This window comes from Chenopodium quinoa, unplaced genomic scaffold (genome assembly GCF_001683475.1).
Source record: "Chenopodium quinoa cultivar QQ74 unplaced genomic scaffold, ASM168347v1, whole genome shotgun sequence".
NCBI lineage: Eukaryota > Viridiplantae > Streptophyta > Magnoliopsida > Caryophyllales > Amaranthaceae > Chenopodium > Chenopodium quinoa.
In genome coordinates, this window is record NW_018743850.1 from 3,435,825 (window position 1) to 3,507,913 (window position 72,089).

Here is a 72,089-nt window from a genome sequence, read left to right on the forward strand (position 1 = left end):
AGGAGAGAGAAAGAGAAATGAGAAATGAAAGGGGGAGGGATTAGTTCCAGTTTAATTAGGATTTTTTTTTATATAGAAAAAAAAAACCATAATTTCGTCGTAAAGGATTTAAATTTCGTCAGAAATCTCCTACGGATTTGAAATCTGTCGGAAATTAATTATTTTTCGACGGAAAATCCATCGGAAACTAAGTATTTTCTGATGGATTTAAATTTCCAATGGAAAATCTAAATTCGTCTGAAATTTCCGACGGAATTTAAATCCATCGGAAATTTCGTTTTTTCCGACGGATTTTCGTGTCTGTCGGAACACATCCGTCGAAAATTGACCTTTTTTCTAGTAGTGGAACCTAATTAAAATAAATAGTATGTGCTCACTAATTAATTCAAGAATGAATTGGGAATATGTGTTGCATGTTGATATGATTGTTCTTGATTGATTGGTTTGAGTCATCACAAGTGAAATTGGTAAATCACGTAAAGTGTAAGAGGATACGAACCAAAACTCTTGGAACGTATATACCTTGAGTATGAACATATGAGGGGAGTTATGGAGTTTTATATTTAACCATAGCTTCTACAGGGGTATAGGACGCTGTACTTTCTTTTATTATTAATGCGCTGGAATTCCGTCACTAAGTGCGACATAGTAGGTGCCAATTAGGGTAGCTCCCTGATTGGAAGCTCAATATTTAAATGGGCTATTTTCAAGGAAGAAAACCCCGTTCGATGCGTAATCCAAAATTATTATTAATAATTAATATTGCTAGTTATGAGTCAAAGGTAAATTGACTTGTGATTGTGTGGCGAGCATGTTTCAATTATTATTTTTATTTTGATACTAGGATATTCATGTTAGTGTGGTGCATATGTACTCAGCTTTGCTGATTTGTACTTTTGTTGTTTGTGTTTGGCTTTCTTTTGGATTGACCCTATTATGACCCATTTTTATGGTGAGTAGAGAGTTGAAATAAAGAGGAAGTAACAGGTACTTGAAGCATGAAGAACATGATGGGATAGAGTGCAGAGAGTTACTTGTTATGTTTTTTAGTTTTGATATTTTTGAATTGTTGGTTATTGTTTATGGACTAACATTATTATGTTTGTTTTTAATTGGTTTTAAGAAGGGTCATATGTTTGAATTGGTTCCAACTTGTGTTTGTTTTATTTTACCTTTATTTTGAGGTTGTGAACTCACGTTTTAAGTTTTATTTTTAAAAGTTGGTTTTTGTTTTAGACATCTGTTGTGAGACTTTGAAAACTAGCCTTAGCCGTTATCACGGTGGCGGTAATATTTTGGTTATTTCCTAAAATGAGTTTTAGTTAGAGTAAAAAAGAGTATTTTAAAGGAAGGAAATTCCAGGGTATTACACTGGTGGGGTGATGGGGTTTATCGGAAGATAGAGTTTTCGACGGCTTGGTTAGGCTTGCGGTAGTGGGGTGGCCGGCGGTGGTGTTGGTGGCTGGGTTAGGGTTTAGGATTTTTTATTTTTTTTCTTTTCCAATTTTTCTTTTTTTTAAACCAATAAACAACCGACACGTGTACATGGCGGGCCCCACTAATGAATTTCATCTAAGGATCCGTTAAATGGTGGTGAAATCCAATTTTTAGGGTTTTTTTTTTTTTTTTTTTGTGGTATTATAATAACATTTTTTTTTTGTTGTTGTTGTAGTACGTGTTATAATCCATTTTGTGACTTTTTTGTAGTCTTATTTTGCAAAATATCCTAAAAAAGATAGCTTATTTTAATCCATATATTTTGGATTGGATCCAAACTACCAAAATCCAATTTGTTATTAAATTTTAATAAAATTGAATCGAATTAAACTTTAACTTTTCAAAACTGAATAGAAATTTGAATCAAATTTCATAATTTCATTTAACCATATTTTAAATCGAACACCAAATAGATACCCCTTATTCTATGGCGTTAATAGCCTTATTGTACGTACTTTGGTTCTAATCTTCCAAAATTCTTGAGATGTTTGGCAAAAAAAGAGCCCCTACTAGACGACAAGGGTGTGGAACTTGATTGATTGTAGATTTGTGGGTATATCGGCTACGGACAACAATCAAGAGACTTGTGGGGTTGAGGTAGGGACTGAGAGAAACATCTAATGGCCATGGTGGCTACTAAAAAGGGGAAGGAAGAGGAGTTCTTAAACCTTTTCTCTCATTTTTATAAATTTAATGCTATGTATGAAAGTTGTCTATTATGAATTTATGATTTAAGTAATATAGATCCATAAATTTCGAATAATTTTAGTTTTGCAACGTAATAAAATCTTGAGAATTATAAGGATGCCATATAAAATCCTCAAAAAGTTTTGTCATCAAAATAGCTAATCAACCTTCATATATGTAAACATCAACAATAACATGATTCAAACATGTCATTGTATTTTGGGTTTGGTTTGTTCTAGTGTTAACAAAGGACAAATTATATATGTTGATACGTATTACGTAAATATCATATGATTCCTAATTTAATACCGTTCCTCAATCACATCTCAACAATAACACTCTATATCATGTCACAAATTGACTCAATCTAATGTCATCTTTACCATAACCCACAACAGATTCCGTGGGATTAGAAAAGCATATTCATGAATATACCAAAAAACTTTCAATTTCCAAGCAAATCCAAAAGTTGAGTTACACCAATGGCAAAAACACACATGACACATGCACCCCCTTCCTTCCTCCTCCTCCTTTAACACAAACACAGAAATAATAAGTGATCCTCCTTTTATTTCTTCATTCTCCCTACCTTTTGACTCTTTCTCTCTCCTCCTCTTTTCACTCTCTGCTCTTCACTCTCTCCTTCTTCAACCCGTGAATTCTTCCTCCTCATTTCATTTTCTCTCTCCTCCATTTTCATCTTCTCTCTTTTTTCCTTTTGGTTTGGTTGATGATCGAAAATGGATACTACTGATGACATAGCTGAAGATATTTCGTTTCAGAGCTTTGAAGATGATTGCAGAATTCTTCGTAGTCTTTTCAGTGATGTTCTTCTTCGAGAAGTTGGTCCTGATTTTGTTCATAAACTTGAACGTGTTCGTGTTCTTGCTGAGGTTCGATTTTACTGAGTTTTTGTGTTTTTTGGCGTTAATTTTAGTTTGTTCTCTTGAATTAATGTCTGAATTATTTTGAAAATTCAGACATAAGCTGATTTTTATAATTATTACCAGAATTTATGCAACTTTAATAAATGATTGAATTTGGAAAAATTATGGTAATATGAAGTATAATTGTATAAAACATTATTATACTGGTAGATTTTGATGTTGCCATGCATTTTATTAATAATATGAACAACCATAAATGTATTAAATGCTGATATGTAGAAGTATATTGTCATTAATTATCATATTTATTATTTAAGTATTGAATAATTTTATTTTCTATTTATTTGATATGTGAACAACTTGATTTTTAATGGAAGTTCATTGTTGAACATGATCGGTTTTTTACTCTATGATCGGAGTTTCGAAATCTAAAGTTTATGATACTTCGTCAAATTATTGATGATTGCCGATTATAAAATTGGTGGAGAAAAAAAGAAGCAGGATTTGGCGGTAAAAATCACGGAGATCGGACATTAATTGATCCCTCCAATATTTTTTTTTTTTGTTCATCTCATTTGGAATCTTAATACTATTTAAGAGAATCTTCTTAATTACTCTCAATATATAAGTCATAACATAGTTATGTTGGATTTGACGTGCACGGTTAATAGTTATATTTTTTTACTAATAAGCAACTATAGATATTTTTTAATCAAAACTAGCAATTGACGCGCACAATCAAAATGGGAGATCAAACAATTAGGATTAGAGGGAGTAAAAAATTCGATTATCTGAGATTATACGAAGATTAAAGGCTAATCTTTCTACGTAATTTGAATTCATTATGCCGTAGTTTAGGCATTTGGACCTATACATATACTGTGGGTTGTTAGTTAATTACTCTTACTTGCATGCATGTCTGTATAGACAATTTATTAGATCCTTTACCAATGGGACCACCAAGGGCATGTACATGTTGAAGATTTTGGACTATAATAGAGAAAGAAGGGATATGGACCATATGGTGTTTATTATTAGATACTGTCTCCTTTTAAGGAATCTGTAGTATTGTGGCCTTGTGGGGAACTCGAATAAAACCAAAACCCATAAGAAACAAGAAAAGAGAATAATATAGAAAGGACTATACAATTTGGGGTCTGTATAAGGTTTTGTATAACATGAGGATACCTAATTAAGATGGCTACCCTTGTAGAATTGTTGTCGCGCAAACTATGTTAATGACATGCTGTTGATCTTCTAAACTGTCAATGTGATTGTTTTGTGTGATTTTTGTGTGTCCTTATGTTGTGTGTTGATTAATTGTAGAGTGCATGTAATATGAGAAGTACTGGGATTGAAGACACAGCTGAGTTGCTTGAGAAGCATCTTATATCAGAGTTGTCCGAAATGGATTTAGAGGAAGCTTTGATGCTTGGTCGAGCATTCAGTCATTATCTGAATTTGATGGGCATTGCTGAAACTCATCACAGGTATGAAATGCTTCTGCAGATTATCTTGCAATCCTAGTGGTCAACATAGACTAAATGCCGTGAAATTCATTATAGTTAGAGTAGATGTTCTTGTTGTCTTGATTATGTTGATAGTTTTGGTCCCTTTTGGCTATTTAAAGACATGCATCTTTTGAAAGGTTACAGGTATTTACCCTGTTTTATGATGTTATCTGAAATTTAGTCTAAGCAGTTTCTGATAAATGATTGTTTTATAATTTATGTTATTAATTCGGTGGGCAATCTAACCTTAATGTTCTATGAACTTTTTCCTTAAATTTATTTACATAATTTTATCCAATGTAGGTTGCGTAAACAGCGAAATGTTCCACAACTGTCAAAATCATGTGATGATATCTTTGGTAAGCTGATTCAGGAAGGAGTATCCCCAGAAGACCTTTACAACCATGTTTCTCAGCAGGTCTGTTTCCAACTGATATAATATGCAGTATTTGGAAGTTTGATGACCTTTGCAAAATTATCTCTTCTAAGATGTGAGTGCTTGACAAACTTCATTGGTGCCTTGTGTTTGTAGGAGGTAGAAATTGTTTTAACCGCGCATCCCACGCAGATAAATAGGCGCACCTTACAATACAAGCATATAAGAATCGCTGTAAGCTCTAAAAATAATCTGATATCTTGGCTGAAATTTTGAATGTTTGCTGTCTTTGAGTAGCTGATAAATGTGCAACTCTGAATTTTCCTTGTAGCATCTTCTAGAGTATAATGATAGACCTGACCTTGGTCATGAAGATAGAGAGATGCTAATTGAAGATCTGGTAATGTACTGCATAATGACCCTTTATTTCACAGTTTCATTTTCGATACTGATTAATTGATCTATATAGTGATCCTTTTTTCAGGTAAGAGAGATAACATCAGTTTGGCAAACAGATGAGCTTAGAAGGCATAAACCTACTCCGGTAGATGAAGCTAGGGCAGGTAATCTTTTTGACCTTTTGATACTTGTAACTAATGTAAGCATGCATTTCAGAATTTCCTTTTCTCAATTGTGGATTATTCTGCAGGTTTACATATTGTTGAGCAATCGCTTTGGAGAGCCATTCCTCACTATCTGCGCCGTGTTAGTAATGCCTTAAAGAAGGTCTGTTTCCATGTGAATTGTCTCTACCTTTTCCGTATAGAAGATGTCTAACTGTTTCATATGTTTGTGGTTTTATATGTAATGCTTCTGTAGCACACTGGTAAGGCACTTCCCTTGACATGTACGCCCATAAAGTTTGGTTCATGGATGGGAGGTGATCGAGATGGCAATCCTAATGTGACTGCCAAGGTAAGGTTACATTATCTTGACAGTAATACTAATGTGTTCAGTTGTATGAATAAAAGTCACCAGCTCTAGAATATTATACATTTTTCCAGTTGGTTATGTGCTTTTGATATGATTTCATATGTGTATCAATTACCATATAAAGGCAAAGAGGATTAGAGCTGTTTATTGATATTTTCTACTACAAAACATGTAAGGTCCCCAGTCAATTAACCTCCAATTCCTGCAAGCCCACTTTTACCCTGTAATTTGCTCCTTGGTCTATGTTTATATAGTATTTCCTACATATTCAAATGAAAAAGTATCAAATTGTGCTCTTGAGCTGGTCTGATCTATACTTTATGGAAACATTATTGCAGAGTTTGTGTAGGTTCTTTGGTTGAAAACTTGTAATAGTGTATGCACCAATTGAAATGATTTCTGTTATTTCAGGTCACAAGAGATGTGTCTCTGTTGTCCAGATGGATGGCTGTGGACCTTTACATCCGTGAAGTTGATAATCTTAGATTTGAGCTTTCCATGAACCGTTGCAGTGACGCATTACTAAAACTTACACATGACATTCTAGAAAAAGGTCTGGTTTTCCGTACTTCATGATTTTGTTTATACAGGCATTCGGACTGATGTGAACTTATTATTCATCTAACTATGCACGACAATGTTATGCATATAATCATTGATTGCTCTACTGCATTGGAATATTGAATTTGGAAGATCTAGATTTACAAGCCATAGGCTGGTGGCTCTGTTTAACACAAAATTTATGAAACTTACTTAAGTTACTTATTTCAGAGATTACATATAACACATAAGGTTGATTTTGGTTGCTATATTTTCTTGGTATTGTCATAATTGGAAACTGTGTTTGCTGCTTTATTTTACCGCAGAAAATGCAGTGAAGGATAGGTATGACAGCTGGAATCAACCTTTGCAGAGGAGTCAGTCAAAATTTCAGTCAAAACTTCCCACTAGAGTACTTCCTTCCACAGGTAGAACTGTAGAATCAGTTTAACAATTTGATTTTCCAATTTTATTTGACTTTTATTATGAGTATTCTTCTGTCACACTGCATAGTTTATGTATTCTCCTTCTATATATTGTGGCTTTTTAGGTTTGTTGGGGAACAATACATTAGTTCTTTCTTTTGGCAATGGGGATGTTTTCAGTATGAACAACTATTATGTGAGTACTACCATAAGTGCAAGAATGTAGATTAGTTGGTTAAATTGAAAACTGTATGCGTACCGGAAAAATGCAGTAAGAAAGGCATAAGGATAGACAGGATGTTTTGATCACAGTAGACTGGTTGCCATTTAGATTTTAGAAAGGGCAAGCATGAAAGAACTCTAGTTGTTGGATACAGTTTTGTTTATACATTGTATATGCATCACTATCAAAGTCCTTTATTTGGTAGTCAAATTGGAACTTGAGAGATATAGATTTTGGTTTCCAAGGAATTTTTTTTTTCTTCACATTTTTCTTGTCTGTTTGCTTCAAATTTATCAGCCGGGGATGGTTTTGCATTCACAAAACTGTATATTTCATCTAGCAACCTTTTCTATTCTATTTTGTATTGGCTTATCTATCTCTATTAGCAGTGAAATATAGGAAGTTGCATTTGTTTTCTTTATTATTTTTAATGGATGATTTTCTCCTCCTGCTTTATTCAGCACATGTGTTTGTTATCCCCCGTTTGTTCCATCCATGCATTACTAAGTGCAAAAATAAGGAAGCTGATGTTCATTTGGATACTTTATTTTAATACAAATATTTCACTTAACATGTAGATGGCAGTAATGGTGATTCTCAGCATCCCAAACTGGAACTTTCTGGTACTGATTACATGCCACTGAATCGACAGGTATTTGATTTGATATGTTCAATGCAGTTTTCAAAATTGTTTCAAAAGGCAAAGCTCTAGATACCTTCTAATGTCAAGATATTGCATATATCTTCTCCCAATGTTTCCCATTATAGAGTTTTAATCTTATAGTTGAAAATTTTCAGGACAGTGCAAGAAAGGCCCAGAAGCCTTCTGTGGAGGAAAATGGATCTGCAAATGCTCAGTCATCACCAAAATCTCGTAACACTTCAAGTCAGCTGCTAGCTCAGAGAAAGCTATTTGCAGAGTCGACTGTAGGAAGAGCAAGTTTCCAGAAACTTCTGGAGCCTAGTCCGCCACAACAACCTGGAAATTCTCCCTATAGGATTGTTCTGGGAAATGTGAAGGACAAGGTAATAGCAATGCTTTCTGGTAAACAACTGATAGAAATTGTAGATATTATAAGTTTCGATGCGAAAAATATATGCAACTCCCATATCAACTATTGGGGCAGTAATAGTTCCTGCTGGATCATTCTGTCTGTCACTCAGAAAGTTTATCAAGCATCTTTGATGATTTGAACCTTGCTTTGAGTGTGGTATACTCAGAAAATGAAATTTAAAGCTCTATATCCTCAATAAAAAGTCTCAATATTGCTGGATGGCCATGACGCCGTTGTTTATAGAGTCATCATCGTGGAATGTATAAGGTAATAGTAAGTAGATTAGATGGAGATCATGGGCTGAAGATAGGATTAGGATGTGTGGACTGATTCTGCTTTAAGCTAGAATGAAATACTATAAAATTGACCATAGTGATGTGTTTTTCTGAGTGAAGTTTCAACTTGTCCATTATATGTACTAGGCTTATTTAAGTTGCATGTGTATTGTTGTAATCCAGCTTATGAAGACCCAGAAGCATTTGGAGCATCTTTTGGAAGAGCTTCCTTGTGATGCAGATCCTTCTGATTACTATGACACATGTCAACAACTTTTGGAACCCTTGCTTTTATGCTATGATTCTCTGGTAATTAGTATAACTTTGTCCACCCTTCCTCTGTGGTTTGTTATGATAATTTTCCCACTTACAGATTATTTTATACGATTCTCTAGTTTTTATAATGTCACTTTTGCAGCAATCATGTGGATCTGGAGTGCTTGCTGATGGCCGGTTAGCTGACTTGATACGAAGAGTCAGTGCATTCGGCTTGGTGCTAATGAAACTAGATCTACGACAGGTAAATTTCAGCAGCTTCAACTTTAGAGTTTAGCCTACTTACATTAACTAGTGTATTTTTCTCATGAATACTTTCTAGGAATCTAGCCGACATTCTGATGCACTGGATGCAGTCACAAATTTCTTGGACATGGGTACATACAGTGAGTGGGATGAAGAGAAAAAACTGGAATTCCTAACAAAAGAGCTGAAAGGAAAGAGGCCTCTGGTTCCATCAAGTATTGAGGTGCTGTAATTGTATCTTGTTGCAGTGCTAAGTGGATTTAAGCTAATTGGTTGAAAACATTTTGGTAGATTTCTTTCAACAAGAAAAAAGACTAGCTCTAGTTAATTACTTGATACAGTACCTAATGCAAGTTGATCCCGATCCTGATAACAGAGTATGTTCATTAGATAGTTACAGAAAGAAAATAATAATTGAGAAAACTATGTAAATTTTATTGATGGTCAAATGTTGTGTTTTTTTGGTTCTAAGTGTGTATGATACTATGATGTGCTAGCTGTTAATACTTTGATTCTTCATTTGGATTATCATGTCTTTGCTTTTGTCACTTTGTCAGGTTGCTCCTGATGTAAAAGAGGTTTTAGACACATTCCGCGTAGCAGCTGAACTAGGGAGTGATTCACTTGGAGCTTATGTGATTTCAATGGCTTCCAATGTATGTCTACTGCTGAAAATTATGATTATTTTGCTACAATTATCTTAGTTGTGTTGATGTTAACCTCCTTCTGTGTAATATTTAAATAAACTGCTAACAAGTGTTTGCCTTTGTTATGTTTTAGGCAAGTGATGTACTAGCTGTTGAGCTTCTACAGAAAGATGCCCGACTAACTCATAGTGGGGAGCAAGGCAGGCCATGCATTGGTGGAACGTAAGTTTTGCATGGATATCTCGTTCTCTTGCTTAACCTGATACAACTTGGGATTATCTATAGTTTGAAAATATTAGATAATAATTTAGGTAAAGCTGGATGGGCTTTGTCATATTATGTATCTTTAAAGCTTAATATGCCTTTCTTATTGGAATAGGTTGCGGGTGGTGCCCTTATTTGAGACTGTACAGGATTTGAGAGGAGCTGGATCAGTTATCCGGAAGTTATTATCTATTGATTGGTATCGGGAGCATGTCATAAAGAATCACAATGGACACCAGGAGGTAATAATTGTCAAATATTATGCGATTTCTATAGGAGTCTGACTATGTATCCAGAGCTTAACATATTTCATGAACAGGTCATGGTTGGATATTCTGACTCTGGCAAGGATGCTGGGCGTTTTACAGCTGCATGGGAGCTTTACAAAGCCCAAGAGGATGTTGTGGCAGCATGCAAGGAATATAATATTAAAGTTACTCTCTTCCATGGCCGTGGAGGGAGTATTGGTAGGGGTGGTGGTCCGACGTATCTTGCCATACAATCACAGCCTCCTGGTTCTGTCATGGTATATATTTTTTTTAAATGGATTTTCATTCAGCTACTTGTTCTCCTTCCATATAAAAACCTTTCTGCATCACTTATAGTTAAGATATATATTTTACTTTTTTTGGGTGGCAGGTGGTGGGAGTGGGGAAACATTATCAGCTGTAGCTATAGATATTAAGTAGAATTTCCTATCCCCCCCCCCAAAAAAAAAAAAAAAAAAATTAATTGGTAGAATACCTATGGATAACTTTTCAAATCCATGTTTGTTAATTTATCTGAGTCTTCCTAATTAGGCTTTCTAATAGTATAAGGGTTAGCGGTGTCTGGACGGCTGGACCTTCCTAGTTCCCAACAGTAATTGTCTTTAAACCTATACTGAGTCGTAGTTTATCCATTGAGTTGCTGGATATGCAATGTCATGTTTCATTTGTGTAAACTTCTGCAACATATTTTCATCCTAGCTCTCAGCTTTTCGTATTCTATAAATTTCAATGTTTGTATCTGCAGGCTCTGCATATGTTCTATCTTGTTTTTTGGAATGCTAGAAAGCCCCAAAATCTAATGTATACGGTTGCCTAGCAGAAGGAATGCATCGTTTGAATGAACCTCATTCTATTAAGCTGCTATATGTGGTTCACATTGTGTTTGGAACTTGCAGGGTACTCTCAGGTCCACTGAGCAAGGAGAAATGGTGCAAGCAAAATTTGGACGTCCACAAATTGCAGTTCGGCAACTGGAAATCTATACCACAGCTGTACTACTTGCAACTATGCGTCCTCCTCTCCCACCCAGAGAAGAAAAATGGCGTAACCTTATGGAGGAGATATCAAAGGTTAGTTGCGAGAATTATCGTAACACAGTATATGAAAATCCTGAATTCTTAGCTTACTTTCATGAAGCTACTCCCCAAGCTGAGCTCGGACACCTTAACATCGGAAGCCGACCCACTAGAAGAAAGAGCTCGACTGCGATTGGGCACCTTCGTGCAATTCCTTGGGTTTTTGCATGGACACAAACTAGATTTGTCCTTCCTGCCTGGCTTGGTGTAGGAGCGGGCTTGAAAAGTGCTTGCGAAAATGGGAGTGCAGATGATTTACGGGCAATGTATCAAGAATGGCCATTTTTCCAGAGCACCATAGATCTTATAGAAATGGTTCTTGGGAAGGCTGATATTCCCATTGCCAAGCTTTATAACGATGTACTAGTATCTGAGTGTAGAAGAGAGCTTGGTGGGCAGTTAAGAAATGAGTTGATGACTACCGAGACTTATGTGCTGGTTGTCAGTGGGCATGAGAAGCCGTTGGAGGGAAATCGAACACTGAGGAGGCTGATCGATAGCAGACTTCCTTATCTTAATCCGATAAATATGCTACAGGTGGAGGTACTAAAGAGGCTGAGGCGTGATCAGGATAATCATAAACTCAGAGATGCGTTGCTCATTACCATAAATGGAATTGCTGCTGGGATGAGGAACACTGGTTAATGCTATCTACATCTCTGAAGAACTAGATGAAACTCGGTAATTTGCTATGTTTGATACACTATGACCAGCTTTGTTAAGTACTCGTGAGCTCATAAGGTATCTCTGTGACTCTGTCGTAACTCTCGAGGACAGGATACTGCATAGATCAATAGATCATGTAGGTTTTGTAAAAATCAAATCTCTATCTTTGCACAAGGCTGCATGAGATCTCAGTTCAGTTTTACTGTGATGAGACATCATGCGCAAGAAATAATTTTAGTAATTTCATGCCCTTTCCATCGTTTTCAAGTTGGCTTTGGATGACCATCAACTCATCAAGTTTACTTGGCCAACATTTACATTAACATTTACAAGCTCTGAGAAACTACTATATTTTGCTACGTATAATACTCTAATCGCAGTTTTATAATAAATGTCAACACCAGTATGGATTGATGTAAATTTTTCTGGGTAAAAGTCAATGTATACTTTTAATTATGTCTTGTTTGGATTAGTGTTGCTCAAGTAACTTGGATTTGGGTCATATTCAATTGATTATCCATACTATTTTAGTTCAGTTCGAATCAATTTGTGTCAATTCTTATTTAGTTTTATTTATAATTATTTTTTTGAATTAAAACTTTTAATTATTGATAGTATATAAAATTTTGAGCCGGGATTGTCACAATTTTAGTCTACATCATAACCGGATTCGCTAATTGGATGTGTCAATTTTGCGTTGTTTACTAGATGAGAGATTGTTTTAAATTGTGAATGACAAATGCATCAACAAATAACATGCATCATGTAGTTATTAATGTTACAAGCATTTCAAAATATCAGAGAATTGACCCTATTAGCATATTAGGCTTATTTTAGCTCAGGCAATCCATTGCATTCTTCAAGCTTATTCCTTTTCAAGTACGTATACATGTTTACGTATTCCATAGTTTGTTAATTGCACCATGCTTATGATGTCTAGTAAAATTGTGAGACAATTATGATTACAATTCCTGCTTTTCTACAAAAATAATGATAATATTGCATGCCATGATCTCTAGGGTACAAACTGATGTTTTTCAACGAATTCAACCAATTTCACGCAAGGCTAATCCTTACTTTGGTTTTATGAACACACATGCTCCAAAGAACCTATAAGTCATCCCTCCCGCATCACTAGGAATCCTTTATCTCATCTTATATCGCATTATCTCTAGCAATGGCACACCATCAACATATACCAATATAACAGTGTAAGCGGGTGATATTTCCCATTCACGAAGAGGTGGGACAGAAGATGTGACATGAATCGAAACATATAAAATTCCAACATTGCATTTCAGATGAGAATTCAAAACCTCACAGTTTAGCTTCTAACAGGTATGCCATGCACCATCAACTGCAAGTTAAATTTTGACAATTATGCTAATGTGGCATGCATTATCATTGAACTTACCAACCAACAACTTTGAAGTTCATAGAACATGAGAAACAAAGATGGAATTGTCATTTGCAATCATAAACTACAACGAAATCATAAAATCAATATATAGCATGATATAAAGAAAGACCTGCATTGTTTTAACTAAGACCAAAAGGATTTATTGAAACCACAACTAAGCTAGTACAATAACCTGAATATAGCAGGCATATTCTAAACAATTTTCAACTTAGCAAAAAATGGCATGGTGATAGCAAAAACATGAGTTTGAAACAAAGCTAACCGCGAAAATCAACTAACAAAAGATATTTGCCATCTGCTGAACTCTCCCATTCATTGCTTGATCGAGAATAAGCTTTGAACATAGTTGAACATCCAAAGTTCTGTTCCATCAAGACCAAGTTTCTTGCACGAATCAGTAGCAGGATCAATCAACACAAGCTCCTTAACTCCGTCTACCTTACTCGGTTTTTCATACATGATCTCACCATCCTTCAATACTCCAATAAGTCTTTCAACCATACAAGGCAGATCAACACTCAATGTCCTGCTCCTGATCCACCATCTCCCATAAACCCACACCTCACAGCACGAACCCTCCTCTTTCCTATCATCATCGTAAGTCACGATTATCTCCAAAACCCCGCGATTATCCACAACAATCATGTCCTCTCCATGAGCTAATTCCACAGGCAAAGTGATCACTTCGAAAACCTCTTTACAAAAATTGAAAGCAATAACAGCAGGACTAAAACTACCATCCTTCATCTTCTCACCACATTTCTTAACAAATCAATAGAACTTCCCATCATCCATAAACCCATCACCAGTAACAACCCCATTAATGAACGGGAAGTCGAAAACGGCCCCTCTCCAAGCATTATTTCTCACAGAATATGTTGGGGATAATACTAAAAATACAAGGGACACAAAGAAGAAATTGGAATTAAACAATAATAACCTTCGAGGCGTGAACGGAATCACTTTCCCAAAAGTAATATTTCGACCCTTAAACTACAATCCGGGTATCACGAAATCACTTAGGAGTTACAACGAAGAACAATCACAATTATGTGTAGTATAATTATGATTCAATGTAAACTAGTATATTTATTTGTGATGATGAACAATGACAAACACATGCAAATTGACTTTGTTAATGAAGAGATAAAAATCTGATATCACCTCCACAACCTTACGTTGAAAATATATATGCAGTAGCAAAAAAGTGAATAGCCATCATTCCAAAAGGTGTATTTCAAACGGTGTCATATAACCATTATTCCAAAAGGTGTATTCCAAACGGTGTCGTATAACCATTATTCCAAAAGGTGTATTCCAAACGGTGTCATATAACCATTATTCCAAAAGGTGTAAATACAGCAGTTTATTTCATCAAGCAATGCAATACTCTAAATAACTCAACAATACTCCCCCATTTAGAGTATTAAACTAGACTCAATGCAATACATCATCATCACAAAAACAATCTTATGTATACATGAAAGTGTACAAAGGCTTGAACTTCCACTTAGTATAATACACATTCCAAGAATCAGTATCCAATTGGTATCGTTAAACGTTTGAACCAATATCAATACATATTAGAAACTTGAAGATATTATACACATAAGATCTTATAACCTGAATACATTATTTACTTGACACGTTACGGCCATGTGTCCATATCTATTCATAAGTACATCAAAGTTATGCCCTAATAACTTCTTGAAGCGGCCAAACCTTGTACTTATATAGGTAGATCTTTCATAAACATGCTCCTGTGACAAAACACAATGTCAAAAAGTCTATTAAGAAAAACAACCTCTTTTCATCACAGTAAAACTGGAACTTACCTAGGATGAATACAAGTTCTCAATCACTCAATAAAGAAATTAATCTTATTGAACTTAAGACCCAACGTCTTATTGGGCGTTAAGTTAAGATTTCCTTATTTGTAATTATTTAGGGCTCCAATCCTAAACCGATTGCCATCCTTTTATTAACATCTCTTGCCAATGCTTTTGTGAAGCAATCAGCGAGATTAAACTTCGTACGAACATAGTCAATAGTAATTATACTATCCTTGATAAGTCCTTGAATGTAACTATGTCTTACACCAATGTGCCTTGACTTACCATTATATACTTGACTATATGCATGCCTTAGCCAAGGTTGCATTATTATCACAATATATCACTATAGGTGATATTGGTTTTGCCAACAAAGGTATCTCAAACATGAGATCCTTCAACTATTCAGCTTCTTTACCAGCTGAATGCAAAGCAATGAACTCCGATGTCATTGTGGAGTCCGCAATACAAGTTTGCTTCTTTGAACCCCATGAGATAGCACCTCCCCTATATAGGAAAACCCAACCACTTGTGGAGGAATAATCTTTATTAGAGATCCAACTTGCATCCGAATATCCTTCTATAATCGAGGGATATCCACTATAAGACAAACCATAATCCATGGTTTTCTTCAAGTATTTCAACAAACGTCAAACTGCTTGCCAATGTAGCATACAAGGATTACTAGTATATCTACTTAGTTGACCAACTGCATAAGCGATATCCGGTCTAGTACTTGTCATGGCATACATCAAACAACCTATTACTCTTGCGTACTTCAGTTGTGAAACTGCATTACCTTCATTAGGTAATAACTTTACGCTAGGATCCATAGGCGTTGAATAAAGAGAAAGAGAATTTTCACTTACATTGAACTTCTTGATCACTTTCTCAATATAATGAGATTGTGACAAGATCAACTTCCCTTTTTCCTTCTTTATTCTTATGCCTAAGATGACATCCGCCTCTCCCATATCTTTCATGGAAAACTTTGAACTAAGGAATTCCTTTGTCATTTCAACTTGTGACATACTTGTTCCAAAGATCAACATGTCATCTACATATAGACAAATTATGACACCTTCACCGTTGTCATTAAATTTACTATATACTAAAAATACAAGGGACACAAAGAAGAAATTGGAATTAAACAATAATAACCTTCGAATCGTGAACGAAATCACTTTCCCAAAAGTAATATTTCGACCCTTAAACTACAACCCGGGTATCACGAAATCACTTAGGAGATACAACGAAGAACGATCACAATTATGTGTAGTATAATTATGATTCAATGTAAACTAGTATATTTATTTGTGATGATGAACAATGACAAACACATGCAAATTGACTTTGTTAATGAAGAGAAAAAATCTGATATCACCTCCACAACCTTACGTTGAAAATATATATGCAGTAGCAAAAAAGTGAATAGCCCTCATTCCAAAAGGTGTATTCCAAAAGGTATATTCCAAACGGTGCCATATAACCATTATTTTAAAAGGTATATTCCAAACAGTGCCATATAACCATTATTTCAAAAGGTGTAAATACAATTTATTTCATCAAGCAATGCAATACTCTAAATAACTCAACAAAATACAACTAAAACAACACCTTATTCTTACAGTTCCCATCATTTATCAAAGCAGAAGTAAAATGAGCAACCAAAAACTTGTAATCTTGCTCAATTGGATCAAACCCAAATGCAAAAACATCATAATTAATCCCAGAATCATCTAGTAAATCAAAAACCCAATCCTTTTTAGGAGCATTAAACCTCTTAAATTCCCTAGTATAAAGATTCCAAACAACAACAAATGAATTCCAACCCAAACAATCAATCCCATTAACAACCCCAAATTTCTTAAATTCAAGATTATCAACAACACCCCCAGATGATACAATCATAATATCAGAATCATCAAAAACAGAATCATCAAGAAATTGACTAAGATTAAGTTCAATTGGAGGTGAAACACTGTTAAAAGGAGGACAGAGGATTTGGAGAGTGGGTTCAAGAGAAGAAAAGCTTTAACGCCATATAATGAGTTCTGAAGAGCGTTTTGCTGCTTCAAAGAGCTTTTTCTTGAATTCATGGTTGTCGATCAGCGTTTTCCAGGGTTTGCACACACATCGAGAACGAAGAATGTCTTCTACTGGGAGTTTTGAGAAGATTTCTTCTTTTAATTCGGAAGGTAATAAACGTTCGCCATTTTTGAGCGTTTTTGAGCTTCCTGCAGAATTTTCCGCCGTTAGCTCTCTCTCTAGTTTCGAGGGTTAGGTTTTTTTTTTTTTTTTTTTTTTTTTTTTTTTTGTGTTTTGTGGAGAGGGGGTTAAATGAGATTAATTAGATCGTGTGCGCCGTTTAATCTCCCAATGTTTATCTTTTTTCACTTAATTAAATTTAAAATAGGGTTTCTTCAATAAAAATAAAAAAAAAGGTTTATAATAGGGTCAAAATATATTCAACACACATAAGTTATGTGAAGTCTTCCCAATCAACATATACGACATACGTAATATTTGAAATCAATCACAAAAGTTTTTGCTTGTGTTTGTAGTTTTGTACACAAGGATTTCCTACCACGTTTGACAAACTAATTTTTGTTACTCGACTACTCGTACTTTGTAATTAAAGTTGCTACTAAGTTTATAGCTATATTATCAATAGATAGGATTGAATTCTTCACAATATTTCTTATCAAACTCATGCTTGAAAGAATAGAATCGGTAAAAAATAGAAGTTTTGATGAGAGCTTTTATGTTATATAAACAAATGACAGTGAGCCGACTGAGCCCTATATTTGATGACTCATAATCAAGTAGACTCATACTATTTTTAATGGACACTTGATCCTACCTTCACACATTTGTAACACACTAAATTATCTAAAATTTTGATAAAAAAAGAATACGCATGGAATTAAAGTCATCTAATCAAATAATTAATCAATCCATACAAAATTGGAGCAAGTAAGACAAATATAATAAACTAATTCAAGACTACTACAACAATACCAAGTAGATTACTTGTAGTTGGATTTCTAAATTGATACAATTATAATTTATGGATACCAAATATCTGCTTGTTAATCATTCATTGTGAATTCAAAATTCCATTTGTTTTTTAAACATGAAACATAATACATTGTTACGTATCCTTCAAAATCATCTTAATGACTTAAAGCATTTCTTACAAATATTGCGCAATGGTTATTAGCTAATGAGGTAGGTTCATCCTTAATGCAGCATAAGCCAAAAGCCTATAACCCACCAACATCATAGTTAAGGCAACAACATCAAACCACAAATTGTGAATACCAAGCTGCTTAATTGTTGGATTATCAGCCACCTTACACCGAACCTGGAACCCACACTCGTAAAACTCGTAACCTGAATATTGCACCCCAACAAGAAGCTTGTAGCAATAATGACTAAAGGAAATATACTTCAACCATGCTATAAAAGGCGGTATGTGCTGAATGTAATACCCTCCGGCTAGTAAAAACACGAGCATTGTCACCGAGGCTAAGGTTGTGGCTTGCTTCACGTCCATTAACAACGCGCCTAGGGCTAGTCCGAGGCCTTGAGAAACAAGCACGTTGTAGAGGACAACTAAGAGGGTGAGGAGAAAGGTGAAGGGCGACGGCTTAAGTCCACCCATGAAGTATGTAATGCTCACAAAAATCGTAGGGAGTACGAGTTCCATTGGTAAGTCCCCGACCATACGTGCTAGGTAGTATGCTGAGAGGTTGTACAAGCCCGAGGCTCGTTCTCTTGATAGCATTGGTCGTTCTTGTGGGAAGGCGAAAATGGCGTTGAACAAAGGGAAAAATCCCCAAAATATAGAGAAGAAGAAGAGTAGACCAACCTGTCAAATTGAAACATAATGGACTTAGTTCATCAAATTTAGGTCGTTTTCTAATATCAAGTGAAATAATAAACATTATGTAATTTATGTATAAGTTTGTTGTATATTCCTTTTGTTTCTAAACAATAGGTCACATATATTTGACTCGATCTTATTTTAAACAAACATATATAGCTAGAATACAATGACTATACAACTTTTCAAACTGTAAATCTTTACCAATTTAAACAATTGCAAATTTTCTTCAAAATTGTTAGTCGAAATTATCATACATTTTCATATAATAGCTCATTTGTGCATGATATTAATTGGTGTAACCACAACCAAAAGTCTAAGGTAATTAATACAATCTTGTCTTCAAATGATGTGTTACTCACTCCAATTCCCACCTAGTCCTAAATCTAAAATAAAAATGGTGGTAAATTGATAATCTATGGACAATAAAGGAGAAAGAAAAAAATTGTGACTGAAGCTCATGTACCAAAAAACATTGACTTGATTTTAGTTTATTCTGAAATTACACATAATCAACCCATTTATTACCACTATCGTCCTTTAATACTTCGTAGCGTCTACCAAATTTATACTATATTAAAAAATAAATTTTAATTTAAGAAAATTGATAATATAATATACTAAATTTTCAGATGTTGCTATAATTCAAAAAAAAGGTGACCAATAATCTAGAAAAAAAGAATAGATTATGAAGTAACCTGATCTTGTATATGAGTGATGTGAGAGTGCCACCACAAAAGACCAGAAATGATTGAAACAGACAAAACTTGGAAGATTCTTAGACCAGAATAAGACTCATGTCTTCTCTCTTTCAACCCTCTTTGTAACAATATTTTGAATTGTTCCCACCATGTTGTGTTCCATTGCTTTTCTTCACTACCTGTATGTGTACATTAATTAGTTAAACTTTCTACTATAGAAGATACATAAAACTTTCGACTTTAATTTTTAGATAATAATTATGCTTACTTTTATATGATGGTTTTAAATTGGAATGTGAATGATCTCTTGATCTTTGCTGATTTTCACCCTTCAATCCAGGATAAATGTTCTTCTTGTATGCAGATGTTAGAAATTGTTTGGTTGAACTTGCATTGTCATGATGCTCCAACCTGTTATGGTGTTCGAGTTGATCATCATGCCTTGTGTCCGGCACAATACCTAATCATAGATGATAATGAGCATGCATATGAGCTATGAGTTATGGCACGACGTTATTATTATTTGAACCAACATAACTCGACGACCCAAACTCCTGATTTGAACTATAAAGTATCAATCTATACACAAATTTAATTAAATATAAATATATTTATCAAGTTCTATTTCATTCGTACAATAATAAAAATATTTAATAATATTACAATCGACTTTATAGGCATATAACTAAAATGTCATATATTCTTCTCACTAAAGTTGTGCTTATAAAACCATATTCATAAGATAACATATAATTAATCTAGAAAAAGGACTAATTATTTTTAGAGAATAATTAAGTCAAATCTTTGCTAATTGTTTTATTAATCTCAAATATAAACTTAGCTAGAAAGCTTAGGGGAATATTTGCATGCTTTATATATTTACAAAAACAATGTCTTGACTACAAATTCCTCATATAATAATTTAAAAAGTGCATCTAATTATTATTTGGCATCAAATTTAGTCTTCTATATTATTGACACGAATAAAACTACGTAAGGAGCTAGGTAAGATTTCATTATGCAAAGAATAGACATAATTCTCACTTTTTTAATTCTCAATTTTCAATTATAAAAGCAAAGAAGAGAATTTTAATCAATGAAAATTCAACAAAAGACGTACAACTTTACTTAAAATAGCATATAGAATTTTAGCACGTATGCCTTCTCTTTCATTCACAACATTGCTTTCCTTTCCATTATCACTGATTTCAAATCTTTTCCCACTTTCTCTTTTTGGTGACTTGGTCCTTAAAATTTATATATTTATAGAATAAATTTTTTGTGTATACAAGTACTCTCCGTATTCATGATGGGATTAAAACTCTGTTATATTCGGGGTAGAGATTTTCCCTATTTATTATTTGACTTTTCTTTAAGAGTTTGACCAACTTATAAAAGTTGAAATTTTATGTGACCTATGCATAATCAAATTTCAACTGGGCATGCACTCATTGATCTTGCCTATAGGTAAGAAAAAATGCCATAGCATAACATAAAATTTAGTATGTATTACACCCTAAATTGTGTGGATGATCGACAACTAGTTTATTTGATTAAAGTACTGGGGACGGGTGATATTAATTTACTAAATTAAGATAGTTATTTCATATATATCAATTATCATATGTAACTCGCTCTACACTCCCGAATTAAAACCCCAAAGATATTTTGATCAGAAGAGGTAAATGTGAGAAGAAGCTGACAAAATTCAATAGGAAAAAGCTAAGCAATTCATGGAATGTGACAAGGAGAACAAAAATCATGCTTTCAACTCTCAACAACTTTACAGTTGTGCATATATCTGTTTCACAAAACTAAGCTTAGCATATGTTGTATCAATTCTATTGGATCTTTAGCACTTTAGATAAATCAAAAAGGTAAATTTTGAAAGTTTCTTCAACTTTAAGCATTCTTCAACTCAAGGAAGACATGCATAATGCATATATTATTGAGTGTCTACCAACAACCCTTGTGATTATAAGGAATATCTTTCATATCATTCATGTTGCATGTAAAGTTACTACATGAACTTAAATACCACAAAAGATTACAATTAACAACACATAAATAAAGATGATAAAGTTGCAACAACCTACATTATCCTATTGTGCTTTTATAGCATCTCTTTACCACAAATTATAATAAGGCTACAATCTAGCTAAGTGGAATAATTAGAATCTCTAACAAACGAACAAATTTTCCATACCATAAAATTCTTTAAGGTATACAATTATTTATCTTTAACCTTTTTTTAGTGTGGCCGTGTTTGGTGGTCATATCATAAAAGTAATTTTTTTCTCAACTAGAAATTATTAGACAGGACTACCCAATACCGAGTAATACTGTAATAAATAATTTGAAGTATGGAATCTATATGGAAAAAATAAAAAATAAAAAAATAATTCTCTATACAAGATTTAAAAACATTTTATTCTCTAATATACAATATTGTGATACATTTGTTAAGTCTATTTATTTGTTAATTCTAATAATTTCTAGTTGAGAAAAAATTACTTTTATGATAGACGTAACTTTGTTGTGATAACAATAAATAGACGTAACCTTATAGTGATAACAATAATAAATAGACTTAACAAATGTATGTTTTTATGTGGTAATAAGTTTACAACTTGCTTGTTTTTACAATTTACTACATACGTATTTCGACACTTTATAACTGTGAATGATCACTTTTAGGCGTTTTAGCAATAATGTCATGGGTTGAATGGGAGCTAGTGAGGGAGAAATGTGTGCACTGTATAGATAGCTATATTATTCCACGTCTCCAACGACGATAGCACATACAACTTCACGAGTATCAGTTCCATATATATAAACAACTTACTTATAAATTAAAGTAAAGGTTACAACTGTAGCACACCCGTGAGACTTTCTATAATTAATTAAGGCCTTTTCCTTACATGTAATGTTAACACTAATCACTTGCAATACCTCATTTTCATCATAATTGACCAAAAAGGTCCTATTTATTTTATTATATACTTATTCTGTTCGGAATTAATTAGCTGTCATCATATGTATCATTATCTCGACCTCTCATTGATTTATGCATATGTCTTTCTAAGTTGTAAGTGAAAATTAAGTCCTATTAAGTAGTTGACTTATATATGTTGTGGGGGGTTAATGTTGGTGAAAAAAGGAAAGTCTCCATTGCTAAAATTGAAATAGAGAAAATTTATGGGTATGAAGATCTCATGGGATTTATTTAATGGAAAGTAGAAATCATCGATGATGGACGAAAGAAGTATGTAAAAGTACCTAACTATAGGGACATGTCTTTTCTATTACTTTTTGATAATTGTTTGTTTGTTTTTTTTTTTTTTTTTTTTCGTCATTCCCCCTTCTTTCTATTGATACAAACTTTCACGTTTTACAAGACTATTATGTATGAAACACATAGTTTCAACATAATGTCTCTCTATACTAGCTAAATCAATTAAATTATATTTTCATCATTTAATTTCAATATAGAGTAGCATACCAGGAGATCAAATAAAACTATAATTTTTTTCTGCACATCAATTTTTAATAAAATAATATATGTGACTATTAGCTCGGCATAACAAGAGATATAAAGATAAATTAAACAAGCAAAGTGTACGTACCATTGGCAAGATCAAGCAGAAAATCAGCTGGATTAACAAAGTTGCACCCGGGCATTAGCCCAATGGAACAAAAATAGTCCATAACACGGCTAGCACTTCCATAATAAATAGGGCACCCTTCGGATAACACAACCACCTTATCAAACATTTGGTATAGTCTACTTGATGGTTGATGGATCGTAGTCAAAACCGCCCGTCCACCTCGGGCTAGACTCTTAAGGGTGTCCATGATCCGTTGAGCTGTGGTTGAGTCCAACCCCGACGTGGGCTCATCCAACAACAATAAACTTGGGTTCACTAGCATCTCTTGACCTATACTAACCCTCTTTCTTTCCCCCCCTGAGACGCCTCGAAAGAGGGCCCCACCAATCATAGTGTTTCGACACCTGGTTAGACCTAATTCGTTAATAACCATCTCTACTTGGTCTATTTTGTCTTGTTTGGCCAACTTATTATGTAATCTTAGGAGGGCCGTGTACGTTAGTGTTTCTGCCACGGTCAAGTGTGGATAGAGCACATCATCTTGGGTTACAAACCCGATTTTTCGTTTGATGGATCCTGAATACGGGTGCCCGTTATAGGTAATTGACCCGCTAGTTATTTTGCCAGGGAGTCGGCCTGCTAGGGCCGTGAGGAGGGTTGTCTTGCCACTACCTGATGGGCCTAGCATTGCTAGGAGCTCGCCAGGGCGTACAATGCCCGTCACACCATTGAGTATCACTCGGGTCAGCTTTGGACCCGATGGCCCGAGGCAGTAAGGGGACTCTTTTGTTGGAGGCAATGGAATGTTATATGTAACATCTTGGAACTGCAATATTGCAACAATAGTCATTAGCTTAATTAGCACAAATATGGTTCAATTCACTACTAGGAAATGTGGTAAAAAAAAAGACATAAAAAGAGTTATATTACATTTATTGGTTTCATTTAGATGGGAAACATGTTTAGACATAAGTAGTAAACCTTTTTTTATTTTATTTTTATTTTTTATTTTTTTGACACAACATAAGTAGTAAACTAGTAATAGGATGTTGATCTCCTTTGTTTGAAGATAATAGTCACATATGAGCATAATTTTATTTTTGTTTCCTAAACAAAAACTGTTACATTCCTTGAAATAGTAATGGTTTGTAATATTTTTCCACAATAACCATGTAAATAGAAATCTTGAACTCCTTAATTAAAGCATACGTCTATTCTTTAAATAGTGTGCATAATACTTGCTTGCTCCTAGCTATAAAAAATGACTTCTAGTAAATTTTTATTGTAATAGGAATTAAGCATGTACGACACATTATTTGAGGTATGTTAATTAAATACCATATGATGTATAATTATGACATAGATGAAATTGAATCATAATGAAACTTTTCTCCTTTTATGATGAGCTCTCCTAAAATGTTCAACACACTAATAAGATAAATCTATAAATAAATTAAATTATGAAAAATAGTTTATTAAGCTTATACTAGTGTATATGTAGCAATAAGATTTTATATATATATATATATATATATATATATATAAGCAATATAACGGCATAACTATTATAATTATAAGTAAAAAGTATATAATATAGCATATATGTATGAAACCTTGAGTGTGATAGGTCGAAGGGATCCATGCAAGGAGGAGAAATGAGGAGGAGCTGATGATTGTTGATGATTGAAGGGTTCCAAATCCTCTAAACAAGGACTAACAGCCCGGTTTGAGGTCAAGGGCTCGATATGAACCGAGAAATCCTCAGGGATATTCCAATTAGCAGCATGATGATGATTGTTAATGGTTGGACTTCCCGTATTAGACGTTGGATCTTGCTCTATAGGCATCATTTGTAAGGTCTTGTTTAGGCTGTAATAGCAAAACGTACGTAAAAAAGACAAGATTTAATTTTCTAAGAATTTATCATAGAAGAAAAAAAGATGAGGATGATATATGAACAATTAAATGTAGAAAGTGCGTCACATGCAAATATAGGAGAGAAAAAATAAAAATAAAGGTGAAGAAGATGGGATAGATTGAAGTTAAGAACAAGAAATGAAAGGTAGAGCTTGTTGTATGAGTTAGCATGATTTTGGCCTTTATATAATAAAGTGCGAGCTACCTCAGCATAATGGAGTGTAGAAAATAACGAGAACCTAGCAACAGTTAGTTTATAGTGGGTGAAAGTCCATTAATAGTGTACCATAAATTATTTTTGATTTTCAAGGAAGCACCGTAGGTAGGTTCGAATGACGAATAATGATAAAACACTGATAAAAAGTAGACTATTTAATTTATTATTAAGATTTATAATAACATAAGTAAATGTTTTTATTGATTTTCAAGGAAGCATTGTAGGTAGTACTGAGTGGCGAATAATGTTAAAACACTAATAAGAATCAAACTTCAAAATCAATATAATTATTGAGATAATTAATTGATTTTTAAAAAAGTATATACATACTATAAGCACTAATTTGAGATTTTCCAGGATTAAATATAAAGATGATTACTCAATATTTTGTTTTAATAAAAAATCGAATCCTACAAGGCTAATTAGAAGTCCAACGATGTCATTATCAAAGTTTATGTCTTCGATAGAGGGTCAATGAGCCAATATCTTTAGCTTTTACCAATTTTGCATTTTATGTTGGTTCTTATGCCACATGGCAGTCTACTAAAATGGCACAATAATATAACTTTTTTTATGAAAGTGAAAGATATATTATGACTCATATTCGAAACATATCGCCTAATTAATTATACTTAATTAAGGACCTCTTCTTATCAACATGCACCTATTTCCATGCAAATTATTAATCTATATATAAATAGTAAAGTTAAACAACATCAACAAACTGTATCATGTAATTACCCTACTTACCAAACATATATACAACCATGCAGATATTATAAGGGGATGTCGACTGACTTAAATTAATCAGCTCAATAATTGACTAGCTAATTATTATGGTGAGTATTGTTGCTTTATTACAATCACAAGTTATAGATTATGTCGATATAGATATATATATATATATATATATATATATATATATATATATATATATATATATATATATATATATATATATATATATATATATATATATATATATATATATATATATATATATATATATATATATATATATTTAATAAAGTACTCATTATTATTTGGAGCCTTAAACTTCACTTTATTTGTATCATTTGAGTCAGAAATTGTATAATCAAGTACAATGGATGGAAGAAGTTAATTAATAAATTTGAGTGTTATATTAAACGGACTAGGTTTTGTCATAATGATACAGTACTAGTTTAAGTTCTAACGATCACTAATTTGTTGAATGTTATTGATACAACTGTGAGTATATTATATATTGTCTATATCGAATGATTTTCTCACATCGAAAGATAAAGATCGATATCACTTTGTAGTTTATACATGTACTACTAATGTAAATTGGACACAAAATTGAAAAGTAAATAAAATAATTGACTTTTTAACTAAGCGATCTAAAATGAAACAATATTTCAAGAATGAAATTAAAAGAGTTGTTTTTTTTTTTTTAACAAAGTCTAAAAAGGTTAACCTCCCACAATATGTAATTTTTTTTTTTTTTGCTGTTTAGAGAGCCGCGAGGACAGGGATGAGAATCGATATTAGGATCCCTGAAATCGGGAAATAAACTCTAACCAATTGAGCTATCTCTCACTCTCCCCACAATATGTAATTGAGCTGGAATGAAATAAGCTTTCTAATATCTCTTTTTATGAGTTTTCAATCCAAACGTTAAAAAATCATTCCCGTTAACACTAGTCATGTAACCATAATCCTTATTCACTTACGGAGTAATCGTTTTTAGGTAATTAACGTGCATGCCCAATTGAGATTTTTTTCTTTTTTTTTTACTAACTTTTTTACCTTTATGAAAATAATGACATGAACTGTAAATTTAAAAACTCTTGTACTATGAAATATAAAACTTTTTACTATGAAAAATAACATTGTTGGTCTATAAATCGGTCATACAAATGTTGTTCCCTGTGGATAAATTACAGCTGTAGCATAATATACGAAGAGAAAGGCATATTATTCTTTTATCTTTATTTCTTTATTAATCGTATGATCATTTGCCAGAGGTTATGGTATCTTCCTTTATTTTTTTGGTTGATGGCTTCCAAAATTAAAGTTGGAATGTCGGATTTTCTCTACCTTTTAGATTTACACCTTTATATGTGTCGGTTTCTCATTCATTATCATTAATACTTGAAAAAGTATATTAGCATCATCTTAATTAAGGGTCATTCTTCCTAATCAACAGGGTAACTACCGACAACCCCTTTTTGTAGAGAAAATCACAAATGTAAGTTATGGTTAATAGGAACAATATGCAATAATAAGTGATTTGATTAGTTGATAATAGAGTTGTTCTAGCTTGATCAAGGTATTGAGTTTGAGATTTGAAAACGCAGCGGAATATACATGTTGGTAGAGTTTTCCCTTTAGGACTTAATTAACTTGACTCTATTTCGGATGAATGAGTCTAGTGCGCTCTACATTATTGATATGTTTGTATTAATTAAAAAAGTATTGATTAATAAGTAGGGTTTTCGAGTTTTGTGTAATACCCCCAATACTTTAATTAACTAATATTTATTTCATTTCATCGAATCTCATTCATCACATCTATACAGATATGGTCTGGTCTGATTTCATAATTTGATTAAACTTTGATCTTATTTACTTATTGAATTAGATATAGCTTAATTAAGATAGTTGTCATTCCATGAAAGAAAAAATAGTTGTCATTCTCATATTTGTTTTAATCAACTTTGCTTGACAAAGTATCCATTGACAAAATATTTGCTTTAATAAGTTGAATTAGACATAGCCTAATTAAGATAGTTGTCGTTATTATACATTATACTTCCTCTATTTCTTTATAGTTGCAACACTTCCCTAAAATGAAAATATCACAATAATTGCAACACACTGTAAAAAGGAAGGTTTTATGGTGAAAACTATACCATTACCTTTATTTAAAGCTCATGACCCACTTGATTATGCTCATAACAACCTCTTAACCCCATTTTAAGTGTATTATATCATGTGAGATCCACTTTTCTTAACTACCGTGATAAAATGTGTGTTGCAACTATAAAGAAATGGATGAAGTAGTAATTAATTACTCAAAACACTTCTTTCCTTTGTAACACGAGGCCATCTTTTTATCTCAGTTCTCTTCAATTTATAAAATTCTTACAATCCCTTACATGTAGAAATAATAAGAAACAGATAAAATATCAATAATCAAACTTTGTATTTGAAAGGTCACAGGTAATTAGGACACGTTTTTACTTGTTTCTCTTATTTTCTAATGTGTAACTAACTCAGGTCTCAACGTCATAACATCTGTACAAGATCTACTCAAAAAATCATACAAGTACTTAGGGCAGCCTTAAGGGTGAACAAAAAAATAGTTTACAATGAGTGAACAAGTGAATGGGTGGCTTAATGGTGATCTCTATAATTGTTCATAATGAATGGTTGTGGGATCGATTGCTTCTGCAAACATTTGGACGAATTTATGGATTATGGGCCCCACCCATTTTTATTTTTTTTCCAGGAAAAAAAATAGAAAGCAGCGGCTGGGAGCGCGCCACTTGGCCCAGCCGCTGCTTGACACGTGTCACTGTTTTAAATAAATCCGTTGTAATTTTGCAACGGATATATTTTACAAAACACAAATAAAAAAAAAAAAAATTTACCAACGGCTCTATTTTTTTCTTCTCTATAAATAGACACCCATATTGCTATATTTTCTTCAACTTTGAAAATCCATTTCTTTCTACTATATTTTTCTCTTCAAAAATCCCCTCTATAATTACCAATATTATTATTATTATTATTATTATTATTATTATTATTATTATTATTATTATTATTATCATCATCGTTATTATTATCATTTTTATTATTATTATCGTTATTATTATTATTTCCTTTATTATTATTATCGTTATTATTATTATTTTTATTATTATTGTCGTTATTATTATTATTAAATTTTTATTTTTTCCAAATATAAATTATAATTATGGATGCTAATACCAACCCCAAAACAAATAGAAAGAAGAAAAAAAATTTGGGTCAAAATATGATCCTTCAAGCTCGTTTTGCCATTATTAAAAAGCCGTCTTTGGCGTGGGATACCGACATACTCTACAATATCATGCTCGCCTGCATCATAATACATAATATGATCGTTGAAGATGAACGAGAGACGTATCAAAATAACGTTAATACCAATGAGTTTATGAATGCTGGAGGCAACGCTAATGAGGACACTACCGAGTACCGTACTGATCGTATTGTGGATATCGGCTTATACTTGTCTCGTAGAACAGAGATTGAGGATCAACAGACTCATTTGCAGCTAAAAAACGACTTGGTCGAACATATATGGAATAAATTTGGTAACAACGAAAACTTAGGCAACTAGGTTTACAACAAATGGTTATCCCTAAGGACATCTTACAAAACGATGTGTAGTTGTTTTTTTTTTTTTAAAATAAAATGTACTAGATTATAGTTGTAGAACTGTAATCACGATTTGTACCTCTTTTTTTTTTTGTTAATTAAAATTAGCTGCGTTGTTGTTTAAAAAATATTAATCACAAGAATTAGTTTTTTAAAAAGCTGATAAAAAAATGTGATAATTTCTTAATTAGTAATCACGATTAAAATATTAAATACGTCAATTAATTACATTGACATCGGGTTAATAAATTATAATTATGAAACAAAAAAGATTATATTTACAAAAATAAAATAAGGTGGGGTAGGGAGTATTGATGATGAACCATTGTTTAGTGTTCATTGTTAAGAGTGAATATTGTAAATGGTTTGTTGGGTTGATGTGGATGAGAGAGAAATAGTGATAGTGACCCATGAACCATTTATTTGGGTTCACCAATAAAGATGCTCTTAGTAAGAAAACATTTGTTCCTTTAATATAAGGAACTAATAAAAAAAGGAAAAAGAAAATGCACACAACAAGAGAATGAAAATGACATTTAACTAGCTAGGAACATGGGACGACCATAATTTACGCAATATGGAGTAACATCCAACGCTAAAGAAGTAAAATAGAGTGATCAGTTGGAGTAAGATATATACCTAACCTATCAATTTAGTTCAATGTTGTAGCGGACTAAGATATACTGTACGGTCAATTTTATGTAGATATTATATGCATGTGACCATGCGAAATAGGTCTAAATTAGGGTTATTTCAACTATACTAATCCGGCTATGTTTGGTTAAGGGGTCGATTAAGGATTGATCAGGGTTATTACAACTAATCATACATATATACTCCTCTTTTCCTCTTCCTCTCCGGTAATTAAGACTACAAATCACAACCCCCACGGGAAAATTAAAGATGGGGACATGCTATATTGCTATTCCATGCCAGCATGGCTCTAGCTCAAGCAAGCCATACCTAGAACCGGCTAAAATATAATCGTGTCATGCTGGGTTTGTGTCAATCTTTCATTAAACAATTTCAATTTTTTGATAAATTGGCAAAAAAAAAAAAAAAAAAAAAAAAAAAGTGGGTTGACATGCGGACCAACTTGTTATGCTCGTGCCCACCTGTTTAATGGTGTAAAATTTGGAAATTGATTTTCTTGTATGACCCAAGACCCACCGACATACCTCTCGTGCTTTGTAGGGTTTGGGACGGGCTCGTGACGATCAAGCCAATTTCGTATTATGTTGTATCGGTCCTCGTGTTGCCCTAACCCATAAACTACCACATTGTAGCACGGCCATCAATACCATAATTTTTTGCAAAATATCACCACTACCGACATTACACTCACCATAAAAAGCAACCCACCGTACCTCAAATTGTTCTTTGCCACAACCCAAACCCACACCAGACACCACCTATATGTAAGGGTGTTACTGTGTTAGACCTTATATTGTTTAAAACTCTAAAACTTATTCCAACTCATTATGCTTGCTTGCATTAGGGTAAATCATAAGTTCGTTTTTTTGAAGTTGCATGCATGACATTTTCCCAAACACATGCCCACACCTATCCATGATGTACGTACGTCCAAGTGTACGATATATAAATACACTACTAAAAGGATAGCGCGACCGTTGTCTATAGTACTAAGCAAAACTTGTAATGAGACGGATTGGCCGATTGGCCATAAATGGAAATGGTGGGAAGTAAGAAAAAACATCAATCACTAAGATAAGTAAAATTAGTTAGCAAAGCATGCAACTAAAATGGATGGATGCATGCCAACAATCATATCATACATATTTGAGTATAATCTCAAGCTTACATACGATATATACACCTACATGCACATTATATACATGCTCCCTCCATCTCTTACTTTTTGCCCCATAGAGAAATGTTACTTTATTACTCCCTCTAATTTTATTTAAAAGATACACCTACTACTTTCGTCCGTTTTTTGAAAAGCTACACTTCCTTTTTTAGAAATACCTTACAATTTGATAGTATATTTTTAACCACTAATGTCTTCACTTTCTCTTACTTTATCATCTTACTTCTCTAATGGTCCCCACTCTCTTACACATCACTTTACTTTTCAATAAAATAATAGCCGTACCTAGAGGTGTCCACCGTGCGAGTCGTGCGAGCTGGGTTAGGGTTAGGTGGGTCGCGGGTTGGGGTTTCATGACACACGGCACGACACACGTAGGGTAGGGTGGGCCGGGTCGTGGGTTGGGTCGGAGAAGTTGGACACACCAGGGTTAGGTTCGTGGGTTAGACGAGTCGTGGGTGGGTCGAGCTGGGTTTGTGGGTTAGACGGATCGTGGGTGGGTCGAGCTGGGTTTGTGGGTTAGACGGGTCATGGGTGGGTCGAGCTAGGTTCGTGGGTTAGACGGGTCAAGGTGGGTTAGTGAGTTAGGGTGGGTCGAAGGGTGGGTTAGTGGGTTAGGGTCGGGTGGGTTTGTGGGTTAGGTGGGTTAGGGTCGGGTGGGTTTGTGGGTTAGGGTCGGGTGGGTTTGTGGGTTAGGGTCGGGTGGGTTTGTGGGTTAGGTGGGTTAGGGTCGGGTGGGTTTGTGGGTTAGGGTCGGGTGGGTTCGTGGGTTAGGGTCGGGTGGGTTGTGTGGTGTTTTAATTTTTACAAAATTAACAATTTGATGGCTTGCTCTTAATTAAGATGCCTACGTATCCTTATATTATAAAATAAGGAATCAAAGCCAGCGTAGTTCTTATATTGTACTTCTTTTGAAATTTGGGGGGGGGGGGCTTGGACCTATCTTTAGAAAACTAAAATTTAATTTTGCAATTAAATTGTAATTTTCGAAAAATAAGTTGCCTACGTATCCCGAAAGAATCAAAGCCCACGTAGTTCTTAGCGTACCTGATTTAGACTTTTCTAGCCACCCATGTTTGTTGCATCATCATCCCCGGAAGCTGCATCATTTGTTGACGACTCCAATATCATCACAGGATCATCTTCATCGTCTTCGTCTTCCTTTAAACCTTGAGTTCTTCTTTCAGCTTGATCCCAATCTTTCTTACAAACACAAATTTGAATGCTTTCCGGAGTTAAGCGAGATCTTTTTTCATCTAACACTCTTCTACCTACACTAAAAGCAGACTCGGAAGCAACAGATGAAGCGGGAACTGCAAGTATATCTTTTGCAATTCTCGCCAATATAGGAAAACTTTTTTTATGTTCTTGCCACCATTTTATAATTTGAAAGTTGTTGTTGGTCTCATGTTGATATGACAAATAATCATTAATAGCAAGTGTTGAAGAAGATGATGATGAGAATGATGTAGATGCTTTGTGTTTTTTTTTCATAACTTTATCAAGAAAACCAAATCTAGAATCGGAAGTGCTAGTAGTAGTTGGTGTTGCCAAATCAAAACCATAAATAGATGCATAATGATCATAAAGGTCTCCCAAAACAGATTTGCATTTGTTAATATATTCACTAACATCATAATCGATACTTAAACTTGTATAATAAAATTCTAAAAGATTTTCCAAACCTTCAGCTTTGACACCGAGGTCAAGAATAGCAGCAATTCCATAAATGATTGGAAATTCACTAAAATAAGTATGCCACTTACGTTTCATGCTATCAAGAACGGGACGAAGTCCATCAATCTTCATATGCTCTTCGATGGTGTGAACAACTTTAACACACTCAATTATGACTAAATGAACGTTAGGCTCATAAATATAAGAGAAAATATGAGTTGCACTATCAAAAGCATTTAAAACATCACGAACAAAAGAAGCATTAGTCCAATGACTTTCGGTTATTAACTCAGTAGGATCAACACGAGTCTCATTGTAAAGTTGGGTCAAAATATCACGATACTTTATAGCATCACTCAACAACTTGAAAGTAGAATTCCAACGGGTAGGGGTATCAATAGACCATTGTCTTTTCTTAAGACCTCTCTCTTTACACATAGCTATGTACTTTCTTCTAACTGACTGAGTAATCCTAATCCATTTTATAACTGTTCTAATTGGGTTTAGCAATGGTTGCAACTCAGCGAGACCCTCTTGAACAAACAAATTCAAAATATGAGCACAACATCTAACATGCAAGAGACTACCACCCAACAACAAATTCAACTCGGAGTCATTTTTCAAATAGTCAATACACTTTGTGTTTGCAGTTGCATTATCAAGAGACAAAGAAAAAACTTTATTATTCAAGTGAAATTCTTTTAAACAATCCAAAATACGAACTTTGATGTTAAAACCGGTATGCCTTTCTTCCATAGCTTGAAAACATAGTATACGTTTTTGAATAAACCAATCATCATCCACCCAATGAGCAGTAATGCAAAGAAAAGGTTCGCCAAAACTAGAAGTCCATGTATCACTTGTAAAACTAACACGACCATCAAAAGTACGAAATAATTCAATCAAACCACTCCTATACTTATAATAAGAAGTTTGTGTATAACGTCTTAGGGTATTTCGGGGGACACGAGTAAATGCAGGTTGTAATGCAACTTTATTAAAATGCTCAACGTTTGCATTTTCACCGTAACTAAAAGGGTATTCATTAGCAATAACTAAAGTACTCATTTCATCAATCATTCTATCTTTATTATAAATGAAAGGTGTACTTCCGCCGGGTTGGTTCATGTATCCACCCAATTGTGTTTGGACGCCACCCCCGAAGGACGGGGGCCATTTTCGAACAAGTCGTGTTTATTTTGCAAATGCCGACTCAAGGTTCCGGTTCCATCTCCCGTTTTCCAATTATATGACTTGACATTTGCACCTAGCGCCTTGCAAACTAGGCATGTACACGTGAACCTCTTTGGTTGACCAGGTTGCCATCCCGGGGGTGTGACCTCAACTCGTTCAAAATGTTTCCACACCCAAGAAAAATGTGCTCGACCTCTACTTTCACCGCCACCACCTTTCATAAATCAAATTATTAAAATTAATTTTTAAATGCTATTCATGAAAATAAGCTTTTAAATTTTAAATATTTTAATTATACTTATTTAAACGCATTTTTCATGGTAATTAACTAATTGTAAATCATAGAAAATTGGAAACTAAACTAACTTTATAATCATTAATAATAGTTTTTTTAAATATTCATAACAATAAAAATTTAATTAGAAATTACCTTGAGATGAAGGTTGAGATGTTGGTTGCGATGGAGGTGGCATAGTTGAACTTGATGATTGGTGGGACTCGTGGGAGAAATGTTGTGGTGGAGACGTTTGAATATTTTGCCTATCTCCTAAACCATAATCTCCATATTCATTGACAAATTGGTTTAAATTTTCCGTATTAATTTCATACGAAAAATTTGCACCACCACTCCTTTGGCTACCACTTCGACCACCACTTTGACTCCTTCCCATTCCTCCTCTTGAGCTCATTTTTTTTTTGTATGATTACTAATTATAATATGGAGAAGAACTTTTTTTTTTTAGAATCTTAAGAATACTAATAATAATATTAAGGAGATTTTTTTTAACAAAAATATAACTCTATATAACACTTGAGAATTTGATAACAATAAGAATTTTTAAGTAAGAGAGAAAGAAAGCTTGAATTTGTGTGGAAATTTGAGTGAAATGGAATTGGTATTTATAGGAAAAATAGAATGGATGATCATACACTTAAAAAACTAGCCGTTAGATACAAAAAACTAGCCGTTTTTTTTTTAAAATGGATGTTAGGCCGTGCGGGCCGTGCGGGTCGTGCGAATTGTGCGGGCTGTGCGGGCCGTGCGGGTTGTGCGGGCCGTGCGGGTTGTGCCGGCCGTGCGGGTTGGGTGGGTCATGCGTGCGGGTTGGGTGGGTCATGCGTGCGGGTTAGGTGGGTTGGCTCGTGCGGGTTGGGTGGGTCATTCGTGCGGGTGGGCCGTGCGGGCTGGGTTGTGCCAGGTGGGTCGGGTTAGGTGGGTTCACGGGTTAGGTGTGTCGAATTAAATGAGTCAAAACGGGTTGTGCGATTTGGGTCGAATCAAACGGGTTAAACTGAGCTGGGTTGAAATGGGTTGTGTCGAAAATTTTGGACCCACGACACAACCCGGATTAAATCCGAGCTGTGCCGGGCTGTGCCGGATTGAAACCGGGTCGGACCCACGTGACCCACCAGCCGTGCGAGTTAGGGTGGGCTGGGTCCAACCCGGCCCACTGGCCACCTCTAGCCGTACCTTATCTACCCCACTAACATCTTAATTTAATAATCTCCTAAAACTCCACGCAATCCCAACTCTAGGTTTAAAAAAAAAAGTGAGTAATTTTTGGTTGGAAAAAAATGATGAGAGAGAAAAGTAGTGGGGTTAATGGGGTGGTTGTGAGATTAAAGGTGTGGTCTTATATGTCTAAAAATAGAATAGGGCAAAATTAAAGGAACGACTTAAAAGGAAAATTGGGGCAAAAAATAAATAAGGGACGAAGGGAGTACAATTAGGGATGCCGACGGGGTCAAGTAGGAGACCCGCCCTACCCCCTCCTCAGTGGGGTGGGAATGGGTCCCGGTTTGGCAGGTGGTGGGGCGGGACGGGAATAAAATCATACTTGCCATGGGTGATGGGTTGGGGGTGGATTTTAGGTTGTGCTCGCCCCACCTCATACCTTCCTCATCCCCATCCCCATCCCCACCCCCACCCCATACCCACATTTATATATTTAAACAAAAAACAAAATTGTATAATTTTATACTATTTTATATTTAAAAAATTATGTAAATATAATACATTGTAAATTTGTAATATACTTATATTTAAAAAAGAAAATAAAAAAAGTGTAATATTAACAATTAATTTTTTATTTTTTTGTATTGTATTTTTTTACAAAAAAAATTTTGAAACATTTTTTATTGTAATCTATATTATGTTGTATTTATAACGCGGGGATTAGGCGGGTCTTGGGTGCAGATTAGGTGGGGGTGGATATCCCAGTGGGGGTGGAGCAGAAATGGTTTTGAAATTGTACTCGTCGAGGGCGGGATGGGGATGAATTTTGGACCTGCCACGGGGATAGGGATGGGGATGGGAATTAGAATGCGAATGTTAGACGGGGATGGAAAAGCCAACATCCGTCCCGTCGACATCGCTAGGTACAACATACTAGCCACATCATTCGAAGTACTTCACTACTAGGTGTTTGAGAAAGCGTAATAAAAGTAAAAGTGTTCTATTTTAATTAGCACATACAAAGTGTCTTCGAAAAAAAAATAAAAAAATTAGCACATACAAAGTATATATACAGTTTTAAAAGATAACTTTATCTTCTTTTGATTGGACGAGACAGATGACTACATAATTTTTCATCTATAAAGTACTTGTATTAAGAAGACTATATTATTATGTTGGAAAATCTGTAAAAAAAAACAAATCTTTTAAATGCCTCATTTTGTAAGAAAAAACCTTTTAAAAAGATCTTTCTTAAAAAAAAACCACCACGATCACTTTTTTTGTTAGATGAAACCTCTCCCCTCTTTTCCGTCATTGACTCAAGGTTTCAATCATTGACTTCTTATTTTCTCTACTTGCAGCCTGTTGTTGGGTAATTTTCCCTCTAGGGCAAATCTTTCCAAATCAATTAAAAGAAAAATTAGGGCAAACCTCCCCAAATCAAATCAATTGAAAGGTAAACTAGGGTTTTTAATCCCTTTCTACCACAATTCTAGTACTCACTCCACCATTGTAGTGCTCACTCCACCCTTCTTCTCTCTAACAGTTTGTGGGTTTGGTTTAAGCAGCACAGTACAAACTACTTTAAGTAAATTAAGTAATTAAGTAAATTAGGTTTATTTTTTGTCGAATTTTTCTGTTGAAACCTAACTAATTTTACGCAATTTATGCAATTGAGTATGAAATTGAAGATCTCACCTTGGTTTGTTCTTAACTGTGTAATTAGGAAACCTTGTTTTGCGACCAAACGACCCATTTCTTCCTCCTTTAGCCATTGATAACAGCAAATAAGTGAGTTTGTCAATTGAAGTAAAAAAAAGCCCCAATTTTTATACTATTTGCATTAATAATTTGATGAATTAACCTTAGTTCATTATTAGAATATTAATGGCGTGAGCAGAGGAGAGAGAGAGAAACCAAAAGTGATGTTATTGAAGTGCTGAGTATTCATGGACGGAGAGAAGAAAGGAGAGAGAGAATACAGGGCATTAACTTTGGAGGGAAAATAAGAGGGGAAAAGTAAGGAAGGAGTGCAAATGTAAAAAAGACTTGGGTGTAAGTAGAGAAAATAAGGAGTCAACGCCTGAATCTTTGAGTCAATGCCGGAAAAGAGGCGAGAGGTTTCATCGAACAAAAAAAGTGATCGTGGTGGTTTTTTTTTAACAAAGAAGGTTTTTTCTTCCAAAACGAGGCATTTAAAAGATTTTTTTGACAGATTTTCCTATTATGTTTTATGTTTTATACTATAACAAACGTGCACATTATATGATTCATTGTTTTATTATAATCCAATATTTCTTATGATTTTTCCACTAAACGTATCTATATCAACTAAAAGTTTAATATCTCAGCTCATTCTTTAATTTGCACACGTAAATTAGTATAATTAATGTTATATTTTCATTGTTTTTTCCATTTTAACCTCATTATATATAGCCTAAACAAGGATTATGTATAACATTTTCCTTAAATTAAAGGGGTTTAATTTCACAATTGATTAAAGGAGGTTATATGCCACTTTTCCCTCTTTTATCCAATCCGCGAAATGTTTTTATTGTTTTTATTCCTTCTTAATTTTTGTCAATCCTATATATACATTTTTTTTAAAGAATTTCCTATATGTCATTGGATATTTCATATTTGGTATACACTAGGTGCATTTAAATATTATAATTGGAAAATTAAATTATAAGGAATTTACTAATTTAGGTAAAGTAACAGCATTATTTATTCGGACTTTTCACCAAATACCACTGAGTTCTTTCCTAATTCACCATATACCACACAAATTTTCTAATACACCAAATACCACTGAGTTTTTGGTAAATGTCACAACATACCATTAATGACTAACGGACGTTAACACCGTTAGTCATTAAGGCTAATAATTCCACGTGGCAGCTTGTGATTGGTTCCTTTCTAAATTATTTAATTAATTATCAAAAAAAATAAAAACCAAAAAAAAAAATTAAAAAATAAAAATTGCTGCCACCACCAAATACCAATCTCTCAACTTTCTTCCATCTCCATTTCTTGATTGTCCATTGCAGAATATCAAGCTCCAATTCCCAAAAAACCATCAAACTACATTGGGGCTATTTTCAATGGCATTCGTCGGCGGCAGTTTCATCCTTCTCGGAGCTTGGGAATCTCTTTCCTCTTCCTCCCAACCACCGCAACAACCACCTAACAACTACCGTCGATTCTCCACAATCACCCTTATCTTCGCCGCATCTCTCTCTCTCCTCTTCATCATCAACTCTCTTCTCTACTTTCTCATCTCCATTTGAAGGATTCTGATGGAATTGAGAATCGTTATTACGATTTAATCTTGTTCCGATTGCAATTTGTGTGTTTTCTACTATGATTGAATTGGTTTCCCCAAATTCTGGAATCCCTAAATTAGGTCGTGGGTTAGGGTTAATCTTGAAGGGGACTTGGTTTGTGCAAATGGGGTTTTCGTTTTTTTCGGATTTGATTGCGAATTGGTTTCCCCAAAATCTAGAATCCCTAAATGGGGTTTTCATTTTTTTCGAACTTGGTTTGTGCAAATGGAGTGTATTCGTGTTTTGGAAGAAGGTTTGTTGCTGAGGGTAATTACTCGAGTTACCGGCTTCAATGGATTCTTCCGCCATGGATTTAGACGACGAACTTGAAGATCATCACCAGCAGCAACAAGACGACATCTCCATTCATCAAATTCATCAATTACGCAAGCTCCATGGGTGGGGTTTCAGTCGGGTTTTGGGTTTAAATGGGTGGGTGGGTCGCGACGGGAAAGAGGAGGGGAAGGGAATGGTCGCCGGCGGGCCGGAAAGTGGACCAGGCGGCCAGCCGGGGGTAGAGGTCGGGGCTGGGCTGGTGGCAACAGTGGCTGAGTTGGTGGTGTTATTTTTTTTAAAGTTAGTTAATTAAATAAATAACATTAATAATCACCAATTAAAAGCTGCCACGTGGCATAATTAATGTTAATGACTAACACCGTTAACGGAAATGGTATGTTGTGACATTTACCTAAAACTCAGTAGTATTTGGTGTATTAGAAAATTTTGTGTGGTATATGGTGAATTACGAAAGAACTCGGTGGTATTTGGTGAAAAATCCGTTATTTATTTGTACTAGTTGTGTACTGTTAAAAAAAAACTAACATTGTCAATTTTAAAGATTATTATCTCCTAAAATCATATTTCACCAATTGTGTAATTCTTTTACAAGAATGAGATTGTTTACGCTAGTCTCCTTACCTATCTTTCATTTTAGGGCTAGTCATATATCCTTCATGTGTTTCTAGGGATCGATATAAACGTTTAAAATTACTCTTTATTAACATTTTAAAGATTAATATTCTCTACGATCCTTTTTGTTATTTTCCGAATCTTTTAACAAGACAAAAAAACAAAGTTAGATTGGGAAGAACATAAAGCATTATTGGAGGGATTATTAAAGCAAAATAAATATCTAACAAGTACCCATGTAGCATTAACTTACGATGGTTACATCTTCAAAAAAAAAAAAAACCCTAACTTTTCTCCTCTCTCTAAAATCGTAACTAGTTTCCATTACTGGCATTACATTGTTGAGTTCTGGAGGAAATTCTATTAGATCTTACCTGTGAAAAACCTTAATCATTGTTTCTTTTGTGATTTTTTTTTTTTGAAATTTGCATATGTTTATTTTTAGGTTTAATAATGCTTCCTCTTCTAAAATGAACATTTCTTCCTCAAAAGTAATAATTTTTTTTTTTTTGAAAGAAAAGGTAATGGATTTTATTCACTTCTATTCTAATGAGAATTTTCCTCATTTGAATTCTCCTCTTATTGAGAGATCTAATGGATTGCTGTGAAAATATTATCAAAAGTCATTAATTATTTAAATAAATCATATTATCAAAAATTATTTAAAGTCGTTAATTTTTGGGATAAAAATTATCAATTGAAAAAAGGTTTCAATCGAAAACCATTACAGAGACATAAATTAAAGAAAATCTACCTAAATTAGAATCTAGAAAAGGAGAATTTGCCTCAAAGATTGGAGATACGAAGTACAATTAGGGATTTAGGGGGGTTATAAGGGCTGAATTCGACACTGGGCTTCTTGCTTTGCTCTGATTTTTGTCCTATTGTTGGGCGGCAATGGTGGTTTTGTGGCCGTTGGGGTGGTCGGTGTTGAGCGTTGTGGTGCGGGTGGTGAGTAGTGGCATTTGGTGGCAAGAGGTAGCGATGGGCTGCTGTAATGGAGGTGCAGTTATTGCGGGCGAGCTGGAGTTGATTGCTGCTGTTGTCTTGTTGTGGGCGAGAGAAGGGAGATGGCTGGGGCTGCGGTTTTGTTGTGGGTGCTGCTTGGTGTATGTGGTGGAGCAGGGGCGTGACCGCGTGAATAGGTTGATTGTGGTCAACGCCAGAGAAAAAAAGTCAAGGCTGAAAATCCGTTGGGAGGTTGTAAATTACAACATTTTACACTTTAATAGGTAGTTAATTACAATATTTTTTTTATTAAATATTTTCTTGCAAATTCTGGAATTTAATAGGTAGTTTGTCACAAAAAATCCTTTTAAAAAACATAGAAATTTGAAAATAGTTAATTATAATATATTCTTTTTTTATTTTATTGTATAATTTCCTATTTTTTGGGTACTAATTACTAATCATAAAATCCCAACATATAATAATAATAATTATACAAGGATAACTATTGAGTGATACTTGGAGCTTTAAAAGGACATTTTTATCTTTTCTTATTTTTTGGGCCATAATAGGTGTTTAAGAAAAAGGTTCGGGAATTTGCATGTAATTCTTGTCTGCTTCTTTTTGAATGTAGACTATTTTTTGGTACCTTTTCAATTATATAGACATGTCTCATCAGAAACGCCAAATTTAGTGTCTATTTCTTTTTAAGGGGTTGAAAACACAAAAATGTGGGAATTTGGTGAATAATACTCGTCATTGGCCTAAATCATAATTTAAAAGTGTTGCGGACTTAAACTTTCAAACGTTTCATAAATTGTTAAAGGACAAATATATGCTAGCCTCAATTCCTCCAATCATGAAAAACTTCTAATTGCATGGTGCAAGAAAACAATTACATCCACATCTTATAGTTGACATGAAGACCATTAGTCTATTGTTATCACTCAATTGGAAAATTGTTGATTATTAAATCCAACTTTTACCGGTGTGCATAAGTAATCTCAATTGGCATCTAGTGATATTCTACAAAATTGTTCTACTTTTTACCTTTTGTTGGTTACACTTTCTTTTTTGGTTTCCTTGTTTTAGTTGGTGCACTTTAGTTTCTATTAAAATTTTAAACCCGTATAAACTTTTATTACCAAAACCTCACTTACAATACAATCTTACTTTTATTTGCACACACACTATCACTCATTCTCTCCTACCCTTAATAGTCGATCTCTAATAAGGAACGGAGTTAATATGAACTTTTAATCAATTGCGTAATTTTATTAAAGTTAAAATACATCCTTGAAAAATTTGGGGAACATTCCATCAATTAGTCTTAATAAATTATAAATTTGTATAACTAAATTATAGAAGAGTTTAATGATAAGTCATAACTAAAATTATAAATATGAGATTTTTTAGGGCCTATGTGATGGAGATTGAAATGATATGAAAAGTTGCTTCAATTTACTCCTTTGCATCTATTTCAAAAATTAAGCTAAACAATTTAATAATTTAAAGCTCGAGCGAGGTCATGTATGTGTAGATTAATTCAATCAGTCACTATGAATTTAAACTAGTCATTCAGTCACCAAGTCTTGAAAGGATGAAGAATCGAACTCCTAACTCTGACCGCAACTCACCAACTCCAGTTACATTGAACAAGCCTTAGATTCGAGCAAAGAGGCAAAGTGATAACTATAAATGGAAATGTGTATAAAATGAGTCGATTACATACAAGTTCATACACGACAAACTAAATAACAAAATCTTCAAATATGCCAATTATTGATCTCTCCTTTAGTTTTTGTTACATATTACCTCATTGACAAAGACACCACTTTGCATAAAATTGGCAGACATAATAGATAGAAATTGTCATTTTTTAAGTGGAAGTAAGCTAATGAAATTATATATATGCTCGACAAGTTACTGATTTTACATGCAATATAGCACTACCTTAGCCCTTTTTAGTACAACATTTAGCTAGTTGCATGCATATATACAAATTGTCGTACAAGTTATTACAACTTATTTTCTGATGCACAATGTAGTAACGTGGTACATGTGTACGCTTTTCTATTTTAGTTGGTTAACATCAAATAGTGGGATTTTAACAATGGACATATTTCTTGTAATTGATGTTTTTTCACCCATCAATTTCGATCTATGATGACGTACAATTTTCATAGTATAAATCATTATGAGATGAAATTTTGTACATATATTTTGGATAAACTTTTTACTTGATTTTTAATAAACCCGAAAAAGAGTATGATTAATTAATAAGGATTTCGGCATTTCGCATAGTTTTGTTTTAACCATTTAAAAAGAATTATAAAGTGTCCCCCTTTTTTTTTTTTTTAAGGAAAATTATAAGTGTCAATTCATAGTGAAGAATTTTCAAAAGGTAAAAACCTAATTAAACTACCAGTATTTAAGAAATAGTTATGACAATCTTTTTCACTAGCATATATTCTAATTGTTCTAGTTAACTTATATAATTGGTGTGCTTCATCCTTCAAGTTAAGGCATGACATCTCTAACATATTGAATATTGTATTATCTTGAAAAGGTTAAGAAAATCATATACTCAGTTATCTTCCTTAAAAAAGCTACTCCATCCAATACTGAAAGAAGGTCACATTTAGTGGTTCTATACAGTTAACAAGGAAAATAAGATAGTGAAAAGCAATGATTAGATGTCATATATGTCATATATTAAGTTAATTTATACTTTTTATATATTAAAAAGCGTTCCTAAAATAGAAAATGTGTCACGTGTCACTTTTTTAAAACCCTATAAACATGGCATGTCAGCACAAATATAATGCTTATACAAAGACTTGAAAACCTCGAAACCAACAAGTCTTAAGTTACAAGTCTTACCACCTTAGCCATTCATTTATTGTGGTTTTCTACCTAACAGAATTATAGTTAATTTAGATAAGATAATTAGTGTTTTATTGTACTATTTGTTTCAATTATGTAATGATCATAAGACGATTTAACAACTTAAATTTTGAAGTTTGAAAAACTCTGTATTATTTTTTCGATTGATGAAAAATACTTCCTCTGTTTTTTTATAAGTTAGAGTTGAATTTGCACATTTGCCGAGACACAACTTTGACCATCAATATCTTTAATTAATGGTTAGTAAAAATCATGAAAAAATTAATTTATAAAAGTAGACATTATGACAAATCCAACAACATATTATGTGATCATATTTATATATTATATATTGGTAAAAAAAGTTAAGTCAATGATGACATATGTAATTATGTATAGTGGAAAATCCCACCTCTAGCTTATAAAAATAAAAATGGAGGGAGTAATAATTTTATTTTTCTATTAAACAATCAATAGTTGTTGAATGTCTTTAAATCATAACATATCATATATTGAATATGGTTCTCAATACAAATATTCTTTCAAGTTATGAAATTTCAAGATAATTATCAAGACACTAAGAAATAGTCGAACATGATAGGCAAACTAAACAAGTACTCTACAAACAAGCAACCTGAGACATTGCCCGGGCCACACACTAGTTTAACTTTAAAAATAGACATATTTGCATTGGGAATATGTAATTATCTTTGTAAATAGAAATAGTTGCATTAGAAGTATGCAAATATTTTGAAAATTGGGGATAGTTACATGGAAAGTATGTATGTATGAGGGAAATATGCACTATTACGGAAACAAAAATAATGGAGAAATTTGGATTCAATGTAAACAATATGGAGTATTTATTTTAATTTAAGAAATAATTGAAACGTAGCTATTAAAAGGGACGCCTTTAGGGCTATATATAAGCATTAAATATACTTCCTAAAATGGAATTAAGTTGAAAATTCATAACAAAATCACGCACAAATCGGTATAATTAATGTTAATCTATTCTCAATATTTCCTTTTTTTAGTTTCTGATACATATATAGCCCGTATGTTTATCATTTTCCATAGAAAAAAAATATAATTTGTCTAGTCCATTTATACTAGCTCCAAATGCAAATATGCATTGGTAGTTGGATTTATTTTTTTTATTTTTTTTTGGTGTATTTTTGTATATTTAAATAAGGCAAATTTGGTTTTGAATTACCTTTCTTTTAGTACTTATTAAAATAAATACGGATTATCTTTTAAATTTCTTAATTTAACTATCTTTTATCTTTACTCTTTCCGTCTCATTAGAATTGGTTATGTACACCCGGCTATACCGTACATTGGGGGTCATTTGCTTATTTAATCAACAAATGAGCAAATAATTATTTGCTCATTTGTTGATTAAATAAGCAAATGACCTTGGGTGTACGGTACACCCGGGTGTACATAACAGGTTCTCCCGTCTCATAATACAATGTCTCTTTTCCTTTTAGGTAAACCAAAATACAATGTCTTTTTTTATTTAAAGGTTGTAGTTTTTGACATTATTACTCTCTTTTTGATGAGTTGTCATCTTTCTTTTCTTTTCTTTTTTGTACTTTTAACATCAATTTTCAATATTTTCTATGTCTATCCCTTCAATTATTCTCAATTACTTTTTCTTTCCCTCTATCTTTCTCTAACCCCACATGCACATATATATATTTCTAATCATTAATTTTAAGGAATTTACAACATTCTTAATTCTCGCGTAAAAACCCAAAGAGGCAATGTATTATGAGATGGAGGGAGTATTACATACTCTATTCATTCCCGGAAGAAGGTTACGTTTGGTGGTTTTATACGGCAATAGGGAAAATAAAATAGTAGAAAAAAAAGATTAGATATCACATATATCTAGTATTAAGTAATTAAATTAACTTTGAAAATAAGAAAATTTGCATTGGGAGTAGGTGAATGTTCTTGTAAATAGTAATAATTGCATTGAAAGTATGTAAATATTTTAATAAATGGGATAGTTGTATGGAAAATATGCATAGAGGAAAATGTGTAAGAAAATAATTGAAACATAACCATCAAAGAACTCCTCCAAAAAGAGCAAACGTAACCCTCTTTCAGAGGGAGTACTCCGTATTAATTAGTTTTGCAACCATGAGTTTCATCAAAAATAATATATATTAATCACTATTCATATACTCCGTACAAAGTATGTATTTAAACCTCCTTTTATATTCTTCGCATTTTATGCTGGATTTTGCTATTAAAAAACCCAAAATGGCTTCAACTTTGCCAATTTTGAACTTGCAAAATGACCCAGTTACACCTAACCTCCACCACCAACCAACCCACCCCCACCCCCCGGCCGAGGTTGTGTTACTCTTTGCTTGAACTTGCAAACATTCGTGTCAGCCTAACAAACACATACAATGTGACGCTTTCCAAGTGAATATCGTCATTTTACACCTTCAGCAAACGGAAGAAAATATACTAGTATATCAAGAGTCTAGAGTTGAGTCTAAAGTTGCATATTTCCAAAAAAACTGATTACATTACATTACCGATTCTTCTCAGACCTAGTATAGAAAGTTAGGGCCTAATTCGGTTACAAAAATAGTCTATATAGAACTCAAATTACAGACAACTATATACAAAGAATGGCTGCTAAAAAACAGCTGAACTAATGGTATGACATCTGGTTTCTTCAAATTGTAAAATAAATTTCTAAAACAATTAGAAGGGACTAACAGCACGAGCCAATTTCAACATAAATTCTGGCACAAGGCGTTTCCTTTGAGGTGCCACTGCATCATTGGCAAGTGCTTCTTCATCTTCGGCATGAATTATAGCAACTAAATCTTCAAACATTGGGTCATCACCACCCCTCATTGGATCCTAATAAGCAGAGTGCAAAAATTAAAATATTGCAGCAGATACAAGACACAAGTTGATAGACAATCAGCCAACCTCATACTCTAGTCCTATAGCTCTTCCAATACATAAGAGGAGGGGGAGGGGGAGTGGAAGAAATAACAAGATCCAGAAAGCATGTACAGGACATACGGAGAATCGTGGTTTCTATAGTAAGCAGTGGATGCTCAATGTTGTTGCATGCCAACTCGTAATTGAAAGGCTTTGAAGGTGTTACAAATATCTCAGTATTATCTGAGTCTATTATTAAAACTTCAGGAAAATTATATGTATATATAATTGCTGAAATAAAAAATGAGAAAATGAGAAAGCCGCTAATATCCCAACACATGTCATTTTCAAAATATGAGAAAGTTGAGAATAAAAAAAGGAGGGAATTTGAATTTTAAACCAAGATGATGTGTTAGGATATTAGTGGCTTTTTCATTTTTCATTCTAGCAATATATATATATATAGAGTCAAATGAAAAGGTTTTTATAATGAGAAGAATGAGAAGGAATCTGATGCGTTTAAATAAAATAATCTAATGGCTCTCATTGCATACTTCATTAATGGCAAAAATGTAAATATCTCTTTCCCTACTTTCTTTTCTATTTTCCTCATTCCTTTCCTTCTCCCTCTTTCCTATTCATATCTCTTCCCCATTTTAGAAGATGTTCTAAAAGGATTACCAAGGGGACTCAAGTAAAAATGAACATTGTATATGCTTAATTTTTAATCTAAATCTGCATTATTCTTGTAAAATTTGTGCACGTTTTTAATCTGATTTGTGCATATTTATTGAGTCATGTGCAAATTTTTTCAATTATATATGCATACTGCTAGTTGAACATTCTCCGGATGACGTCGTCGACCGTTAATCCTTATTATTAGGTTTACAAGTTGTTCATGACCACTACTACTTTCTCATCTCTAACATTATAAGTTAGAACTCTGAATACGCTTTAATGGAGGAGAGAGAGAGTTCATCACAATGAAGAGGAAAAAACAATGGAAAAATGACAGAGAAACATGAATGTGCATAATTGTTTGAGTTACATGTGCATAATATTTGAGTCAAATATGCATAATTTTTAGGAGAGAGAAAGAGAGATAAAATAATGTATATGTTATAGAAGAGAGGTGTTCGGGGAGGAGAAGAAAAGGTTAAAGATATCATACATATAAATTCTGAAAAACAAATGTGCATAATTTTCAAACTAACTGCAAATTTTTTTTGTACGAAATGTGCATAATTTTACAAAGATGAAATTTGATCGTTGGATTAATTTACAAGGCCAAGATTCCTTCTCATTCTTCTCATTATAAGATCCTTCTCATTGGATCTCAACCATATATATATATATATATATATATATATATATATAGGGATTTGCTAGAATGAGAAATGAGAATATGAGAAAGCCAGTTAAAAACTGCCACGTGTCTCATATAAAGTACAAAGTACATAAGAAAAGAATATTTGCTTTTTTAAAAAATAGGAAGTGGGACATGTGTCAGCTTTTAAGTGGTTTTCTCATTTTCTCATTCTCATTCTAGCAATTCCCTATATATATATATATATATATATAATTTTTTTTTTTTTTTTAAAAAAAAAAAGGAAAAAAACCTTAATGGAAAGCTATATTCTATTTTGATTTATAACAAGGGTTGGTTTGAAACTTACTAAAAACATCGTGTATTCCTTTTACGGATTTAAGATATGCACCTTAACTAATTTAGTTACTACCTTATGTACAGCATATATGGTCTTATATTTTCCATGATGACTAAAAACAAATATAACAGTCAAATACTCAAATATTAATGGCAGATTGGCAGGAGTAATATGTTGTGGAATATGCATATCATGAATGAGGACGGAAGGAATATTACCAAATACTATAGCACAACAACAACAACAACAACAAATCCTTAGTCCCAAAATGATTTGGGGTCGACTAACATGAATCATAATATGGAACTGTGCGATATAGAGAAAGGGACATAACAAGATAATCAATTGAAAGAGTTTGAAAAAAGGGAATAATCAATTGAAAGAGTTTGAAAAAAAAAAGTGAAAAAAATAAAGTTTTAAGGGAGTGGTAAAAACGTGCGGAAAAACAGGAATGAGGTAAAATAGTAAAAGTAAATATTATAGCACTACCAAGCCTCAAATAAAGGTGATAAAATTGAGACCTAAAATGAAACGGATGATGGAAATATGTAAAGAAAATGCGAAGGGACTTACAATTTAGCCCCAGGATAGGAAACTATCACTAAGAGCTAAGAAGACTGCTAACAGTCAAAATTTACCTGGAGAAAAACATCAGTATGAGTCTTTCCTTCATACAATATTGCTTGAGCTTCTACGCCAAGTCCTTGCAGTGTTTCAGCAAATTTTACGCTGAAAGATGCCAAGTTGATATTATTAACCAGAAAACCAGGGGAATAAAATAATAAATAGTACAAATAAAGCAAAAAAGATGGACCAATAGCTTTTTCATAAGGAAAAACATGAAGAACAGACTGATACATCAGAAATGGTAGATGCTTTAATGACTGGAAAATAATTGATTAGAGGAGCAATAATGGGTACATATGGAGGTTGATGTGAAGGCAGTTTGACTTGAAAGTAACACTAGTGTTAGTTTAATATTATCCTAATCGCTAATCTCATATTTTCAAGTAAGTTGAAAAAAAACTGTGCAAGTGTTCAGAGTTAGCATAATAGCTATCATCTGTAATATCTGGAAGGCAACGTAGTCAGTGAACTGGCATCAGGAACTGCTCTGTATTGATAAAGTTGAACAAATAATAAAACATGAAGTTAAGAGTAGGATTTATACAGTAAAGGCAAAGAATATATGTAAAGCTGTTTAAAACTGGTTTGCTAGGATACACATGTAAATGTAGCTTTTAATGCTTCTTAAGTTCTTAGGCTATTAAAATAAATATTTTAAAAAATAATCCTATTACCAACAAGCTATCGATGCGTTTTATATAGCAGCTTAGCAATATTCCAATTATGTACAAAAAAAACAAAAAAAAAAAAAGCCAGCACTTAACAGTTTACACATTCTTGAAAAAGAAGGGGAGTGGTGAGATGAGGGAGAGAGATACCTAGCGTCTGATGGAATGGAATAGTCACCAGTCCCGTGGAATAGGGTCATTGGAGGTAATATTGAAACAGCACTTCTAACATTTGGATCCTGCACCACGACTTCAGGCGAGTAATGCCGCAACGAATGCTCCCCACCCATAATACTAAACCAGAGGTTAGATAAGGCTCCATGTAAGCATTATAACAAATATAAGGAGAGACATGGGCCTAACCTCAAAAATATGGAACGGTATAAACCCCTACTGTGGAAGTGATCAACTAGGTTTAGCAAATTGTACCTGAATAGTGATTGAAATCATAAGAATCGACTAAAGTAGGTTCAATCAAAATCAGACAAGCTTACTTCCAACAAAATGAATAATGAGTTTGCACCAAAACACAAGTTAAACAAATTATGTTTCACCCCATTGGTTTAGAAAGAAGCATTCACACAATACAGTATTTGAAGGCACAATTTGTGTTGTTATTCAGAAGTGCAAGGCCAAAAAGAATTGGATAGAAGCATTATATAACCATGAAGCTGTGACAAACAAAATTAAGAACATACAATGTAATGAGACTAATGACCATCAACAAAGATCATCAATTCCTTCTGAAGATTTTGAAGGAAACTCCCAATTGAGAAACAATAGGGGCACTAACTTTTAGCTCTCCATACAAGCTTCCATAGAATAGACTATTTTGAATATTAGACAAAGCAGGAGAAAATAAAACAACAGCTGATGCAACAGAATGATTTAACTGAACTTCATTTACTGGTTATACATGACAGTAATTAGTTCCTGGCAGCATTTTATACTGCATAGAACAAAAATAAGTTTGGTTTAGATCATAACATATCCTTTGAAGGAAAAAATGACAACAAAATTTTGAAATGTCTTTCAGATCTCAAGTAGTTCTCAGCTTATGTTTTAGAGATAACACTTGACATTGGAAGATTAGTTGCTTTGTTTCAGGTTCTAAATGATATATAAGTGAACAATATTGACATCAGGCCTCTGCCATACACTAATAAAGGCATGCCAACCAGGCAACTTTACTTGGCAATCTAATTCGCAGCACACACAGGCATTCATTAGCTCATGTATCATGTTTATATTTATGCATTGGATTTTGACTGAGGGGACAAAAGGATTTTCATTATCATAGAAAGATGCCAAACCAATGAAAATTTATGAGGATAACATCAGTCAATTACTTGAATATAAGTTGATTCAAATAAATGGAAGGATTTATGATTCTATACCAGTAATCAATCATTTTACACTAGTATAAGTTCAATGAATTTGGATTTTAATCTGCATAATCATATGCAAGCACATACATACCCTCCTGATAATCCAAAATAAGCTCTTATCTGGGAAACACTCCAAGAAACACTTTCTCCTTCACCACCTGCCTCTTTGATGGCTTGCTCAACAAGAGTGCAAGCAGAAATATGAGCACCAGCTGACTGCCCCATCAAATATATCCTGCAGTGTGGAGGAGAAAAATAAATCAGTAAATCACAAGTCCAAATAAAGTAGAAATCTTTCAGGGACAAAAAATGAGGAAATTTTGAAAATTTAACCAGCAGTCTACTGTCTACTACGATGATTTATGTTGACCATATTACCTATTAGGATCACCTCCATATTCTTCGATATTATTGCAGACGAATGATATTCCACGGGAAGCATCTTCTATCATAGCACTCATTGTACCCTGAGGAAAATTTCTGGATGCATGTGTTTACAGCAGCACAATCATTATGAAATTTAAGCAATACTCAGTAAACACAGATAATTCAAAAGATTATTGCCAAGTTTTACTACCACGATGCATAAATTCTTTTCCACTTTGATATCCATTGTTTCTTGTTTCTCTTAGTAATGATGACATTCACCTCTTATTACTATGGTTCATATGATTATTTAATTTTCGTTTCCTTTCTTTTTTTTCTTCTATAAATAGTACATCCAGATAAATGAATGTGTTAAGCAAATTATGCAACAGAAATTAATTTAAATCTATAAATTACAAAAATAAATTGCAGCAAGTGTATGAAAAACCATTACCAGCAGCATCAATTCGAGGAGCTATAAGTATTCTTGAAATCACATACCTATAATCAATGCATGCAACAATAATGTCTCTATCAGATAATTGTTGCCCCAGAAGAGAACCCCATGCTTTGTAACTGCATTAACAGTGACACAAACTTCAGAACACTAAAAAACTTAGGCAATCAAATGAACAACAACAGAGTCTAAATCACAGCTTATCTTTCACCATAGCATCTTACTATCTTAAGTCTACTACTTCAAAATTTAGATTCGAAGAGTTACTGTACTGGAATTAATGTGGTTGTTTTGTGCTAAAAATTGATTGTGGTTAGATTTAGTCCACAGTTCCACACATCCCCCTGATCCCTTAAGAGTGGGAGAAAGATAAGGGAGCCCCTATATCTAAAAGGTCTAGTGGATTTGAGGTCATTACAGGTATGGGATGGAGGAAGGAAAGGAGGCAAACTATTTGGGACGAAGGCAGTAAATTTTGTGATAAAAAATAAGTTAAGACTTTAAGGGTAAATACTTATTTTAAAAAGAACCGGACAAGTAATAGGAATGAAAAAAAATAAAAATAAAAATAAAATAAAAAACAGGAGTGTATTCATAATGCCTAAAACTATGTAAAGTTTGACAATAAAAATCATTTGTCCATGTTGAAAAATCCTGACTTCCAACATGAAACAACAGTACTATAAAATTCTTTTTTTTAGGCCACATATAAAAAACAAAATGTCACCCTATATACATTAGAAATGCTAACTTGGGGAGAACAACTGAGCAAGTATTTAAAACAGGGAACAAAAACCGTAATAACCAGCACAAGCCTCTTTTATATATCTCATATGCAAAGGTATAGCAGGATATCATAGAGATTTTTGAAAGCTCACCCAATTATCCAGGCTCCACCCGTTACAAATGCAACAACTGGCTTTGGCCCATTGTTATTCTTGGGCAAGTATAGATCAAGACTGCCAAATTCTCAGCATGAGCTTCATTTCAAAAAACGACAAATAAAGAAAATGTTCTGAACCAGTAGAAATTAAAGCAAAATTAGTAATAACTGTTTACATACCTGTTTCTAGGTTGATCACCATAGACTATACCTCTGCGGATACGACTTGAACAAAAATACTTATAGCCAACTGTAGGAGGGTAATTACCATGGTTCAGAAAGCAAACAATACACAGATAATAAATCCAACATAATTCAGAAGTATAAGCAATTAAATAAACCCTATCTAACATGGACAAACCTTGAATAAAACCAGGCATCAGAAAAATGGCATAACAACCAAGGGCAAAGAATCTTATGATCCATCTGTAACCTACCCTGGAAAAAGAAAAAATAAGCATGGAATAGCAGCAGAGATGATTACAATCATATTAAGCATTAGTTTGCAAACAAAGAAAGTGAAAACATCAACGCCAGAAGCCCAACATGCATCTTCAATCTAGAGGTTCCTGTGTATTCTAAAAGTTATTAGCTTATCATGCATGCATCAACTCTAATGTTCACAGGCCATCACAAAGCCATGGTGTAATCAATATACCAGGCCCAAAAGACATGCCACCTCATATTTCAGATACCATTAAACCTTATGACAGCATTTCAAGTGTAACAATCTGTTCCCATTGAAATTAATTTACCCCTCCATCAAAGCCAAGAAAGAAAGAAAGCTTCAGTTTCAGGTGACATGGCAGCTCTGGAAAAGTTTTTCAGAGACAAACAAGCTAGATTTGTCGACAACCATATATCTGTAGCTTAAGTCAACAAATCTTTACATCCAACACCACTGCATAAATTCGTTGACAGCATTATATAAGGGGCGTCACATTACCATATAACAAAATGCAAACAATCATAACTAAATCCTCAAAAAAACATAGCTATCCTCGTTAATCATACAACCACTAATTAAAATCAGTGGCCCTGCACATTGGGAGTTGGGGACTTTGTTAGATTTGCTCGTGGATTGCATGAATCTCCATTTCAAGCATAATAAAGATAAGGCTATTAGATTATGGTTAGAAAGAAGCTTTATACCCATCATACAGCTCAGAAAAAAGAAGATTTTTTCTATATTTAACCAAAAGAAAAAAGGATTATACTAACAGCTCAGAAAAAGTAGACAAGATATCCTCTAAAATTGGACTAAGGGCATACTTTCTATTCCAAAGAAAAATGAGGTAATCGAACAAAAATGCAAGACATTGATTCACTAATTGTTCACCTTAGTTTGGATATAAATAAATCCACAGAACTTGTTTTATTGCCATCCCTCCAAACCGCCCAACAATGTGTGAATCAAGCTCTCAGCAATGTCAAAAGATACATTAGGCTAGGCCATTAATAATCCTCTTTGCTTTCTAAATATTGCTGCTTAAAAGACACCTCTCCAGAGTCCAAAGAATCCTACACACTATTTATTCGCTTAACACCATACGTTACTTAGACTCGAGTACAAGCAACTCACACAGATAGATGTGCATTCCTAGAATTGCCATCTATTCAAATTCAAAAACAATTCTACTTTTTTTTTTTTGGCTTAAATAGAATTATAGAAGTGTCTAAGCATCATATACATCTCAAAGTGTCGAAACAAAACACCATATACTTCAAGTAAAATCCTTAACTAACGAATCATCCAACTTTTACTCAAAACATTTGAATAATTAAACCCTAAAACACTCAATAATTCAATAACCAACCAACAATCATAGATCAAATAAACTTATAATCACTTCCACAAAAAGTATCACAAAAAACTATCAACTAATATCAACATTACCCAAAACTTGAAATAAAACCATTTGAAACAAATAGAAAAAACCTTTAAAAAAAAAAAAAAACTCTGAAAATTCAATAGCCAACCAATAATCATGCATCAAATGAACTTACAATCACTTCAACAAAAAGAAACCCATTAAACTATCAACTAAAACCAACATTATCCAGATATAGAAATTAAAATTTCAAAATTAGAAAAATTAAGGAAAGTACCCCAGATAACCAAGAAGCTTAAAACTGAGACGAGTGATCAAAAAAGTCTCAGCAGCAGCATGCTCAACACTGGTAGCAACAGATTCACCCTCATTTTCCTCCCCATTTGAAATCAAATGCAGATTATCATCGCTAGCGCTTCGGCGGCGGCGCTGTTGTTGGGTGGTTGAAGGGGGTGATCCTCCGGCAAAGCTGAAAGCTTTAGAAAGAAGGGGTTTTTTTTCAATGGAATTAGAATTAAAATCATCATCAATTTGAGAAATTAGAAGATGGGAAGTGGGTAATTCATAATTAGATCTTTGAACAAACATTGTTGAAGAACCCAGAAATGATGATGATGGGTGAATATGATTATTGTTATTATTATTGGTTATAGGAAGAATTGGGGGTTTAGATTTCATCATAATCATCTATAAATAGGGGGAAAATTTTGGGATTTCTTTTGGGATTTTTTTTGGGAAATGGATTTGGTAATAAGGTGAGCTGTTAGTTTATTGGGCTTAATTGCCAATTTTGTTTGTGAATGTGGAGATGATGAATTGATGATGACGATGATTAGTTAAATGTATTTGCATCAACAGCTAGCAGAAGAGGAAGAGAATCGAGGAGAATAAAATAAGGAAGATTGCAAATCATGCAATGGTTTTGTTTAGAGTTTAGTGATTGGAAGATGGTAATTTGGAAGACTTGTGATAGGGCCTAGGCCTAGGGTGAGGATGGGACACGGGGGGTGTCTATTCTACATCCGAGGATGAAATATGTTTCAATCTTAGATGAAAGTTGTTAAGAATGTAGATAAGAAGCTGATTTAGGCACATTAAAATTTAATTTTGACACACATATTGTGAGGGATTGGCTAATTAACTTTTTCCGTTGCTATAGAGAGACTAACCGGTTAGCTAATTATGGCGTGATAGCGAATCAGAGGTTGACTATGTTTTACGTGGTCCGAAGGACTTTCATGCCATTTTATTAGAGGACCTGAGTGGTGTAGCATGGCCGAGACTGGTCCCTTCATAGTTTATTTTCCTTGGTTCGAATAAGCCTTGTGGCATTAGTAATTGTTTTGTTTTCGTTCCTTGCTTAGGTGTTGTTTTTATTTGGAAATAATCCCAACTAAGGATTATTATCTAATAATCCAATGGTCTAAATAACCGGTAACCTGCTGAAAGAGATTTTTTTTGTTTAATAGCCACATGTCAACACATAATTGGTCCAAAAAATTAAAAATTAAAAAAAAAAAAACCCAAAAATTCCCAGCCACCCCTTCCCCACCGTGAAACCCTAACCCCACCCCCTAACCTCGCCGAAAACCGGCTGGCCACCCCCCTTAACCACCGAAAATGGCAGGCCGGTCCTCTAACACCTATCTAACCCACCCCGACCCCCCTGAAAGTCTGAAACCACTCACCCAGCCCACCCCGACCCTCGAAACATGCCCTCTCCCTTCTTTCGCCGCCAAAACTGCCCCTCTTCCCTTTCCCCACCCTCAATAATCGGTTGTTTCGGCGGTGGGGAAAGGAAGGTGGGGCGGTTTTGGCGCGGTGGGGGACGGGAGAGGGCTTGGTGTTGAGGGTCGAATGGGTTGGGTTGGTGGTTTTTGGGGTTGGGGTGGGCTGGGTGGGTGGTTTCAGGTGTCGGGGGTAGGTTAGATAGGTGGTAGAAGGTTGGTCGGCTGATTTATGTGGTTAAAGGGGGGTGGACGATCAATTTCCGGTGAGGTTTGATTAGGGGATTTTGCTCCCACCAATCGGAATGCGCCACGTGGGCCAATCAGGTCCTGCCAAGTGTCCCCCAATTGGACCTCTCAGGGCTTGCCACGTGGCACACGCTTATTCGTCCACCCTGGACCTATTATGTCATGACACGTGGCATACTCCATGCCTAATGGAGAAGCCGGTCACCTAGGCCCAACTTCCGAGGGAAGCCCAATCAGCCCAAGGTTAACCTAAACCTAGATTGGCACGTTTCCCGAGGTTATAAATACCTCCCTTAATCCTCATTAAGGGAGATTACGCAGATTACACACATTAAACACTCTCACCTAGAGAGACCCAATCACTTTAATTTCCGCATTAATTACTCCTTAATCAAGTACTAACTTGACCGTCGGAGGCGGATCTCCAATCATCCGGAGCATCCGTTTGTTTTGCAGGTACAGGCGTCCGGTTCCAGTCTCGGAATTGTAACTCTCCCGCAGGACATCAGAAAACCCCGAAACATTTTGGCGCCGTCTGTGGGGAGAGTACTTCTGAGATGGCACCCACGTTTGTACCGGCTCCTGAAGAGAGACGTCCCCTGGACGATCCTCTAGTTCAATCGGACCACGATACTGAGAATGAATTTGAAGTTGAAGCTCACACAGCTTCAGACGGGACCCTAAGGGCCCGACGTACCCGTCATACCGAAAGGAGGGAACGGGAACATCTTCAAACTGGAAGCGAGCCAGCAGGCACACCGCCTGTTCGGCAGCAGCCGACTGATGGGTCTGCTCCCATCACAAGGAACGAACTCATGACCTTCATGAGGGACTTCAAGGGAGAAATTCAAGAGTTGATCAACAAGAAGCCGCCTGCTCTGGACAAGGAGCAGTCGGCTAAGAAACCCTCCACTTCACGGAAGAGGAAGCCAGTTCAAGGGCGAGAGGCGACCCCTCATCCTAAATCTAGGAAGTGGGAGCCACCTGCCCTTGATTTCACAAAATACCGTTTTCCTACTCCAGGAAATAGGAAACCTGTTCGTCATATTCAGGCGGACGGGTTGAGGAAAACATACACAGACGCTCGGCTACTGCTAGAGCAGAAGAAGAGTGACCGATTGTCAGAGTCGGCCTCTACTTCAAACTTCCAAGACAGTCTGCGAAATACCTCGATGAGGCATACTCAGTCGTATCATGAGAGTCAGTCAGGCGGCACCTCCCGTCAGTCCGGCTTTCATAGCGACCAGGCGGTACCAAACTTACCGTTTGTACCACAACAACAGTATTTTTTACAGCCACCTCCGTTTGGTGGACATGCAGCAAAAAATGTCCAACCTATGGACTGGCAGCTACGGTTGCTTAGACTTGGTGAACAGCCGTCGGCCTTCTCCAAGGAAATTACTGAAGTCGCTCAGCCGGCCAAAGTGAAAAATGTATTAGTAGGCGCCTATGACGGCACTACTAACCCAGAAGACCATCTGATGGCATTCACCAACCTGATGTACCTTCAAGGGTTGGATGATCCCACTTGGTGCAAGTGTTTCCCAGCAACTCTCAAAGGAATCGCACAACAATGGTTCGGCAACCTGCCGACTGGTTGTGTAAATAACTTCAAGACGCTTGCTTACTTATTCACCTCCAACTTCGCCATGAACATCCCTGCGAAGAAGACGACCCTTGATTTAGGAACAATTCAGCAGGGCGAGAAGGAGGGGCTTCGTTCTTACATCAGGCGATTTAACCTGATGAGAATACAGATTCAAGGGTTACCGGATGAAGTAGCCTATACTGACTTTTCAGAGGTCTCAAAGACGGGTCGACCTTCAAATTTGATTTGGTCCGAAAGAGGGTGGCGACTCTTCAAGAGGCCTTGATTGAAGCGGAAGCCTGTATACAGGCGACTGATCTTTGTAGTACGGTAAAACAGTCAGACGGGAAAAGGTCCGACAAAAGAGAAGGACGACAGAAGCAGTCGTCAAACAAAGACGAGAAGAAAAAAGAGGTCTGGGCAACTGATTCCTCTAAACAGCCGTCCCAGAAGAAGAAAAAAGAATTCAAACCATACTCCCCAAAGTATGTGTTTAACAAGGATACCCAATTTATCCTAAAGGAAATCAAGGGACGGATCTCAATTGAGAAGCCGGTCCCCATGAAGGGTTCTGCAAACAATCGGAACCAAGAAAAATTCTGTGATTATCATGAAGATGTTGGTCATCACACCAATGAATGCATCAGTCTCATGCGGTATCTGGACCGCCTGGCTGAGCAAGGTGACCTTGACACTTATGTCAAGAAATCTACGGGGAACACTTCCTCGAAAAAGCAGTCGACCAAAAAGAATCAACAGGCCGACAGCTCCGATACAGATGATGCAGTCGTCTACACCATTGCAGGCGGCTTCTCAGGAGGCGGCCCCACTATTAGGGGCAACAAAGACAATATCAGACGGTTAGATGTAAATTCCGTTCACCAAGAACGGCCCTCCAAATATTCATTTCCTGAGATTGTCATCACTGAACAAGATCTAGGAGGGGTAAGAGGGCCGCATGACGACCCTATCGTTATTGAATGTAAAGTGGCCAACCAGAGAGTTGGTCGAATCCTCATAGATACCGGAAGCTCCTCAGATCTCATCAGTAGCAAATGTCTGTCGAAACTAAAATATCAGACTGATTGCATACATCCGGCATCCTACCCTTTAGTAGGGTTTGGAGGAGGAGTCGTCCACCCAGTGGGACGAGTGGATTTACCCATCCGCCTGGGCGAAAAAGGGGAAGGACGACACATGGTAGTCCGGTTCCTGGTAGTAGAAGAACTCTCGGCCTACAACATGATTTTGGGACGACCAACCCTGAATAATTCCAAGGCTGTTATAATCCCATCTCTTATGTTGCTCAAGTTTGAGAGGGATAATGGAACAGTCGGGTCCCTAAGGGGAGATCAGAGGATGGCCCGAGAGTGCTATCTCTCGGATGTCAAGCCCACTGTTATGGCCACTATGTCGAGCGGTGGAAAAATAGACCTTGACAATGTCAAGGAGAGTGCGCCTGTTCAAGAAGCAGGCGACAAGAAGAGAAAGGCATCCCAGACAGGGGCCGCAAGAAAAGACAAAAAATAGCAATCAGTGGCAGAGGAGCGGTCGGATGAATTCTGCCCTCAGCCAGCTGGTGAGCATACGGACCTGATCTTAGATGACTCGCGTCCTGACAGAACAATCAAGGTTGGGACGACTGCTCTAAGGGACCTGGGTGACGACTTTCACAAACTATTGAAAGAATACAAGGACATCTTTGCATTCGAAGTCCATGAAATGCCAGGCATTAGTCCTGATCTGGCGGTACATAAACTGGTCGTGGATCCGAAAAAGAAGCCGGTACGGCAGAAGAAGCGGAACCATGGCGAAGAATGAAGTCAGGCGGCAGCCGCCGAAGTTAAAAAATTACTTGATGCAGGGTTCATTCGGCAATGTTACTTCCCAGACTGGGTTGCAAATGTGGTGCTTGTTAAAAAGTCGAATGGCACCTGGCGAATGTGTAGACTACACAGACTTAAACAAGGCGTGCCCCAAAGACAGTTACCCTCTGCCTAAAATTGATAACCTGGTCGACTCAACAGCCGGCCATGCTTTGATGAGCTTTATGGACGCCTACTCTGGTTTCCATCAAATTCCTTTATGGAAGAAAGATCACAAGAAGACGGCCTTCGTCACTGATCAGGGGTTATACTGTTACACGGTCATGCCGTTTGGTCTTAAGAATGCCCCGGCCACTTTCCAGCGAATGATAAACACTGTGTTCTTTGATCAGATTGGGAGAAATGTCGAGGCATATATTGATGATATGATTGTCAAGTCTAAACTTCAGAAAGATCATCTGTCGGACCTCTGAGAAACTTTCGCCACACTCAGGCGGCACCATGTCATGCTCAATCCCAAGAAATGTGTCTTTGGAGTTGAGTCTGGGAAATTTCTCGGATTCCTTATCAATCAGAGAGGAATAAAGGCGAACCCTGAGAAGGTGCAGGCGGTCATCGACATGCAGTCGCCTCGTACCATCCGAGAGGTTCAGAAGTTAACAGGTTGTCTGGCGGCCTTGGGAAGATTTCTAAGCCGATCAGGCAACAAATGCCTATACTTTTTCCAGGCAATTAAGAAAAAGGCAAGGTTTGAATGGGGGCCGGATGCTGAGGCGGCCTTCCAGAAATTGAAAGTTCACTTGCATTCCTTGCCGAGGCTGGTCAGCCCTTTGCCCAAAGAAGTACTCTACATGTACCTGGTCGTCTCTGATCATGCGTTAAGCGCTGTTCTCCTTGCTGAAAGAGACGGCTGTCAGCTCCCGGTCTACTTTGTCAGTCACGTACTGAAAAATGCCGAGTTGAGGTATCCCTTAGTGGAGAAATTTGGTCTTGCACTCTTCATGGCTGTTAAAAAATTGAAGCCCTACTTTTTGGCACATGCAGTCGTCGTGTATACAAACCAACCTATCAAGCTGCCACTGACCATCATGGAGTCGTCAGGCCGAATGATCAAATGGGTCATAGAAATACAGAGCCTCGAAGTTACCTTCGAGCCTAGAAAAGCAGTGAAGGGGCAAGCCTTTGCTGACTTTATTGTTGAGATGACTCGTCCTCCTGACTCTCAAGTTCCAGACCAAGTCTGGAAGGTATATGTGGATGGAAGCTCTACTTCAAATGGTTGTGGAGCAGGCGTCATATGTCAGTCGCCAGAGGGCGACAGGTACGAGTATGCTCTACGCTTCAATTTTTAGGCCTCAAACAATGAGGCAGAATATGAAGCTTTACTAGCCGGAATCCGCATGTGCAAGGCGACAGGGGCAAGAAAAATAGACGCCTGTTCCGATTCACAATTGATAGTGAGTCAGTACAATGGCGAATACGAAGCAACCCATCCGGCCATGATCAAGTATTTACAGGCGGTCCGACAAGCAGTCGGCTCCCTTGAGGATTTCCATCTAACCCAAGTGCCGAGATCAGAAAACAACCAGGCGGATGCACTTTCAAAATTAGCATCATCCGCCTCCTGTGATACTCCTCGAACTGTTTTTTGGGAAGTAATGGAGAGGAGAAGCATTGAGGAAGACCCTATTGGAATCTTAGATAGAAGCTCAACCTGGATGGATCCAATCAGGGCATATCTGACAAATGGTACCCTGCCGGATGATCATCAACAGGCGGCAGCACTGAAAAAACGAGCAACCAGTTTTGAAATAATAAAGGGAGAACTTCACAAAAGGGGGTACCTTCAACCCTTCTTAAAGTGTGTTACTCCAGAAAAGGGGCGAGAGATACTAGATGATCTTCACTCTGGTTACCGTGCTTCCCATATAGGCGGTAGGACGCTTGCTCAACGGGCAAGGCGGCAGGGCTACTTTTGGCCTACTTTAGAAGCAGATGCGATGGAGATGGTGAAAAAATGTGACAAGTGCCAAAGGTTTGGCAAACTAATTCACCGTCCGGCTACTGACCTCACTACCATTCATAGCCCACTACGGTTTGCTAAGTGGGGCATGGATATTCTGGGTCCATATACGCCTGCTACAGGCGGAAGGAGGTACATACTTGTTGCCGTCGACTACTTCACTAAATGGGTAGAGGCGGAGGCTGTAAAGGGAATCAAGACGAAGGATGTAATTTCATTCATTTGGAAAAATGTCATCACTCGGTTCGGGGTTCCCATGTCTATGGTTTTTGATAATGGTCCCCAATTTGAGACGCCTGTTCTCAAAAGCTGGTTGGGTGACCAAGGAATTGCACACTACTTTGCATCTGTCGGCCGTCCACAAGCAAACGGCCAGGTAGAAGCCTTTAATAAAATCATCTCAGACGGTCTCAAGAAAAAGATTGAACGAGCAGGCGGCCTATGGGCGGATGAATTACCACATGTTCTCTGGGCCATTAGGACGACTGAAAAAGGGGCGACTGGAGAAACTCCATTCCTCCTAACTTATGGTGCGGAAGCTGTTCTTCCAATAGAACACTACGAACCGACTCTTCGAGTAATGCTATATGACGAAGAGGCAAACTGGGAAGCCATGCGCCTAGCATTAGACTCACTTCCTGAAAGGAGGGGCAATGCTGTCTTGCGCCATGAAATTTACCGCCTGAGAATGACTAGATCATACAACAAAAAAGTACACAGGCGTCCACTCAAAGTGGGGGACTTTGTACTTAGAAAAATGGAAGCAGTTGAAAGGGCTAATGAGTCTGGCAAACTAACTCCCAACTGGGAAGGACCCTACCGAATCTGTGATGAGGTCAGGGACGGTACCTACCGTCTGGAAACACCAGACGGCCAACCGTTGCCTCGAACTTGGAATGTAGATAATCTTAAGAAATATTTCTTTTGAATGATAGTCAAGGGCTACTTAATAAAAGTTTGCATACTTAATATTCAATTTTGTACTAAGAGGGGCACGCCTACTAACAAACAGTCGGCTACTCTCCATACTCAATTTTCATTTTTACTTAAGAGGGGCATGCCTACTGACAAACAGTCGGCTACTCTCCATGTTTAATTTTTATTCTTACTTAAGAGGGGCACGTCGCTTGTTTCACTCAACCGGCTACACTCCCATAATACAGTTCACCAAGAACTATCAAAGGCTCATAGCTAAAATGATCAGACCAGGCGCCAAGCCAACTGATCAAAATATAAAAATTCAATTCGACCTGTCCCAACGTTATAGCAGGCGTCCGACGGCATCCATCCGGATGAAATTCGTCGCAGAGAGCAGCTCCCTTTTTGGGTGGAACATTGTTCTATAAAATCATTACACGACACCTATACGACTGTCTAACCAAGACAACCACGTGGCCGTTTCCCGGACAAGGATATCTCTCACTTAACTGACTAATCACGTCAAGCAAGTGTTCGCAGTAACCATCCGGGTCAACCGACCGACTGAACTACTTGGGATAAAAACAGTTGGTATTTTATGAGTTAAAAGCCAACAAACATTGGCGAATAAAGGGGAACAATCGGTACCCACCGCTTGATACCTCTACTACTCAGTTACTTGGCGACTAGGTAACAATCATGTTTACTTGGTCACTCCTTAAAAATTTAGTATGAAACTAAAAAGGTGTTCATACAACACCTGTTCACACTAGATTAAATATGGCAGGGAACAGTCGGCCTAAAGTCTCTAGCCTAAAAACATGACAAGTAGGAAACCACTTTCCTACTTGGTTAATTTTACAAATGACAGGACCGCCTGCCTTTAAAATGGTTCGAATACCGATTGGATAAATGGTCGACTGATCGTCTAGCCTGGAAACAGACAACCAGTCGTCCAGGGGCATAGGCGGCGTGACTAACTATCCGTACCTGTCTGCAACTATCGACCATGTAAAACAGTCGGTATAGTGTACAATTGGATATCAGAATATTCAATACTTGAACAAATTTGAAGCAAAACAAAAATATTCATTAAAAGGAAGCCGGTCATTAAAGACCGGCAAAATATTCAGAGCCCCGGCCCCCTGGCCGGGTAAATACAAACAAACGACACGCAGGCCGGGGAAAGAAGACATTAAGCTTATGAAGGGGGCAGATCTTCAATATTAGCAGCTGCCGCCTGGTCAGCACTCTTTTTGCTGGACTCGGCTTCAGCTGCATCTTTCTTCGATGCATTACCCCCAAGCGGCACAAGCGCCACTACTGGCTGCTCCTCCTCCTCCAACGCTTCTTCCTCAGCAGCCGCCAGGATCTCTTGATTATATCTATCAGAACACTGGCGGTACGTTTTTTCCCAGGAGGCAAAGTCGGCATTGGGGAAGAGGCGGCCCCAAGTCATGCGCTGGATTTGAGCAGAGTCTTCCATCCTCTCCCGGACCAGCTCTTTCTTTTCTTGCTCGGCCTTTTCCGAGAGCTCCTGAGTAAGACTCTTCTCCTGGGTCACCAGGCGTTCCTTTACGCTCGCCAAGGATTTCTCCAAGGTTTCGTATGAGGACATCTTTTGGCGAAGAGGTCTCAGCTCGGTCTTGAGGTTGTTGATGGTCGCCTCCAGCTCGCTATTCCTCTTCTGGGCCGCCTCTAACTAAGCCCGGATAGCGGCGGTAGCCTGCGCCTGATAATAAAGAATATCAATTGTCAGAACTTCATTTTGGGCAATTTGAAACATTGCCTTATCACAGTTAGAGGCGGCCATAGCTTTTGCAGCCTTTACCTCTTTGTTCTTCCGGTCAAGCGGCTTGCGAAGGCCGTTCACTCGGAGCAGGGCCTAAGTAAAAAGGGGAACATGCGTCAATTTCCAAACAAAAAAGAAAACAGGCGTCCTGGAATTCAAATACTCAAAAATATGCTAAGTATACCTCAGCAAGGACCCCTGCAATCCCGTCTAGGTCAAGGGTGCCGACACCCCTGACCGCCTCCCTTTCAGCTGGAGGTATGTCCTTGATCATAGACTTGGCCACTTCGACCAAGTCAAGCTCCTGAGGGCCGGCTGCATCAAGCATAAACAAACGGATTAGACCTAGTAAAGGAGGGAGCAAGTCTAAAATTTACAAGGACAATTTCATACTTCTAGGTGGCCCAGCTGGAGTTTTAGAAGAAGTGGCCGGCTGTTTCTCAGCCGCCGCATGTTTCCTGACAGAACCAGGAGAGCTCGCAACAGTTGTCCTCCGGGCCTTGGGGTCCGGCTGTTGGGAAGAAGAAGCTTTTGGAGCGCCCGTCTAAAAAAGAAGAAAAGAGTCAGTATATGCATAAACACAACTCCAAAAAGAGGGTGAAAGGTTCGAAGCCCACCAAGGGTGCCCTCTTGTTGGGGGAGTTGGTTGAAGACTGTTGCATGATGGAGGCCCGCAACATGGCCGCCGCAGTCTTGGAGGCGGTAATTTTTCTCATGGCGTCCGCTGCAAAAACAAATAGCAAAGTTAATAAAAGTCATAACAAGAAATGCACGGAACAACAGAGTATTCGACAAGCCGGCTACCTATTGAGCACCGACTGCTGAGGCCACAGGCGGCCAAAAAGTACTCGTCGTAGAGCCATTTGAAGCTCGAGATGCAGTGCAGGGGTACTTGCTCTCGTACCCCTAAAGTAGAGTTCACCTTCGACTCTACTTTGAAGAGTCCTTTATCTAGGATATCTTTCTTAGCCTTGGGGGGAACGTGCGTCATGTTGCGGCCGCCTGCAAGAAGGGGCGGATTCCTGTTCCACCTGTTGAAGCGCTTGTTCAGCTCTGTGTCTGAACTCTCAATGATAAGGAAGGTGCTCCGCCAGTCCTTCCATTTGTTTGCTTTACCTCTCGTCATGAGGTAGCCCCTGTGGCTCGTCAATTGATACCAGCCGGTACCACCTGCCTTAGGGGTCCGACTGAGGTAGTTCATGTGGGCGAAAGCCTCGAAGTTCGGCTCCACCCCGTGCAGTTCGCACCCGGCTACATAGCCGAGTACGTTGACCCAGGAGTTCGGGGCTAACTGCCATAACCCCAACTCATACCCATCCAAGATCCGCTGAACAGCCGGATGTAGTGGGAAGCGCAACCTAGCCTTGATGGCCGCCTCGTAGCAGCCAAAGCAGGCGCCATCATAACTGGTACCAGCCGGCCAGACGACTGTGTCTTCTGGATCCGACACGAACACTAAAAAGCCGGGGCCCATTGTGTGGTTTGCGATAAAGCTCCCCACTTTCTCTTGCATGGCCGTGATCCGGCCCCGAGGTACCGTGCAGTAGTAGAGGGTATTTTGCTCTCGGTGAGAGGCGAATGGCTCCGCCCAATCGTCCCCCTTCTCAACTGCGTGAGAAAGCCTCGCCTCTTGTAGGCGACTGTTTTTCTCTTCTGTGTCCAGAGAAACATGGCCAGAAGAGCTAGACTCGGATTCGTCCTCTGACGAGTCCGAAGAGGACGACTCCTCCCCTCTCCCGGAGGGGCCCGCCTCCTCTCCTTTAAAAGGAGCAGGAGAGAATGTAGAATTGTCAATTGTAAAAAATGGGAAGGGTTCACTTTGACTCCTCCCTTAGAACTGCCGGCTTTCAAGCCGCTTTGTTTCACTTCCACATCTGGCGCCTGGTCAGATGTTTCACTAATCGGCACCCTGTGGGAGGAGCCGTCTGAGTTTGAGATCCTGGCAGTCTTTTTTGTTCTGGCCATCATGCTCTGCATAGACACAGATACAGTCGAACTTTGTATAAAGGGCAAAGATGGGTCCAGAAAAGGGTAGGCGACACTCCTAGTCCTAGATTCAGCCGTCCCCGGTGACCGGCTGATCACTAACCTAGGTCGTGTTGTGTGCTTCCGTGGTGCCATTTCAAAAAAGAATAAAGTAAAGAGAAAATTAAGAGTAAGAGAACTGACGGTTACCTGAACGAGTGACGATTGATGAAGTTCTGAAAATCCTTTGCAGTCGGCTTGTCAGAGCAGGCGGTAGGCAGAAAGGGTCCAAAATGTCAGAATAAGTTCAGGGGTCCGAATGTTCTCTCACAAAGTTTTCAAGTGTGAAAATGACCGAAGTCAACACTCCTTTATATAGGCGAAGTGAGAAGGCGAAGGGTCACTTCCAGTATTCAAAATTTTGGCGGGAGAATCTCTCGGCCTCTCGCCGAGTGACACCTGTAGCAGGTCGTCGCCTGTTACAGGGCGACACCTATCACAGGTAACACGTGACCAGTCACGTGCCACCTGTGAGAGGCAAATGATTAGGGGATTTTGCTCCCACCAATCGGAATGCGCCACGTGGGCCAATCAGGTCCTGCCAAGTGTCCCCCAGTTGGACCTCTCAGGGCTTGCCACGTGGCACACGCTTATTCGTCCACCCTGGACTTATTATTTCATGACACGTGGCATACTCCATGCCTAATGGAGAAGCCGGTCACCTAGGCCCAACTTCCGAGGGAAGCCCAATCAGCCCAAGGTTAACCTAAACCTAGATTGGCACGTTTCCCGAGGTTATAAATACCTCCCTTAATCCTCATTAAGGGAGATTACGCAGATTACACACATTAAACACTCTCACCTAGAGAGACCCAATCACTTTAATTTCCGCATTAATTACTCCTTAATCAAGTACTAACTTGACCGTCGGAGGCGGATCTCCAATCATCCGGAGCATCCGTTTGTTTTGCAGGTACAGGCGTCCGGTTCCAGTCTCGGAATTGTAACTCTCCCGCAGGACATCAGAAAACCCCGAAACAAGGTTTGTTGTAAATAAGAAGTGTCTAGTACAAATGGTCAACGAGTATGAACAAGAGAAAATAGAACAATCTTAGATGAATTTTGGTGTGGTGTGATAATAATCACTAACTTGAAAACGAAATCCGACGCAACCGAGGTGCACAATTGTATTCACCGGTACGTTCCCTAAGGTTACTTACACCACTCCCACACAAAGACACTTTTGGGTGGGAGGTTGGAGACTAGTAAACTTATGCCCAAAAAGAAAATTATGTTTAGCTTAATGTGTTTTTTTTTATTGTAGTGATCAGATTTTTCAATCATGAAAATATATAATGAAAGATGGGATAACTAAGAGTTGAAGAATCCAAAGAGACAAAGCCTTAATCAGAAATTAAGGTGAGTTAACAACCCCTTAAAACATCCCATTGATTATGGGTGTTAAGGGGGCGTACAAAGGAAGAGGAAGAGAAAGAGTCATTGGTATGTTAACACGCGGGCGCGATTCGCCTGATTAGGCAAAAGTGATACATAATCTCACAACTTGCATGGGCGCCCGATCGGGATTATTCTAGGTGAATCGCCCATAATTGGGATTATTGAAATGAATTTTCCTTTTATTTCTCTTTTCCTTTGTTAGGGTTTTGCCCCTCTCTTTCACCAAATCAAATAACTATAGAAGTATGCCAAAATCAATTTTTGACGAGGGGAATTTTTATTCCATCAATGAATAAACCAAAAATTCCCTTGTCAATCTTTCCTCTACTTTATTTTATACCCTATCACATTTCTCTTTAAAATTTTTCTTGTCCTAATTTTCTCCATGTCTAATCAGAAAGTTACTAAAATTAAGATTTAATGGAATAATGGGGTCCACGTGATGTTTAATCTATGAGAAAATACAAGTTTCTCTTAGTGATAAACAAAAACTGTTTATTTTCATAAATAAATCAACAACTTTTTTTTATTAATGTGGGCTCCACAGTTAATGGTGATTGGATAAAGTTATTAATTTATTTACCAATGTTGTTAATCACTAAGAGTAACTAAGGCAAGGTTTTTATTTTTCATTATTTATTTTTTTTTCAACTAAGGCTCATATGAATTTTTGTCCAAAATATTTCTTCACATGGAGAATAAATTCACAATTGGGACAGCTCTTAGTCGGGGTAGTGTTATCCTACTTCTTTGGGATTGCAGAGTTCTTTTTTTTACAAAATTAAAATCTCAAAATGTCCTAAAACAAACTAGTATTTCAGCACTTAAATCTCCATTCAAAACAACCCTGGTTGGATATAAAACAGTACGTTGTAATTCCTAGTTTGTGCTTTCTACATTTCCAAATTTTAACACACAAATACCACCGAGCTAGCACCCCCTTGTTCTGCCGGAAAAAGACTTTTCCACCACGATTTCCAAACTTCACAGTATCAGCAAGTCACTCTTTTTATAATTGCTATTTTTTTTTCATGCTAATTTCTGAATTTTTGGATTACAAGTTATAATTGATTCTCTCTACTTCTTATTTTATAATTAATGATGAAACCTTGTTTTTGTTGTTGTTGTTGCAGGCACCTATATCTCGTATAACTTAAAATTGATCATGGTATATTATTGGAAATACCAAATTTTGTTGAAAGTTATACTGTAATTTACTCGTGTTTTTTCAAGTGCTCCAATTTGATTTTTACACTATTTACATTTATCATTTTGACTAGTGTTTATGCTATACATAAAATTAGACGTAGTTATATGTGGATTTGTTAGAATTGTATTGATCGTCTCAATGTATAATTATCAACCTTTTATAATTATACCTATTGCTAAATAAATATATTATTGATCTCCACGGTGACAAATGTGCCGGTTAAATTAGAGCACTTTAAAAAACAAGGTAGGAGTATCTTTAGCAAGTGTATAAAAGTTTTGGTGAAACAAACTCAAATTGTAAAGACAAACTATGTTACTCGGACTCGGATAGAAGTGTCGGGTCAAGGGTCTATTTTCAAGTGTCACACACACAGCTAGTCAGCCATTCTATAATTTTTTGCATGATTTTGTTTCAAGGGGGTACTTGAAGATGAAGAGCCCGAGTAACATAGATTGAAATTCATAATTACATTGTTGATTTTAATTATAAGTTGGGGAATAGTTTATTTTGGTTGTGCTAATTTGTTCAATTATAAATTGTGTAGGAGATTTTTTGTTTTTTTGCAAGGACCAACATTTTAGTGAATTTTCTTGTATGGTAGTTTGAGCAGCTTTGATTGCTTGTTATCTTGATCAATGGAAAAGACGAAGATGGAGGATAATTTGTGCCTTCCACCTGCAGAGAGATCACCCTATCTTGTGTATACGCTCCGGATTACATCAGATGATGATCTTGAAAAAAATAGTGGTGGTAACAATGTCTCTGTGGTTTTATTCTTTTTTGACGACCAAGTCTTTTCTTATCGACCTCCTCAAAAAGTACTAGTAATATAAGTTCTAGTTGGGTCAATCATAAACCCGAGCTTTTTGGCAAGAGATTTGCAATACACAGTGTTATTACAGCGAACAAAATCGTATATGCATGGGCTCATAAATTGTATAGACTGGGATCCGTTATGTTAAGTATTGAGGTTGCCAATGACACTACTCACTCATTCACTACCGCGCCTTTTTCTTAGGCCAAGATTGTAGCACCTGGTGTTGGGGAAGTAACTCAGGTGATGGCAGTGGATGTGTCCGAGGGGATTGCATTTACTTTCCTGTTCCAAAAAGAGTGTATTTTGATAATACTATATATTATTGTTACAGCCTGAATGAGTGTACTTTGGCTCAGAGCTACAAAGACATTATGCTCCTATTTGGCTGAATTTGATGCTGCAACATCACGGGTTAGTATTTTAATTGCACTGTTACTTCTACGACATTCTCTCTTCACCTGACTTTATAGAGCTGTATGTTTTTACACTAAAAAGAAATATTATTTTTATTGATCTAAACTGATTTTATGGGGTCTTAATTTTTCTAATTGTCGAGCGTGCCTACTTTGGAATATGATTTTGATCATATGATATGGTAAACTAAATTTACGTTTGTTGTATCTTTCATAGATTAAGGAAAATGTAGATATACATCGCTTTACAAGCATCGGATTCTCTACATACCCTACTTCTGATTGTGTCACGGTTGCAATTGATTATAGCATAGCTTGTGCAATCAAAATCTATTGCATTAAATATGGGGATGAATTATGGGACAGTTTTACGTTTCCTCGCCATAACTTTTTCTTTGGAGCAAGCAGCCCAATTTATATAGCAGGAACATTCTACATTCTTGATGCATATAGAAATCTTGGAGCATTTACATTGATAGATGGTAAAGGAAGTTGGAGAATTTACAATTGGCCGAACATTATTCAGGGTTGTAGACGTAATAGGGCCTATTTGGTTGAGAGTGATAAAGAATTACACTTTGTGTGTATTCATGATGATTGGGGGCCTTGGATTAAGGTGTTCAAGTTCAATCTTCTCGAGGATAAATGGTATGAAGTTAAAAGCCTGGGAAACCATAGCTTTTTCTTGAGTCATACATTTTCGTTTTCAGTAGAAATTACGAAGGATGGGATGCAAAATAGGATCTATATTTCAAGGCTCAAAGGGAATGGTATACTTTTCTACTCGCTTGAGACACATAAGTATCATGTTTTGGGGACTGAAGATTCCATGGAGCACTTTTCCGGTACCCGGGAGCCCGATGCAGTGTTGTTGGCTTTACCTTATATACATTGTGCCGTTTTATGAAATCTTCTTCCACAGAATGTAAATCTAAGTATCAGTTTAAAAGTTGAATCTGCTTAAGTTGGTGTTTAGTAAATTTAAGTGTTTCCCTCGATTTCGATTGTTTTCCAAAGCAATCTTTCTTCTGTATGCCTGCTTTTATATCTGAAGAATGTATTATGATTCCTTCACAGTAGCTACTTAAACAAGAACAGAACATCTGCTGGTTTCTGCTGCGGCTATAATACTCGAGTCTTGACAGTTGACATTCCTTGCTTACTGGAATTATCTCTCTACTTGCTGTATTTATAATATTTTCAAAAATGTTTTTGATTA

At 36.1% G+C, this 72,089-nt stretch overlaps 3 protein-coding genes across 3 annotated transcripts; 1 reads left to right on the forward strand and 2 right to left on the reverse strand.

The window, feature by feature from the left end:
* The first annotated feature begins 2,588 nt into the window (after positions 1-2,588).
* Positions 2,589-12,399, forward strand: LOC110685976 (phosphoenolpyruvate carboxylase 4-like). The gene is made up of 20 exons (XM_021862535.1): positions 2,589-3,077; positions 4,398-4,561; positions 4,886-5,000; positions 5,115-5,192; positions 5,290-5,358; positions 5,443-5,521; positions 5,608-5,684; positions 5,778-5,873; positions 6,303-6,444; positions 6,758-6,859; positions 7,658-7,731; positions 7,878-8,105; positions 8,593-8,718; positions 8,828-8,929; positions 9,008-9,154; positions 9,489-9,587; positions 9,712-9,800; positions 9,958-10,084; positions 10,162-10,368; positions 11,008-12,399. Exons 1-20 carry the CDS (start codon positions 2,925-2,927, stop codon positions 11,830-11,832), a joined length of 3,099 nt encoding a protein of 1,032 aa, XP_021718227.1. The 5' UTR covers positions 2,589-2,924; the 3' UTR covers positions 11,833-12,399.
* Positions 12,400-18,208: 5,809 nt separating this feature from the next.
* Positions 18,209-25,421, reverse strand: LOC110685977 (ABC transporter G family member 21-like). Its single transcript, XM_021862536.1, has 5 exons — positions 24,917-25,421; positions 23,322-24,129; positions 19,964-20,155; positions 19,693-19,874; positions 18,209-18,979 (listed from the first exon to the last, which is right to left on the reverse strand). The coding sequence occupies exons 1-5, from the start codon at positions 25,151-25,153 to the stop codon at positions 18,329-18,331; spliced, it is 2,070 nt and encodes a 689-aa protein (XP_021718228.1). The 5' UTR covers positions 25,154-25,421; the 3' UTR covers positions 18,209-18,328.
* Positions 25,422-46,549: 21,128 nt separating this feature from the next.
* On the reverse strand, positions 46,550-55,914 carry LOC110685978 (probable isoprenylcysteine alpha-carbonyl methylesterase ICMEL2). The gene is made up of 11 exons (XM_021862537.1): positions 55,159-55,914; positions 53,411-53,487; positions 53,230-53,299; positions 53,045-53,125; positions 52,211-52,285; positions 51,722-51,823; positions 51,435-51,578; positions 50,319-50,384; positions 50,106-50,249; positions 49,299-49,389; positions 46,550-46,966 (listed from the first exon to the last, which is right to left on the reverse strand). Exons 1-11 carry the CDS (start codon positions 55,566-55,568, stop codon positions 46,805-46,807), a joined length of 1,422 nt encoding a protein of 473 aa, XP_021718229.1. The 5' UTR covers positions 55,569-55,914; the 3' UTR covers positions 46,550-46,804.
* Between the last annotated feature and the right edge of the window lie 16,175 nt (positions 55,915-72,089).

What these genes read in the sequence shown, in the direction of transcription:
- LOC110685976 (XM_021862535.1), top strand. Translation starts at nt 2,925, where the DNA reads ATGGATACTACTGATGACATAGCTGAAGATATTTCGTTTCAGAGCTTT. An exon ending in ACAACCATGTTTCTCAGCAG is followed by an intron (nt 5,001 to 5,114) that starts GTCTGTTTCCAA and finishes TTGTGTTTGTAG; the next exon opens with GAGGTAGAAATTGTTTTAAC. An exon ending in AGGCCATGCATTGGTGGAAC is followed by an intron (nt 9,801 to 9,957) that starts GTAAGTTTTGCA and finishes TTATTGGAATAG; the next exon opens with GTTGCGGGTGGTGCCCTTAT.
- LOC110685978 (XM_021862537.1), bottom strand. Translation starts at nt 55,568, where the DNA reads ATGATTATGATGAAATCTAAACCCCCAATTCTTCCTATAACCAATAAT. An exon ending in TACCGTTCCATATTTTTGAG is followed by an intron (nt 50,250 to 50,318) that starts GTTAGGCCCATG and finishes CCTCTGGTTTAG; the next exon opens with TATTATGGGTGGGGAGCATT. An exon ending in TCCATTCCATCAGACGCTAG is followed by an intron (nt 49,390 to 50,105) that starts GTATCTCTCTCC and finishes GGCATCTTTCAG; the next exon opens with CGTAAAATTTGCTGAAACAC.
- LOC110685977 (XM_021862536.1), bottom strand. Translation starts at nt 25,153, where the DNA reads ATGATGCCTATAGAGCAAGATCCAACGTCTAATACGGGAAGTCCAACC. An exon ending in TCTGCTTGATCTTGCCAATG is followed by an intron (nt 20,156 to 23,321) that starts GTACGTACACTT and finishes ATCTATGATTAG; the next exon opens with GTATTGTGCCGGACACAAGG. An exon ending in TTTAAAACCATCATATAAAA is followed by an intron (nt 19,875 to 19,963) that starts GTAAGCATAATT and finishes GTACACATACAG; the next exon opens with GTAGTGAAGAAAAGCAATGG.